We start from the raw sequence: 72,089 nt of genomic DNA, 5'->3' as shown, positions 1-72,089 counted from the left end.
AATAAAGGATTTTGTATTTGATCTTAGAGGGAACCATTGGAGTTTGATGGATGGAGTTTAATGAGATGACATTTTCAAGCCCATGTTTTAGGGAAAATCCTTTTGGTTCCTAATTGAAGGATAGATTGGAATGAAGAGAGATCTGAGGTAGACAAACTTGCCAATAGACTATTGCAAAAATAACAAGCAATAAGTGATAAGGGCCAGAACCAGAATGACTATTATTAGAGGACAAAAACAGGTGAATTCAAGATATATTGCAGTAAGTCTTGACAATTGACTGGATTTAGAGTGAGGTAATAATAAGTTTAAAATGATAGCTAGTTTATGAGCCTGATGAACCTGGAAGATGATGTTATCTTTCATGGGAATAGGAGAGTTAGCAGAGAAAAGAGGTCATATTTCTATATCATTTATGGTTTCCAAAGAGCCTTCTTCACAATGATGCAATAAGGTAGATGCTCTAAGTATCCCTATTTTAGAGACAGGCGAAAAGAGGCACAGAGATTTTAAGTAATTTGCCTATCAAGCCATACAGCTATCAAGTTAGGGAAGCCTAAGTCCTATGTTCTTCCTATTATAAAAAAAAGTTAACATATCTATTATATTATTATAAAAGTATGGTAGTGGGAGCTTTGGTTTAATTTTCCTTTGGGGAAAATATCCTTTAACAATGTTATTGACCTCCATAAAGCAATGGAGGTCTTCCACCTTCAATTAAAAAAGCAGACCAGACTCTGGAAATGAAATTCATTTTTAAGTTTCTATCTACATATAAAAAAAAGAGATAAAATCTGAAAACTAAGTCCTAATTTCTCTATTCTGGCTATGTTTGTAAGCTCTTGGGGACATAGAACATTTCTCTTCTCTATTCTTTCCCATTACACTATAGTCCTTAATACATCTTAATATGTCTCCTAAGGGACTAAAATATAGAATCAATGAATAAAAGTCCTATATATTATCTCTTTCTAATAAATTATAACATATCAATTTCTTTTAACTGACAGTTATAATTTATAGCAGGATTGATTTTATTTTCAAAAAATTCACTTTTTATAGTAAGAAGCATATTATCTTTTGTGAATTTTGGAAGCAAATTATTCTGATATTAAGTTACAAGGGAAAGTATAGATATTTTTCTCTCACTTTGGTTGAAATGAGATGAGCTATATAACTACCTAAAGCAGTTCCATGATCTACAAAAGGAACCATGCAAGGACATCATTCCTAACGATTAGGAAGAGGGGCAGTGAGTTCTAACTAGTTGAGAACAGACCTAGGTTTACAGAAATAGACAGAGTTTTTGATTCCAAGAAGGTGAGGAAGTGATTGTCAAAATCCATTTAGGGATGAGATTAGGAAAGATGGCATTTTTTCCTAGGGGCCAGTAGAGACATCCAAAAAATAGAAATTTGGCAAAAGGAACAGAGAAGAATAGAACTAAATCTGATTAGAGAACTCAGTTTACTCAATGACAACTACAGAAGAAATCTCTAGTTGCAGGCTAAATTCAGGGACCACTCTTACCAAACAAAATTGATTTCTCTTGCTAATCTAATTTTCTTAGCTTGATATATCATCCTCAATTTGTATGTATTATTTTTTCTTGTACATAAACCCTAGGAAACTTAGCTTTTTGTACTCTGTAATATGTAGAAAGAGCAGGTTATGGAGGTAGAGGGGGGAAAGGACATCAAAGTGGCTTAGTGGATATGGCCTAAAGTCAGGAAGTAGCATAATCTCAAGTTCAAATCTGGCCTCAGACACTTACTAGTTTTGTGACCCTGGGTAAGTCACTTAACCCTGTTTACCTCAGTTTCCTCATCTGTAAAATGAGTGAAAGAAGGAAATGACAAACCATTCCAATATATTTGGCAAGAAAAGCCCAAATGATGTCACAAAGAGTCAGGCACAACTGAAACAACCAAACAACAACAAAACTAGGGCAAAAAAGAGAAGCCCATGTCACACATGAGCAAATAAGTCAAATGTTAGAATTCTCTGTAATGAGGGAATGACACCCACTCAGGGCCCTGTTAATGTCCAGGGATCTCATTTCATCAAGTTAAATGTCAAGAATGGGGGGTGGGGGTAGGGAAGTACTGGTTCAGGGGTTAGAAGATCTGGGTTTGAGTTTCACCTCTCATACTCACTGTGTGACCCTGGGCAAATAACTTAAACTCCTAAAGTCTAATTTTCTTCATCTATAAAATTAATAGATTAGACTAGATGACTTCTGAAGCCCCTTATTACTCTAAATATATTATTCTTTAATTATAAGAGATTAAGTGAGTTGTCCAATATATAGTAAATATAGATTTGAATTTGATCCTATGATCAGGGAAGATTTAGAAAGAGTAAAAATGGTTAATAAATCTAAGTCTAGGTCTTAATCTAGGAATCTAGGAATGAGAATAGGAATAGATGTAGGTAGGTATGTGCTAGTTTCCAAAGTGCAAATTCTCACAGCAAAAATGAAAAACTCTGTTTTTGAATACCAATAGGAGCTGGCTACTCTCATGTCCCTATATGGATATATGAACACACATATACATGCATGTTATATATCTATATCTATATAGTTAGAAATTTAATAGACAAACACATTTTACTACTTCATGTTACAAATTCCTTTACAACGCCTTGCCAACATTTCTTAATCCTTGATGATACCTAAATCATGGCCACTGAATCTGCACAAATTTTTAAAATTATCATTAGAACAAAAAACTTATTAATCACCACTGTTGAAATTCAATCTTAATGCTGCCCTCACAAAATTCGACAAAGCTAGATGTCCTCCTGGAACATACTGACTCATTCTAACTTCACTTTAGCAGCAATACATTTAAATGCATCTGACAGCTCATCCATTACACATTGTATAAACCTATGTTCTTTGAAAATGGAAGTTTCTTCAATCAATAAAATAGTATAAGAAAAGCTTTCCAAAAAACAGCATGATTTAAAAGAGGAAGTGCCCAAAAGGATACAAGAAAAATGTTATTGTAGCTTTGAAAAGAAAAGCTTTCCATCTTCAGAAAAATATGTTCTATGGGATATTTTTTAAAAAAGCAAATACCATATTTGTGTATATACACAAATGTATTATGAATCACAGATACATATATGAGAAAGAGATTGAGATTATAATAGCAAATATCTTTACCTTTGTCATAATGTGTAAATTATAAATAAATAAACAAAAATACAGTCTTTCACATCCAGGAATAAAGTAAATATGAAATGTGTTATTTGAAATGTAATTATAACATACCATTTATTATCGTTATAAAAAACATATACATTATTTTTAATTTTGTGTAGCATCACAGATTTAGAACTGACAAGTATTAGACATCATTGAGTCTACCATCTTCATCTTATGGATAAAAGGAAGAGATGAAAACAATTATTTATTAAGTACCTACTATGTGATAAGAAGTATGCTAAGTGGTTTGCAAATATTATCTCATTTCATGAGAAAACTGAAGTTCACTGCAATCATATAGTCTTCCCAAAGTTACAGAGGAAGTAAATGGTAGAACCAATATTCAAACACGAATCCTTCTACTCCAAATTGAAGGTGCTATTCTGCTATGGAAAGAAGCCATCAACATAGTTCTATTCTGAGACCTCACTCGAGTGAGAACCTTGAAGCACATGCCATAATATATAAGCATCCACAAATTCAACCAGGGTGGAAAGTCTCAAACTGATGTGTTATACATTTGTTTTCTGAGTGCTTATCCAACTAAGCTTAGAAGAGCTTATCATCAGATTGATCATGTGGTGATTAAATCTCTCCCACAAAACTTTTGGAAACCATCTACTAATTTGCTAAGAAGTTCTGAGGTATATTAGTGAAGAGAAGACCCATAACAGTTCAAGTACAAATCCTGAAAGTACTGAAACATTAATTCAGGGTCAGTCATTCAATAAGCATTTTAAATGTCAATTTGTGTGCTCTAAGTAGAAGTTAGGTGGCACAATGAACAGCGAGCAAGGCCTGAAATCAGGAAGACTCCCTTTTGTTAGACCAAATCCAGACTCAGACAGTAATTAGCTTTGTGACTTTGGACATGTCACTTTGCCTCAGTATCTTCATCTGTGAAATGAGAGAAGAAAATGACAAATCACTCTAGTATCTTTTCCAAGAAAAATCCCCCCAAAAGGTCACAAATTGTCAAATACAACCAAAAAAACAACTGAATAACAATATGTGTGCTAAGTCCTGGGTATACAAAGAAAAGCAAAAGAAAATTCTTGCTCTCAAGGAGATCACTGTATAATGGGGGACATAACATGCAAACAACAATATAAATTAGCTCTCTTATCAATCTCCTTTGTACATTCTATAGATAAACTAGAGGTAAGCAATGGAGGGAAGACATAGTATCAATCAGCCAATTGATTAATTAATAGAATCATTAGATAAATGCTTATAAAAATATCATGATGTTTTAACAATCAGGTTTAACCAAAAATATAGATTACCTTATTTAATCTTTATAAATTGATCCGGGAGATAGATGTTATTTTCCCTATTTTATAATAGAGAAACTGAGGCAAACAGAAATTAAATGACTTTCCTGGTGTTGCATGATAGATGAACTCAGATCTTGCGGATTTTAGGCCCACTGCTCTATCCACTGTACTACCTGACTGCCTCTAGGAAACTAGACAGTTGTAAGTCACAAACGTATCTGTGATTATATTCCAGTCTCAGTTCCATTTAGTTATTGCCTTTTCACAGATAGTTTGGGGTTTATATTTGTAGAATGACAACTTGTAATTTGTTTGTTTATGAAATATAACATGTATCTCTCTGAGTATTTGGTGGGGCCTAAGTTTTTGTAACTTAAATTGGTATATTGCATACTTCATTATGGCATTTCTAATGTATAATATTCATATCTTCTCTCCATTTCATGAACACTCATGGTTTGTCATCTTTAGTGGTCATTATCATCTGCATAAAAATATTTTCAAAGGGTGAGTAGCAGAGGTGTATTCTTCAATACACAGAAAAATAGAGATGATCATAGCTCACAGATTGCCCAGTGGTAACACCAAAAGACATCAAATATTCTGTGATACTTAAAGGTATTAATTTTCCCAGTCATGATGAATGTGACACAATTAAAGTTAAGTTCATTGGTCAATATTGTGTAAATTCTATTCATTTAGTTTAAAAAAAAATCAAAGACTTGCCCCTCCCCAAATCTAGAATCCCTTTCTTTCTCTACAGTATTGTAAGAGATACTAATATCAATAATATCTACCCATTCTTTCAGTTTCCAATGATGTCATTTATGAGGGTCAAATGATTGTGTGTCTTTAAGCAAGTCATTGAAACTCACTGGACTTCAGTTTTCTTTAGAAAATAAAGGTGAACAAAATGGTCTTGAAGATCATTTCCCAATTCTTTATCTTCTTTTAGAACTCCTTTGCCCTCTTGATAGCTCTTTAAAACAGGGTGTTATAATGTTTAAATAAGATAATGTATTTTAAACAGTTTTTCCAAATCTTAAAGCATTATATATAATTGTATTATATAAATTTTATATATTATTATATAAATTTATATTATATAATTTGTTATATAAATGCCAGTCATTTTTATTTTAAATTATTGTTAAAATTATCATTAGCATACAGCCACTAGATCTTTAATCTTAGTATGACTTCATTTTCTAAGTCTTATATTGCACTCCTACTGAGATCAGACCATGTATATAGAATAATATAGAAGTATGCTGGTCAATATTTATTAATAAGCTTCTCAGCAAATACACAAAAAACACACATACCTTTTCAGTTTGAGCTGCATTATTAATAATTTCTTGAGTCTAAAATTCAATAAAACAATAAATCAACACTCTATTTTTAGGGTTTTACCAATTTCTGAAAAATAAATGGTCACCCAAAAAATTGAACAATCTTCTCACAAGTTAGAATTTGCTTCAGCACAATTCTGCTTGGAACTCTATGATTTCATAGAAATCCCTCATACAAAATGGATATAGAAGGATTAGTTAGCAAATCAACCTCTTGAGTGATAAACCTGTGATTTCTATTTTCTTTCTTTATATTTTCCTTCCTTCTTTCCTTCCTTCCTTCTTTCCTTCTTTCCTTTCCCTCCTTCCTCCCTTCCTCTCTCCCTCCCTCCCTTTCTACCTTCTTTCTTTCATTCCTTCCTTCCTTCCTACGTTCCTTCCTTCCTTCCTTCCTTTCTTCCTTCCTACCTTCCTACTTTCTTTTTTTCCCTCCTTTCTTCCTTCCTGCCATTTTTCCATCCTTCTTTGTTAACTTCCTTCCTTGGATCTTGTATAAAAATCCAGGAAGGTCAGTAACGTAGCCTAAAGAAGAATGAAGAAGAAAAGCAAGAGCAATACCAAAGACATAACACACAGGTCCTGGCACATAGTAAGTGCTTAATAAATGAATAGAAATTTTCTAGTCTTCACTCATAACAAAAAGTAACAAATACACAGTATCAAAGCAAAAACATTGAATCATTCTGTATTGCTTTTCATAATCAGATCTAATAGAAAAAGTATTTTGTGAGTTAATAGTATTCAAACCACTGTTTGAAGAACAGTTGCCTAACAAAGAGATTACTCTTTCAAAAAGTGTCCCAGTTTGAAACAAGGAGTTAGGGTCATATAATCTTCAAGGAAATACCAGATTTACTTCATATTGTAACATTAAGTTACAAAGTAAAAACAGAATCATTTGTCAAAAGGAAAGAGGAAACTGATGCAAGTTACATTTAGTGCAGTTAAATCAAAATATAATATAGAGCTTCAAGGACTTCAGCATGAGATAAAGATCTAGTAGCTTCTAAGCCTTAAACAATAGAAATATCATTAGAATAAATTAAATACTATCTTAAATTGCTGATGTCTTATGTCTTATAGTGTGTGCTAGAATTTGCATATAGGTGATTTGTTTTAATTGCTAACTAAAAGCTTATACTTATAGAAATCCAATATATTTTAGCTGAAAATTGTGAATTACTTAATTTCATTTTATTTGTAGATTTGAAATGCTAAAATGTTTTCACTTGTAATGAATGATACCAAGCTTCAATTTACCTTTAGTGAATTTGTTCTCAAATATGAATGCTTAACATCATATGCTAAATTTAATTTTGGTATCTGTCCCAAATATTTCAGCACTATTTAGATATTATGAATTATGTTGGTTATTATCCAGATTGCTTTCTGTCTATAATTCTAATTTGGTACTGCATCAGTTTTGTTATTCTAGATTAGTGACCAGTGAACTCTGAAGTGAATGTCAGAAAGTGGCATGCCAAGGCACACTGCTTGGCATGCCAACTCATGCCCTGACCTCAACTCTAATATCAGTACAACAAGAGCCAGACTTTGACTAACAACTGCCTCTCTTAGCCTTAAGTTGTGCCTGCCAAGGCCAAAGGAACATCAGCAATGTCATACTGAGTAAGAGCTATGGATCATCCAGCTTCATAGTTATCTCTGATATACCCGAGGACATTTGTGGGAGCTTTTAAAAAGTGTCCCATTACATCACCTTCAAAAGTCAGAAACATCTCCCTGCACCTCAAAGTCCTAGTTTCTTTTTTAATAATTTCCAACAAATGTTTATATATATACATATAGGTATATATATACATATATGTATTTATATATCTTCTGTGAATTTATCTAAACCCTTCTGAAAAAGAAAAATTCTTTTTCAGCTTCCATAACCTTTTATCACCATTTGAGGGTCACTACTTAAGAATATTTACTGTCTTTTGTAGAAAGAAATTCATCCTCTTATTTTTCCCTTTTCACCTTCTCCATACTTCAAGGCAGGTAAAAGAAGTAGCATGGAACAGTAGACAGAAAGCTGGATTGGAGTCTTATTTCTGTTACATGGGGTTGTTAGATAATTAAGGGAACAATTGAATCTGTATCTTCTCAGAACCAGCTTCACAGAAGTTTGTATAAATCTTTAGATGTTTCTCTAAATTTCTCAAATTCATTATTTCTTATAATTCAGTAACATCCCATTACATTCACATATTTTGCATTTTACTATATTGACTGGAATTTACTGGATTTTATTGTATTTACTGGAATAATACTGGTGTTAAGATAATGAATCCTCATTTCAGGGAAAAGTCCGGGCTCATTGAAATTACTGCATAATTTTTCCAGTCCAATGTAGCATGTTCTTTTGTCCCTATTCATCTGTGGGCTGGACCTACTTATTGTTTATTTCCTGTGATCATCCAAGATATGTGTACTGATGGACTATATCTATGCCCATCATACTATATAAATAATAGGCATTTTTTATCCACTTGTTTGCTTCTTTGTATGGGTAGATATATTAAACCATTTTTCATGATTATAAATCTCATCTTGGAAGCTTTGCCATACTCCAGGGTTTGATGTAATCAGAAGAATTTATCCATCAAAAGAAGCATATGAAGGGGATGGGGAAAGGATGACTGATCATTAATTTTCTATTTGAATTCTGTGCAGAATATCCTCAAAACATTTTGGTAAGTATCCATCTTGTGATTTTATGCTCATTTAATATGAATATAATCATTTGATGGTAATAAGCAGAGTTATCAAAAACAATTATCTTTTTCAAGGAAATTTTTTTCAAGGAATACTAGTGATTTTGACGTATGGAGGTGACATACATTTTGATAGAGAATAGCCTTTAATTCAACATCTTGCTTCACTGAAACAAATGTTTTTGATAGTGAACAATAAGCCCAGTAGAATTTTGTATTCTCTGTACTTTTTAGTCAGTTGTTTCTCATATTTATTTGTATGTATATATATACATATATATGTATGTACGTATGTATGCATAAGCACATGTATGTGTGCGTATATATACACATATATAATTTTTTTGCTTATTTTTTGCTGAGGCAATTGGGGTTAAGTGACTTGCCCAGGGTCACTCCTCAGGACCTGAAGGTCCTCCTCACTTCAGGGCCTGTGCTCTATCCATTGCACCACCTAGCTGCCATATATATATACATACATACATACATATATATTTATTTATATTTATATTTATTTAATATTTATATATTATATTTATTAATTTTTATTTTTATTAATTTAAATTTATTAATTTAATAAAATTTATTAATTTAATAAATATATATTATATTTATATATGTAGATATGTAATTTGTTCTCTGACTGTTTTCTTGTACCTGCATCAAAGATGTCCTCAGTAGGCATGGGATATACATATTTGACATCATAGTAGTTTAGTTTTTTATTTCTTTATTTATAAAAGCTTTTTATTTGTAAAACATATACAGGTGTAGTTTTTCAACATTGATCCTTGCAAAGCCTTCTGTTCCAAATTATTCCCTCCTTCCCTCCACTCTCTCCCTTAGATGGCAGGTCATTCAATACATGTTAAATATGTTAAAATATCTGTTAAATCAAGTGATGGTTTAATAATTATAGAGTTAGAAAAATAAACATATTCAGGCTATAGTTATTGATATTCTCTAAATCATTTTTTCCAATAATAATGGCTGGGATTTTTTCCTATGCATTTTCCTATGCATTCCTCTTCAAAAATATTTACAATTGATCACTCAGTGTCCTCATATTTAGCACAGAACCCTGCTGAGAACACTCAAATTCAGCTGTTCTGCCTATTTTTTTTTTCTTTACGACAATTTCTACTTCTTTATATAACTTATAAAAACTATCATGAAGTTGTAATTTCAGTGTACAAAAACTTTATAATAGAGGACATATCTTTCCTATTTTTTGTCTGCTTATCCCCACCTTCCAGTTTTGTCTTCAAAAGCTCTCGGGATGATCTGAATCACTAAATTTTATACTTCCTCCCTCTACTTCTCATTGTTTTATTCAATAAGTATGCTCAGAATATTTCACTATCTTCCTCCATAAGATATTATAAGTGAATATATATATTTTAAACTCAAAACTTTTAGCTGTTGTTTTGCCTTTGCTTTGTAAAATAAAATGGCTTTTGAGCCCTTTTGGTCTTTTTCTTATGATTATTATTTTAAATTAATTTACTTTTAATGATGATAGCTAGTGACCATATTTATTCATTTATCCATTTTTTATTTTTTACCTTTGTTACATATATACACATATATATCTTATTTTGAAATGTCAGATTGGAGCTCTTTTGACTATTCATTTTATCTTATTTTTTATTCTTTTCTTTATATATTTATTCTTTCAAATTTGACAGTGATTTTGGTCTTTGCTCTTAACAAGTTGATGATGCAGTAGATAATTCAAAAGTCCCATATCAATAATTAATCATATCCTGTCCACTAAAGATATAATCAACTCGATTTTTTGATGTTATTTCATGCTTATTACCTCTGATGCCATAATATATAATCCAACAGTTCTACAATCATTTCCCCTCTGAAAGTTACCCCACATTTAATTCATGAATGAGAAATTATGTGCAAAACACTATGTTAAGGAATGTTTGGGATCAGCAGCTACTTAAAACAACAGCTGACCAGTCTCTACTGATGTCCCTTTTATCTAACAGCCAGTGGTTACATTAGTCCAAAGCATTTACTTGAAATAAAAGTCAAGGTCAACCACAAAGTTTAAATTAAGCAGAAGCATTTCAGGCTTCTAGTCTCAAAACAGCTGCTCCATCCCACACTAGGAGCTGTGTGGCTATGTGATGTGATGTGTGTGTGTGTGTGTGTGTGTGTGTGTATGTCTGAGGGCAGGATAGATAGAGTAGAAAGAAGTGACCTTCTAAACAACTTCTTCCACATCAAAGCAGGAGAAGCACAAACCAGGTGCTAGGTAAGTCTATATCGCAGCGGCACTTGGCCTTGGGTATCAGTTACATATTTGTCACTCTCCATTATTCCTATTTTCTACTCATATACACATCAGTTCAGAGGCAGACTTGCCTAGTCTCCTTTTTTGCCCTGCCCCCAAGCCACTTCTTTTTCTCTTCTAGTCAGACTGCCTTATCCTATAATATTTACTTCTTCTCTTCCCCATATATTAAGATAGTAGAGTGTACTGGACAATGGACATCTCTTCCTGTTTCTACTCCTTCACCAGCCCATCATATTCAATTTAGCATATTTCTTGTCCCTTCATCTTGTCCCTCCATCATAAAAGGAAGCATTATTATATTGCAAATTATCACACAGATACTTGAAAAATGTAATCTCTAAATAGGATACTTCAACCATAATATTGTATGATTTATTCTGGTTCTGCTTACTTTGCATTACAAGATTCATACACAAGCCTTCCCAGATTTCTCTGAAATGATATCTAAGTCATATTCCATTGTATTCATGTGTAGCAATTTCTTCAGTCATTCCTCAATTGATAGTCACCATCTTATTTCCCAATTCTTTGCCACCATAAAAAAATCATATAAACATGTAAATTTATATAAATATAATAAATATTTTTGCATACATGGGTGTTTTTTCTCTTTTTTTTGGGGGGGGAGTTTAGGCCATATATTATGACTAGGTCAAAGAGAATATACAATTTAGTAAGCTTGGGAGCATAGTTTCAAAATGATTTTGCATCCCATAACTTCTCCTAATAGAGGTGATAGATTCAATTCAAAATGCAGAACATGATATACATACATTTTTGCACATGCGGCATATGAGAATGCATTTGTTTAACAAATTTGTTAGGAGATTTGTTTGTTTTCCAATAAAGTGGAGAGAAAGCAAATAGCTATTAAAAATTAATTTATGTTTTTATATACATATACATATATACACCTATGGAGATATAGGAATGAATAATAAAAGAGATTAGATAAACCAATAGATAAGTAGATAGATAGATAGACAGACAGATACAGACAGATAGATAGATAGATGATAAAATATGCCTATTACCCTTACATTGTGAGCCTTCTTTTAGTCTACAATGCCATCTCTTTTGTTGATGTGAATTCATATTTATCAATAAGTTATTCACAAGTTTTTTTTTACTATTCTTTTCCTTAAATTAAAGTTCTCGAATATCAAAGTATATATTGAGCAAATGGATTAGGCTTTCTCAAGTTCTTTATAGATTTACTCTATGCAATTACAACTATGCAATAGATGCAGATAGATCTATTTCAATTTCCTTTCATGGTATTCTTTTGGGGAATATTTGTCAAGAATACTGAATGATGAGATGACCAACTGTTCAACAAAATGATGTTTTATTATACATATATATATATATATATATATATATATATATATACATACACACACACACACAATAAAACAAATTTACTAACTCCATTATTTCTCTCATCAAGGAAAACCTGAGTCATTCTTCCATTTAGTTGCACTATTTTTGTCTTTTTATTTTATTGATCATGAAAATGCTAATATTAGTATGATTCAGGTCTCCCATTATGACAACACTGGAGTGCTCACATTTAGAGTACAAAGAGTTAAATTAAGATTTATAAAGAGTCTAAAACTTGTATGTTCCCAAGAACTCTTTATAACTTTTCTACTACTTCACTGGGCAGCTAGGTGGTATAGTGAATAGAATGCCAAGCCTGAAGTCAGAAAGACTCATCACAAGTTCATATCTAAACTCAGACTTACTACCAGTGTGATCCTGGACAAATACTTAACCCCGACTTTCTTATTTATAAAATGAGCTGAAGAAGGAAAATACAAACTACTACATTATCTTTACCAAGAAAATTCTAAATGATGTCAAAAGGAGTTGGATACAACTAAAATGATTGAACAACAACCAATTTGTTATCATCATTGCAGAAACTAAAAAAGATCGCAAGGCCACACTCAGTGCTATTTTGCATTTTTTATGAGTTATCATAGTTTCCATAAAGTCATACTTCAGTGTCCTGTTGTGGCACAAAAGTGACCACTGGCTCTCAAATTCTATGCCAACAGAGTGTGAACCCTGATAAAATCTATCTTGACAAAAAAAAAATATATATATATATATATATATATCGTTTAGTCTTAGAAACAGACTATACCCATTTTCCTGGGATCACACTGAGTTAATAAAAACAAGCTCAAAGCGTGCAGGTTATCCACTAGAGGTTGGATACTTTGGTCATGGATAACTTTCTTACACACAAAGACAAAAGACATCTACTCATATTTTTGGTTATTGTTTTTTAAATATTTAAATTTTATGCTTCCATCTTGGGCATATATGTCAAAAATTAGATTGTCTAAATGCATCTCACAAGGAGGCATACATAGATATTTCTGAAATCTTGCCATTAGCTCTTCAAAATGAATATATTTTTAATTTTTAAAATGCTATAGCCATCTTTTTAGATTTTTATTATAGTCATTTCTGCATATATCTTCTTCCTGACCTAGTCTCCTACCAGAATTGAACACTCCTTTGTTAAAAATAAATAAACTATCCTACAAGAATTGAACACTCCTTTGTTAAAAATAAATGAATAAAACCTGTTAATTTAAAAAAAATAAGCAATAATCAAGTCCAACAAGATATTCAACATTCTGCCCTCATTGTGTTCTGCCTTTCTTCTAAGAGTAAAGATATATATTTCATTTTCTATTCTCAGGCAGATTATTGGTTTCTTAATTACTCAGAATTTGACTTCTGTTATAATGTTCTACTGTCTCTGCTTATTTTATTCTCAGTTCATATAAATCATACTGTTTTTCTGACTTCTTTATATTTGCTATTCCTAACAATATTTCATTATATTTATATAAATAGTTTGTTCATTTATTACCCAATTTCTGAACATTTGTTTTTCAAGTTCTTTGCTATCAGAAGTCAAGCTGCTGGATCATTTATTTTGTTTTTGGTTGCTTTGAAAATTTTTTTAAAAATTTAAAATTTTTAAAATTTTTTTGGGAAAAAAGGTTTAAAAATTTTTAAAAAAACAAAGAAAAAAAAAAAAATAACTATAAAAAATTTTAAAAAAAAATTTTTTAAAATTTTTAAAACAAATTAACCAAAATTTTTTAAGGAAGAAAACCAAAAAGGTTTTAAAAATTTAAATTTAAACCAAAATTTTTTTTTTTTTTATTTTTTTTTAAAAAAAAAAGGGGGGGGTTTTTTAAAAATTTATTTTTTAAATGTTTGGGTTTTTTTTTTTTGGTTTAAAATTTCCCTTAAATTTTTTTTTTAAAATTTCCCTTTTTTTTAAAAAATTTTTTTTTTTTTTTTTAAAAAAAATTAAAAGGTTTTTTAAAATTTTATTTTGGGAAAGGGGGAAAAAAAAAATTTTTTTTTTTTTTTCCCTTTAAAGAAAAAAGTTTTTTTTTTTTAAGGGGGGAAAAAAAATTTTTTTTTAAAGGGGAAAAAAAAAACCAAAAATTTTTTAAAAAATTTTTTTTTTGGGAAAAAGTTAAACCAAAAAAAAAAAAAAAACCTCAAAACCCGGGGGGTTTTTTTTTAAAAAAAAAAAAAAAATTTTTTTTTTTTTTTTTCCCAAGGCTTTTAAAATTTTCTTTTTTTTTTTGGAACCAAAAAATTTTTTTTTTGGGGGAAAATTTTTTTTTAAAAAAAAAAAAAATTTTTTAAAAATTTTTTTTAAATTAAAAAAATTTTTTGTATTTTTTTTTTACCCCCCAAAAAAAAAAAAAAATTAAAAAAAAGGGGTTTTAAAATTTTTTAACCAAAAAACAAAAAAATTTTTTCCCCCCCCGCCCCCTTTTTAAAAATTTTTTTAAATTAATTTTAAAAAAAAAAAAAAAAAGAAAGGGGGAAAAAAAAGGGGAAAAACCCAAAAAACCCAGGGAGGGGGAGAAGGGGGAAAAAAAAAAAAAAAAAAAAAAGGGGGAAAAAAAAAAGGGGAAAAAAGGGGGAAAAAAAAAAAAATTTTTTTTAAAATTTTTTTAAATTTTTTTTTTTTAAAAATTTTAAAAATTTTTAAATTAATGGGTTTTTTAAAATTTTTTTTTCCCCAAAATTAAAAAAAAATTTTAAAAAAATTTTAAAAACCCAAAACCCGGGGAAAAAAAATTTTTGGGGGGAAAATTAAAAAAAAAAAAAAAGGGGGGAAAAACCCCTTTGGGCCCCCAAAAAAAAAAAACCCTTTAATTTTTAAAAAATTTAAAAAAGTTTTTTCCAAAAAATTTTTCCAATTTTCCTTTTTCCCCTTTTTTTTGGGGAAAAAAAAAATTTAAATTTTTTTTAAAAAAATTTTTTTTCCCCTTTCCCAAAAAAAAAATTTTTTAAAAGGGAAAATTTTAATTTTTTGGGGCCCCCTTTTAACCCCCTTTTTTTTTAAAAGGGAAAAAAAAATTTTTGGGGAAAAAATTAAAATTAAAAAAAAATTTTTTTTTTAAAATTTTTTTTTAAAAAAAATTAAATTTAAAAAAATTTTTTTTTTTTCAATAATTAAAAAAACCAATTTTTCCCCTTCAAATTTTTCCCCCCCTTAAAAACCCCCCAAAGGAAATTGAAAAATTTTTTAAAAAAAAATTGGGAAAAAAGGGGGGAAAAAAGGGGGGGGAAAACCAAAAAAAAAAGGGGGGGGGGGGGGAAAAAAAAGGGGAAAAAAAAAAAAAAAAAAGGGGGGGGAAAAAAAAAAAAGGGGGGAAAAATTTAAAAACCCCAAAAAAAACCTTTTTAAAAAATTTTAAAAATTTTTTTAAAAACAAAATTTTTTTTGGGGAAAATTTTTTTTTTCCCCCAAAAATTAAAATTTTAATTTAAAACAAAAAACCCTTTTTTAAAAAACCCCAAATTTTTTTGGGGGGGCCAAAAAAATTTTTTTTAAAAAAAAAAACCTGGGGGGTTTTTTTTAAAAAAAAAAAAAATTTTTTTTTTTTTTCTCTTTTTTTAAAAAAAAAGGGGAAACAAAAAAAAAAGGGTTTTAAAAAAAAAAGGGGGGGAAAAAAAAATAAAAAAAAAATTTTTAACCCTTTTTTAAGGCCCCTTTCCCTTCCCAAAAATTTTTTTTCCCAAAAAATTTTTTAAAAATTTTTTTTTAAAAGGGTTTTAAAAAAAAAAAAAAAATTTAAAAAAAATTTTTAAAAAAACCCTTTTTTAAAAATTTAAAATAGGGGTTTTTTTTAAAGGGAAAACCCTTTTTTTTTCCTTTTTTAAAACCCTTTGGGGTTTTTTTTTTTTTCCCCCCAAACCAAAAAAGGTTTTAAAAAAAAAAATTTTAAAAAATTTTTTAATTTTAAAAAAAAATTTTAAAAAACCCTTAAAAAAAATTTGGAAAAAAGGAAAAATTTTTTTTAATTTACCGGGGGGGTTTTTTTTAAAAAATGGGGAAAAAAATTTTTTTTTCCCCCAAAAACCCCCCCCCGGGGGGGGAAAATTTTGGGGGGGGGTTTAAAATTTTTTTTTTAAAAAAAAAATTTCCCTTTTAAAAAAAGGGGGGCCCCCCCCTTTTTTTTTTTTTTTTTTCCCCCCCCCTTTTTCCCCTTTTTTAAATTTCCGTCCTTTTTTCCCCCCCCCTTTTTTTTTTTAAAATTTTTTGGGAAAACCCTTTTTGGGGAAACAATTTAAAAACCCCCCGGAAAAAAAAAAAAGGGGGGAATTTTTTTCCCTCCCAAAAAAAAAAATTTTTTCTTTTAAAAAAACCCCCAAAAAGGAAACCCCCAAATTCCTTTGAAACCCAAATTAAAAAATTTTTTTTTTTTTTTACCAAAATTTGTTAAACTTTTGGGGAAATTTGTAACCTTATTGGGAGACTCCTACAAGAAACCTGCTGCTGCTCCTGCTGCCTTCAGGGCCGCCACAGTTTCATCCTCGGTCTCCTCAGGAGCCCACGAGGAGCCACATCTGTCCTACTGGAGGAGCCAGGGAGTGTGTCCCTGGAAGAGGGCTGAGTCCCGAGCATCTTCTGCAGAAGGCTCGCAAGGGAGTGAAAAACAAGGTAAGACCAAGAGCTCTGAGTCCCCGCGTCTAGACCGGAGTTAGGAATCTTTTTGGAGTTGGTGCCAGAGAGGAGGTTCGCTCCCGGCTCCCACTGAGGCGAAGGATTCATTTTTAACAGCCTGAGTGCTTGAAAGGCTCTCTTAGGGAGATCATATCATACTCTCCGTTCTCCTCCGCCCTGCTAGATCGATCTAAATTAGAGTAGAGATCTAGCAGGTTGGTGCCAGCTCAAGGAGGCGTGGAAACAAAGAAACTGAGAAAGAAGGGGAAGGGGGGAAAAGAAAGGAGGGAGAAGGTGATGGCATGAAAGTAACCCACTGGAAAAGGGTTAGGAGTTATGTATACCAAAATATTGGGATGAAAACCTGGTGGGAGAGGAAGCTATGGCAGAGATGCAGGAATGAGCATCTAAGGAAATTACTTTTGCAGACTAGGCTTAGCCTAAGCCATTCTCTAGATCTACTTTTTCCTAGATAAGTAAAGTGCTTTTGTGCCCACTTACATGTGTGCGTTCTCAGCAACTTGCTTGACTTGATGACAGTGGGCAGGTGTGGCATCTAAAAGAAAAATACAATCTATGGAGAACAGTTAGACTGCTTCCCTCAAATCTAAATTTCTGGTACTTTCGATGATTCTAGGAATTTATCATATTTCTGAGCATTCTGCAACTTAAAAGACAAATCCAGTTTCGTTCATGGAGAGTTTCTGATAATATTCCATTTTAGGATATGTAGGGTAAGGAGGGAGAAGATTTTTTTTCCCCCAGGGATGGGGGTGGGAAGATTCTTCTCCATTAGATAGTGAACAGCTATAGAAATGATTTAGTAAGTATATTTGACACAGACTTTCCTAATTGGGTCTAATCTATATTTATCAAATTGGTTTTTTAAAATGTATGTTTGATACTGCATATAAAGTACATATATAGTCAGTAAATGAATAGTTTAGAGCAGTTCTGATTCATTTAAGACATAACAGAGTAAAAATGATTGAAAATTACTTATAAAATTATATAAAACCATATTCTTAGCAAGTGTTCTTACCAATTTGGTGAGTTGAGATAAGGGTCTTTGTTTCTTTCTCTTTGAAACATCATTAAACACCAGAGATCAAGGTTATTTATATAAAAAAATTTCCATTTTGATTTTCTATGTAAAAATTCTTACTTGATTAAAAAAAACTAGTTTATAATCATGTTCGTTAACACATAGAAATGGTTTTAGGTTACCTGTTGTCAATATAATGCTTCTTTAAGCCATGCAGGCTATTCCATTTATCATCACTTGATATTCTCTTCCATTAACAATTATTATTAGAATAATTATATTAATGTATTACAATTTTTATTGTATTTTTTCTTTAGAATCCTTAATGAAATAGCCAACTTGGGAGACAAATCAAGATCTCCAGCTGAAGATGGCTTTCCATGTGGAAGGATTGATAGCTATCATTGTATTCTATCTTCTGATATTGATGGTTGGAATATGGGCTGCTTGGAAAACCAAGAACAGTGGCAGTTCAGAAGATAGTGAAGCGATTATAGTTGGTGGCAGAGATATAAGTTTGCTAATTGGTGCATTTACTATGACTGGTATGTGCCAAGATTTCACCTTTCATTTCCTTGGTTACATCTAAATGAAAACTGTGTTCATGCTTTATGACTTATATAGAGCTAAATCCACAGAACTTGTTTTTCAACTTCATGTACTTAGTGATTTGAAGGAGGCCCTCCTACTAGCTAATAAATTAGTAGAATAATCTAAATGATTGTTTAAAAGTTTTTTTTAACTAAACTAGTTTAAAGACTGAGTCATGAAACTTTATAGCAAAATTTTAGTAAAATATCAATGAATACATAGATTGAAATATTGGCTTTAGTTGATGAAATGCAAACAATGGAAAAACAAAGAAATGGAAGAAAAGTTTAAATTAATCCTAGTTTAAGATTAAGATGAGTAGAACATATAATCTCCAGTAATAAAAAGGAAACTAAACAGGACCTTTTAATGCCAGTAGATACTAGGATAATATTGTTTTCAGTAAAATCTTAAATGACAAAAGTCAATGAATATTATTGATTGATTTGTCATTTTAAAAAATCTAACTTTATATAATCAGGATTAAAAATTTCCACTGCAACAAAATCTTAATTTATGACCAATATTCCTGTACTAAAAATTAATTTACTAAAAAATTAAAATTGCACAACATTAATATAATGCTCTAATGTAAGATCATATAATACATATTTCTGAAAAAAAGGGGAAATCTCTAGGGAGTATCCTACTAGAAATTCCACTCTGATCATTTTCTCTTCTCCACCAATCCATTGTGTTCTAAAGTACTATCCACCTTTTCGTCCTTTTCTCCAGAATATCATTTCATGAGAGAAATAAAAATTAATGAAAAATCATGTACATATGACAATATTTGATACACATTCATTAATATCTAATGAATTGTGTTTTCAGCACCTTAAAGTCTATAGAGTATTAATACCTTTTAAAATGATTGCAATGCCCTTTATACTGACAGTCTTTTATTTTTTCTCCCAGTAATACATTTTAGAAAGTCTGAATTCTGATACCTGAGCCCTGATATTCTATTAAGAATATGTATTTCTACATTAGCACAGTTATGTTGCCAAGACTGAGTCAGCAAAAAATATTTCTGCATATTAAATATCTGACTTTGCCTGACTTAAATCTAAAATATTCTAGAATGATTTATTGGATATAATAATTCATCTTTCAAAAGTTTATATAACCAGCATATAAGTATCTGAGATAGAATTAAAGCACTGGAAACACTCCCTTCATAGATCTGTAAACATTACTGGGATTAAAAAAAAAAACAAAAACATTACTAGATGTGGATTAAACACCTACTAATTTACTATGTCTATAAACAGAATGACTCTCAATTTGTTCTTATGCCACTTTTCCCCAAGATATGTTCCAAGTTACTAAAATATATTGGAAATATTTAGTTTCTAATAATTTTTATTAAAAATATTAAGAATTTATCTTTTTAGGAGTCTATACTTTTATTATTTTTCATTTAAATTTTTTTATTAGGTTTTCTTAGTATTTATACAAGCATTTATCCACTCTGCATCAACACTACAAGGAAGATAATTGTCCTTTTAAAAAATAAAAGTTAAGAAAAAAATCATTTTTCCCCACCTCCAACCCTCTCACACTTATTGCTTACAATTACATAAGGAACTTTATTTTTTAATTTGTTTTTGAGTTTTTCTAAATAATGTAATTCATTATTTTTAAACTTTTTTCTTTCAAATTTTGAATTCCAGATTCTACCCTTAGCCTACTCACTGATAAAGCAAGTAATATGATATCAATAATACATGTGAAACCATGTGAAACATTTCCATATTAGACATATTTTAAAAAGAAAATTATGTCTCAATTTGCACTCAGTTGATCAGTTGTCTCTCTGAAAAGGGTACATCTTTTCATCATGAGGAACTTTGATTAGAAAATACTGCTTGATCAAAATGTCTAAAATGAAGAATTTTGTATAATCAAATGCTAACCATACTAAAATTATACCATTATGGGTTATAATCAGTCTGATAGTAATTTTCAATTTAGCCTAGAGGACAAAGGGATCTCTGTGATGAAAAAATTGTGTTTGTGTGACCAAATAGTGCTGGTACAGTTGTCACCTTCAGTTACTAACAACTTTGCCCAGAAGGAATATAGATTTTGTATCTGTTAAAATATACTTTTCCATGTTTTGGGAGTCCTGGTAGAAGACTCTTATTTAATGAATAAATAAATTGTAACAGGATTAGAAGTGAAGAAGAAAACTATTACTTATTATTTATTATATAGTAACCAAGAAAAAAAAATATTCAGGGTCAAGGTGGAACACAGGGAGGATGGGTGACATGTTGTTCTATATCAGATAACTCATTTCAAATAATCTCATTTTATACAAAAAAACCTTACATTTTTAAATATCATTTGGAGACATATTTTGTTATTGCTTTTACCTTTTTAAAATAACAGAGCCTAGAGACATTTAATCTCATGAAGTTTCATTTTGAGTTTCCCTAATAACAACTAGGACCACAATAATAATAATGCTAATAATTTATTGGTACATGTATATTATAGATTTAGGTAGATATACATAAAGCAAACTTTGTAAACCTTAAAGCACTATATATGTGTATGTGTGTATGTGTGTATGCATGTGTGTATGTGTACACACACCTCACACCACTCATTATTATTCAGCAGACCAACATAGATGACAAATAGGTGCATCTAGGTGGTGCAGGGTGCTCTATAGCACTGCATCTTCTTGACCTTAGTTCAAATCCAGCCTCCCACATGATCTATGTAACCCTGGGCACTAAACGCTATTTACTTCATTTTCCTCATCTATAAAAATGAACTGGAGAAAGAAATAGCAAACTGCTCTAGTACCTTTGTTAAGAAAATCCCCAAATAAGGTCACAAAGAGTGGGAATCAAATGAAACAACTAAACAACTAACAACATACGTACAATAGCAATTGAGACTAATTGGTCTGTGCTAAAATAATGACAATAGTATTGTCATTTTTTTTTGCATTAAAAGGTACATTAATTACAGTCAAGTTCTAAACTCAGCTTACTTGTATCAAATGAGGCCTTTAAGAAAATTAGCTTCATAGATTTCTGTGGACTGTTTTGAGGAAATGTCATGAGTGCTAGAGATTTTAAGACAGCAGAAAAAAAATGAAAGAAAAAATAAAAGGCTCTACCCCTTTTCAGATTTACTGGAAAACATCACATTTTTTTTGAATGCATTGGTTTTAGTCTCTAAAGTCAGATTTGAACATGGAGATTAAGAACAAAAATATAAACAAAAATATAGAGAATCTCATGGTAGTGTACATAAATTTTGCAAGCTTTAAAGCATTATGTCAATATTAAATCTATATATATATATATATATCTGTATTATATTTATATATACATACACAAATATGTGTGTGTGGCCTTTAATTATCATCAATATTATCATTGTGGACCAATATGCTTTTTATTCTGGACTTTCATACTAGACCTGTTACCAGTTATTAATACTATTTGGCCTCAAAGGTCTTTTCCATGGGTCAGTGGACCTCCTATGATCCTGTTGCCTAGCTTTCTTTGTTATTCAGTTGTGTCCTCTTGTTTGTGACCCCATTCAGAGTTTTCTTGGAAAATATTTCCTTCTCCAGCTCATTTTACAAACGAGGAAACTGACACAGAGTTAAGTGACTTGCCCAAGTAAGTGTCTGAGGTCCCAATTGAATTGAGCTAGTTGAGTCTTCCTAACTCCAGGTCTGATAGCTGTTAGCTGCATAGTAGGTAATGCATTGTATATATTTAATAAATGTCTGTTGACTGACTATAATTTTAATGGTGATGCTTCATTCCCCTTCATTAATATTCCCTTTTTATTATCCTCCTTTCTATTGATAGAGTTGAATTTTATTTCTCTTTAACTCCCATAGCTTAGCACAGTGCTTGGTATATAGTAGGTACTTAATAAAAAATTTTTGAGTAAATGAATATTTATTTGTATATCTAACCCATTTGTCTGTTGTTTGATGTTAATTTAATTTGTTGTTTCATTCTTATGGTGTAATTTAATTTAGTTTTTTTAGAAATAAGAATTTCATTTCAAAATCTTTCCTGGCACCAGATATGGTTCAGGTGACTCCAGCATGCCTTTGCATAGTTTGCTAGTTAATTGAGTGCTAATGCATTACCAACATTTGATTTAAGAATAGACACAATTATTATTTAGGGAAAGGGAGTATTCCTTACTTCTTGTTCCTAATGGAAAAATAATCTAAAAACAAACAAAAAAAATCATCAGAAGTTTTAATTATCCTATAGTGATGATGATGATATGTCATGGCACATCTACTGTGTCAGGCACTATGCCAGACATTTTACAAATATTATCTCATTAGATTGTTACTACAACTCTGTAAAATACTAGTTGATAATAATATTTATTATCAACCCCATTTTACAGTTAAGAAACTGAAGCCAACAGAGATTAAGTAATTTGCTCAAGGTTCCATACTTAGGAAATTTCTAAGGCTAGATTTGAGCCCAAGTCTCTCTGATTCCAAATCCAGCACTCTATCCACTGCATCACTGAGCTTTCTAATTCATAATAGCACAAGAATTAACCCTACTATTATACTGAGTATAGTTCATTCATTTGCTCATCAAATATGAAGCTATTAAATGCAACATGCTATGTTTGGAGACAAAAGAGATAAAACCATAAATAAGATAAGGAATTTGCCTATAATCCAGTAGGAGATAAGACACACACACACACACACACACACAGATAAATAGGATGCAAATTATGATATAAATATAGGATGCAATGAGATCACATTAGGAGAGGCAAGGATAGTAGAAAGAGTCTGCTTGGATTTGAAGTCAAACAGTTTGGCTTTGGTATTTATTGTTTCAGTGACTTCACTATCTAGAAAATCTGGAAAATGAGAGTTGAACTAGGTGATTAGAAGTTTTGTTAAACTATAATTCTGTGATCCTCTGAGGTAGAACTGTTTTACATTTGGGGTGGCAGATGATCAGGGGTAGCATCATGAGAGAGGTAAAAGAGGTACAAGTGATTAATTGTTAGGATAGCAGTAGGCAAAGATTTTGGAAAGAGGGCATCATAGACACAGGATACCATGAGGAAAGTTTGGAGCCAGGTCCAACTCAATTCAGTTAAACAAATATTAAATGTCTACTGGGTACTAGAGATACAAAGACAAAAACCAAGAAGTCCTTGTCCTCAGGGAGCTTTTACTGTATTCTCTCCTGGAACATTGGCTAGTGTTGTATTGAAAAATAATAAGCATTATTACCAGTAAACATTCCATACAGGATTGCATTATGTACACAGAAAGTACAGGGTTCCAACTCAGCAGAAGTTTACATTCTAAAATGGATAATATTGACTTTCTAAGCACCAAGGAAAGGAAGGTTTCTTCCATTTTTAAATTTGTATTCCCAATCCTTAACAAAGAATTTAATACACACTTGTTGATTCATTGATTGGCACAGACTTGTGAAAGGGATATACTACCATAATGCAAACATCCCCACTTTAGAATAATTATGAATATCATGAAGTGAGCAAACATGTAAAGTGGAGGAGGTTGTAGGGAAATGGAATCATAACGTCACAGATTTAGAGCTAAAAGAAATTTTAGGGATCAACTAATTCAATCTCCTTTTGTAAATGACAAAACCCAACTTGTGGTGAAAACAGCCAGATATCTGCCTTTGTAAAGACATTTTAAAAAAAAAAACATTGAGAAAGGTTGCTTATTTTATTATAGCTCATATATTTTCTTGTGTCATTTAATGAATAAAAGTAATGGTGTTCACTTAAAAGGCTAGGTGATTGTGTAATAATGGAATTTCTTATTATTTTATTCTGTTTCAGCCACCTGGGTTGGAGGAAGTTTTATACATGGGACAGCTGAAGCAGTTTATGTACCAGGTTATGGTTTAGCTTGGGCACAAGCACCAATTGGATATTCACTTAGCTTGATTTTAGGTAAGAAAAAAAAAACTGGAACATAGTAACTAATTAACTAGATGTATGTGGATCAATGATCTTAGTGGGGGCATGCTCTCCATTGATAAATTTTGAAATCCTATACTTTATCATGCATAGTTCTCATACATTTCTTTTCATCCCTTCTTCATAAAAAAGCATTGGATGAGCTTTCTCTGACTTTTTGAATTTTAAAAGTCACAATCGAGCATATCAACTATCCATCTGTCTGTTCTTGCTTGTAATTGATCTACATCATGTCTTGGATAATATCTTGTATATTTTTCCTCACATAAATTGTCATGCTTCAGCCTCTTTATTGCCTTCATGAGTCTTTCCATTAACTTTTAGTTAACAAACAGTAATTTTGCATCATGATTCACCAGTACGTTGTGACATAAAAGTTTATTGCTAAGGACAAGTGGATGTTGTAGTATTTCTGCCATCACTGCAACATTCCTTCAATGCCCCCAAAGTCAAATTTTCTAGTAAATTGAGGGTTCAAATCATTGTTCTGCTACTCCACCTATTAAACATTTATATTATCTCTATGCATACATATCCATTGAGAGAGAAAACAAGGGAGAGAAGGAAAAAGAGAGGGAGGGGAAGTTGAAAATGGGAGGAGAGAAGTAAAGAAGAGAGGAGAAGAAAGGAGCTAGATGGAGAGCAAGAGCAGGAGCAAGGCTAATTTAGTCATTGTTCTATCAATTGTTACATGCCATAATTGGGGGGAAGGGAACATGCATTTTTGGTCCACTTTGTTTTATCAGTATAGATGTGTAAGGAAACATGCTTTAAACATTATGTATTTCATTGTGAAATTATTATAATAATCATCATTTCAGAAATCTAGGCCTTTTTCTTTCTCTATACATTGGGGTTTTTTGGTCCAGACCTATCTGATAACATTGGTAAATGAAATTCTTAATGGTGAAACTCCTTCTATCAATACATATATGCAACTATTTTGAACTAATAGAGAGAGATGTCTGGGATATGGAGACATTTAATAACTTAGCCATACTCATACTCAATGCTTGACAAAGGAACAATTTGCATTCAATTCCACTGGACTCCATAGCTGGCTCTCTAACTACTACATTATATTTATGTAAGGAGCATAAAAAACTCTATAGCAATATGTAAGTAAAGGACTTATGGAAAAAATATATAGATCTACAAGCAGCAGAATTTTAATACATTCACAATTTGATCATTTGATTACAGAAAGTCTCAAAGAATTTCCTTTAAGATAATGACAATTAGAATGTTAAGGATTCAATGAGTTTTATTTCTTATTTAACTTTTTTCAATTTTACACACAGGTAGAGTCTAATTTGAACAGGGTACCACAAAAGAAAAACAAGAATGAAATAAGAGAGTAGTAAGAGCTAAAGGAATTGCAAGTATTCTGAATTTGTACTCTTAGTGATTTGCCTAGGGCCCTGAGTTAGCCAAATTAATAATAGTCTGGGTGTCAGAGGTGAGAATTGCATTCAGATCTTTCTGAAGACTTGCACTGAGTCAAATAAAAGTTTCTTCCAGGACTGTACACTCATACAAAATTCCTGAATAATATCCTGAAAATGAAAATACTATATGTTAAATTTTGGAATATTTCTTTAAGATAATGCCACTGGAAGGACCTCTGTGTAATTTTAATAGGATGAGTTTTTATAGCTTTAATTTTTCTACTGCTAAATTCTTCAGATTCAACTTTATGCAGAAACTATTTTAGACTTTGAGTTCTGTTCTACCATTTTTCTATGCTTTTAAATTTTACTGAGGAAACAAAATTTCCTTTTTTCTCAATTTTCCTGTATCCCCTAATTTTATGGCTTTCTCAGAAATTATTGGAGTCCCTCAGGAACATTTTAAAGAGATAGATAGATAGATAGACAGACAGACAGACAAACATACCTTATGGCAGATAATAATTGTATAGTAATTTTTTTATTTTAATTTTATAGTTCTTCTGTTTTGGTTTTAGGTGGTCTGTTTTTTGCAAAACCAATGCGTTCCCAAGGATATGTGACTATGTTAGATCCATTTCAGCAAGTCTATGGGAAGTACATGAATGTACTCATCTTTATTCCTGCCCTAATGGGTGAAATATTCTGGGCTGCAGCTAATTTCTCTGCCTTGGGTAAGGAATCTAAAGAATTATCTCTACTATTTACTATATTGGTGACTTTGGACATAGATCATTTAGCCTTTTTATGCCTTGTTTTGTTTTGTTTTGTTTTTTTCCTTCTGTGTGATACAAACACTTCCTTTTCCATATTTCCCCCTGAAAGCTATTGGGAAGATTAATGTGATCATTTATTCTGCATATACCTGCAGTATTAAGGTACAACCAGAAACATAGTTGGGGATGGAAAATCAGAAATTTTATCCCACAGTGTTGAGTCCTTGTACTTGTTATTTGTCGTGGAAACAATTTTGCTTATCATCTCTTTAACAAGAAAAATTAACTAAAATAGAAAGCCCACAACAGCTTGCTCCTCCTATCTGCCTCATCTCAAGGGATGTCTTGCTCACTTCTACATTTCAACAATACCCTTTTTCATTTTCTTCATTTCCCTCACTGCTTCCTCCACCATGCTTCTATATGAATTTGTCTTAATAAGCTGACTTGAAGGAATGTTCACACTTGCCTGTCCTAGGCACAAAAAATGATAGCTATAGCACTGGCCAATATGCAGAATTAAAGATATTGTCATTTCTGGAACTTTTAACTTTCAAATTCCATTCGCTCTCATTCAAAAGACAAGTCTTCTACTGATAGTATTTGTAAACTTCAATAGAAGATGTTAGGAACTATTTGTATTTTTTTCCCTTTATTTCCCAAGCATTTTGGATAATACTTTTTACATAATAGATGTTAAATTAATGTCTATTGATTTAATTTTATTGAATTGAAAATATTGACAATACTTTGTAGAAAAAGCAAGCATAATGAGAAACAAAGCAATCTAGGTCATCATTCAAGGAACTGAGTGATTGAGGAATTTGGATATCATTCTAGTGTATTATAAGTGGAAACCATTTTTAAAACGAATTATAGCATAGACAACATGCCACCAATTCATGTCAATGATTTTTATACACACACACACACACACACACACACACACACAAACCAGCAGTAGGGAAAATGATTTTATAGTAATTGTGAAATATCATGAAAACATTATATAGGATTGCTTGCTTTCTAGAAAAGAGTTTCTTAAACTTTTTCCATTTCTGTCTCCTTTTCATCTAAGAAAGTTTTATGTAACCCCAAGTATACAGGTATATAAAATACATATAAAAGAATTTACTGATGATAAATCTTATGACTCCCCCAACATTTAGTTACATGACTCCATATGGGATTTACCCACAGCCTAAGAAACTTTATTCTAGAATATTAATTGGTTGGTGGGATCTTATTGGACAGGTTTATGTCGATAAGAAGCTGTGTTATGTTAGCTCTCAATTACCTCTTAACTACTCTCTTTGATATTTAAATTGCTGCCAGTAAATTACTAAAATTCTCAGGAGAATATACTTTACTGGTCCATTGATCCTTATGCCTGTTTATGAATCAGTGTATTGCAGAAGTGATACTTTAAGATACCATCTGGTCTTGTAGGCAAGGTAAAGAATTTTTTTTTGGTATCTTAGACTATTTGGGTTTTTGTTATTGTTGTTTAGTTGTTTCAGTTGTGTTCAACTCTTTATGACCTTTTTAAGGGTTTGCTTAACATGGATTTTCATTTTCTTCTTCAGCTCATTTTACAGATGAGAATCTAAAGCAGAATTAAGTGACTTATATAGGGTCACACAGCTTATGTGTCTGAGGCCAAATTTGAACTCAAGAAATTAATTTTCCTAATTTCAGGCCCAGCATTCTCTCCAATGGCATTATTAGCTGTTCAATGCCTTTGGTAGTATGATGAAATCTATTGACTCTTTCTTTAAAGAGTCTTTAAATAAAATAAGAGCCTTTAAATTGAAGAGACTTTAAATAATGTGTTTGAAGGCATAAAACAAGATATATAGGCATAAAAAGTAAACCAACTATATTTAAAATAATTATCAACAATTGTTTTAAGTTACTGATTTCAGATCAGTTCTTGGATCTAAAACATGCAATCATACAGCTTTGTAAATTAATCTAAGATTTTCAAAGCACTTTCCCCATAAAAACTCTGTTAGGTAAATAGTATGAATCCTGTATTTATATTCCTATATTATAATTGAGAACAATGAGACTTAGCAAGGTTAAATGATTTCATGGCTTCACAATTATTAAGTGTCAGAGTTAAAAGATATGAATCCAGATTTTCTAAGCAGATATTATTAAACTATCCACAACTGATGATTGCCTGTTTTTCTTGAATGTTTAGGATCAAAAATATGGAGACGGAAGGTTATCTAGAGATCACCTGGTCTAGCTCCCTCATTTCATAGTTGAGAAGTGAGACACAATAAGATTAAATAATTTTATAAAAGTCTTAGTCTTAGACATGAACTGCCAATTAATTTATTGAATTATTAATTAATTTACTGTGACCTGAGTTAAAAGGGGGGAAAATCTTCTGAGGAACTTATGGTTCAGTTGCCCATCTTTGCATTCTACCTATAAATTCATTGCACTCAGTTTGCTCAGACAAAAAAAACCTTAGTCTTAGTACTCAATGTTTATCACTCAAGAAATAGGACTTCTAAGTGGTCCTTTGGGTCAAGGAGGGACAGCATACTTGCGTTTTTGTATACTCTTGAGGGAGAGACCAAGATAGCAGCAGACAGAGAATAATGTTTCAATCATACTTTAATATGGCACAGAGAGCAGATAGACATGGGATGGTAGAAGAAGATAAGCAGCACAGGGAAGAGAATGGAGAAGGGGAGAGGAAGGGAAAGAGAAAGTATCTACATAACCACAGATTGAAATTGGGAGGATTTGAATAGCATAAAGTTATACAAAGGAGTTTTACTCCAATGTCAAAGTTTCTTTGCCTTTTTTGTTTTATTTTGTTTTGAGACCCTTTAGGTTTCTTCTTCAAAGATTCATTCTAATACTTTCATTTTTCTGATACTTGTGAATGCTTTGTATACTTATAAGGAGGTTGTTGAGCAGGAATATGTTTCTAGACAATGTTTCAATAATCAATTCTCTGAGAAAATGTACTTTTTAAAATATTTTCTCCATTACTTTCTTAAATCTAATTAACAAAATAACAAATTAGCTCCTTTGCTGATTGTTTGAGTTATAAATACTCACAATGAAAATTTAAGTCAACTCTCCTGAGCCAAAATGACTAAAAATAAACTCGTTCCAACATATTCCTGGTATGCAAGTAAGAGGTACATAGAATATATGGTTTGAAGTCATCTGAGAAGTCATCATGTCCAACATACTCACACTACTTTGTGTGATACAGCAAGTCCTAATTAAAAATGACTACTCAGAGATTTCTCAAAGGGAAGAACAGTAGCTTTATTAGAATCTTGGGAAAAGCAGCCAGTGCACTCACTGAAGTTCTCCAGAGAGAGAAGGCCAATTTGGCAGAAGTCAAGGGTGATTATATAGTCATACACCACAAGAATTCATTCCCTCCCCTCCCCTTATCCTGTTAATTTTCATTGTCTGCTTAGATGGAAGTAGTACAGGTTTGCTAAATTGTAGTCAGACAATATAGTTGACTTATTGCAGATGTGTTTGCCTAAGTTTATGGTAGTAATCAGTTTTACAAGGTTCACAAATGCTTACTTGAGCTAGTGTGAGCATTCTATCATAAGGTTTGTATAAAGAATTTCATTTTCCAAATCCATCAGACCTTCATAAATTAAATTTAGATTATAGGTTCAATCTACCTTAGTTAATAATTTTATGAGAAACCACATAATCTCTCACAATAAGAAGATTTATTTAGAGGTAAGTAAACCATTAAGCTAGAAGAATTAGAAGGTATCTAGAATAACTAAGGAGACTTAGTTTACCTCAGGCTTCCTCAATCAACAAGTAGAGATAGTTAGTTTGGAGACTTCATGAATATCTCCAGGCTATTAAATAATTAGTCATGTTTTTCTGTAAGCAGTTAAGTAAAGGTCCAGGAAGTTATCTCACATATTTCTGCTAGAACAGTAAGTCTTTTGCTCTTCTTCTCAGAGCCTTAATGATGAACAGATCCTAGGTGCTGAGTCTTGAATTTCCCACAGTTATTATTCTGAGAAGTCCTCAGTTTCCTGTTTCACTCAACTTAAACTTCACTAGACAAAGAAATATAAGGGTAAACCATTGTATCATGTTAGGAAGAACTGGATTCAAATTCTGCCTCTGACATTTATGGGATTATGGACCAATAACCCTCTTTGAGCCTAATGTTACCATATGAAGAAAGGGAATGGAAAAAAACTTACCTCACATTTGGAAGGATCAAATGAGATGAAATATATAAAGCCATCCTTGAATATGTATTTATTATTTTTACCTTTGATAAGATCAAATTGGCCAACATTAAGTATCAATGCAGGAGGTTGGTTATGATTTCATTTTCTTATAATCACAGGAAAGGCTATAGAACCTCCCTTCTTACCTCCCACTCCATCCCATCGACTACCCACACATTCTAATTTCCAGGAACTGTATAAATATCAGTTATTTTCAAAGACAAAGACAGAGACAAATGGAAGAAGACAGAGGGGGAGAAAAAGAGAGACAGAGAATCAGAAAAGCAGAGTGGGGAGGAAAAGGAGAGAGAGAGAGAGAGAGAGAGAGAGAGAAAGAGAGAGAGAGAGAGAAAAGAAGAAGAAGAAGAAGGAGGAGGAGGAGGAGGAGGAGGAGGAGGAGAAAGAAAGGGAAAGGGGACAAAGGAAAGGAGGAAGGGAGAGACATGGGGGAAGAAAAATTTAAAAGCCTCATATTAAAACCTTAAAAGACTGTAATTGCTGGTGCTGGTGCCTACCTATTCTGAGTAATAATGCTTAGCAAACACTGCTGTTCCCACTTAGTAATGGAGTTCTATGCAAAAGTGTAACTTCTTTCTTGTCCTGCCCTCATTAGCTCAAGAACTACAGGGAGCCTTTTGACCATTATTTAATCATAAAACCCTTTAGGTTTTCAGAACCATTTACCTACTGAGGTGACAGGGAAAGAAGGAGTGGGCTGGAGAGCTTGGAGAAAATATACAAAGTTCACTCTTACTGAATGAAGATCAATTCATTTGGCTAGACTCTGAAAGGGAGAGAACAGGATTCATTAGCTAATGCTTTTAAAGTAAATTTTGAAAATATAATGCACTATATCCATAGTTTGAGGATTACTGCAACATCTCAGTGACTTGGTTTTTTAGTAATTGAAGGAGAGAGGAACATAGAAAAATAAATAGAAAGCAGGTCTAAAAGCCAAGAAGACCTGGATTCAAGTCCTGTCTCCAATGCATACTAGATGAAGGATTCAGGGCAAATGATTTAATCTCTCTAAGCTCTAGGTAACTCCCTTCCCTAGAATTGTTTCCTCACTTGGGAATTCATAGGTACCAGGAAAATCACAGATCTAATTCTAACTTATAACTGAAAGAGTTATTGCATCAACCAGATTGATAGGTTTCACTTTATACAATAATTATTGTCATGGATTAATAGTTAATAGTAATAATTCACATTTTATAGCATTTTACAAAATATTTTCCTCACTATAATCCAATGAGACATATAGAAAGAACTTGTGATATGTGGTGTATCCAAGGAGTACTAGCATCTCTGGTGTGAGGGCTTGCTGAACCTTTTTCAAGTCTCCTCATCTAGTTTCCATCTGTTATTCAATTCTCACCTGTGGCTCCAAAGCGTTATAGCATGTATAGCAGTCACAACCTAATAAAACCATCAAAAGGCTTAAACCAAATTGAGGGTAACTGACAGGCCTCAAACCTATGAATAAATAAACTCTCCTCCAAGCATGGAATACATGGAATACATGTGGATGAGAACAGTATGTTCCAGTGGCCATGAAGGTACCTGAAGTAGATGCTGTAGAGTATGTAGAGCTTGGTCAGATGCTGAAGATGACAAGATCATTCACTGTATCCTGTGTCATTGCCAGTCATTCTGATTTTTGTCTTGCCACTGAGCTTAGAAAACTCTGGAAAAGAGAATGAGGCTCCTGATTTTGGGCAATTCTACCTTAAATCAAGCTATCACCCTGATATGTCATCGGTTCTCTTCAAAACAAAGGACGAACAGCAGCTCATTTTACAGAAAATGAAATGTAGATTCAGAGAGGTGGTAAAGCTTATAAATACCAGAGCCAACACTTGAATATAATCCTTTTGGATATAATGCCAGCTCTCTTTCTTCTATGCCAAACTACTGCTGTGACAACTCAACTTTGTTTATAATATGTTCACATGATGATGTGTGTGCAATAGTGATTTGTCTAAGATTATTAAGAAAACACAGTTGATAATATAAACTCAGAAACAGCTCTGTGAAATAAAAGATCAGTGGAATAGTGAATCTTGTTATCTCACTGTTATACAATAAACCAATTACTATTTACATTACATGTATGAGAAATACCTAACAGAAGGAAGTTTCATCTTGATGCTCATAGAATATCCCAAATTGAAAAACTTTCCAGAAATGAAATTGTTTTATTAAGGTTTTTTATAATAATGATGACAATAACTAGCATTTGTATAGCACTTTAAACCTTGCAAAGTACTTTATAAATATTATCTCTTTTTATCCTCACAGTAACCTAAAAGAAGCTGTTATGAACCTCATTTTTTATTTAGAAATTGGGCCAGCAATACAGTCATGTTGTAGGGGTCACAGGGACACATAGATTGTAAGTGTCAGAGTTTATATTTGATCTCCAGTAATCCTGATTCTAGACCCAGTATTCTATTTACTGTACTGCATAACTGCCTCTAAAGAGGTACCTACCCAGATTCTACAGAATTTCTTTTTTTTTCATTGTGATTATGAATATCAATATGGGAGTACTTCAATTCCAACTGAGGCTTCATAGTGGATTCACCTATTAATTGACACATTCAAAACAAGTCGTGGATAAAAATGTCTGTTTATAATAAGGCACAGGGGTATGCTTTCTGGGAGTATAAGGAAAGCAAAATAAAATTAATTTCAAAAGGTCATGGTTAGATCTGAACTAGTCATCAACTTGGAAAAATAATTGAACAGTGCTAATGAAGGTAAAGAATCAGGCAACAAAACATTAAAATGAAGAAAATGGACAGAAAACATAATGAAGGCCTAAAGCAGGTTATCAAACTAAAAGTACAAGAAAAATCAATCAACTAATTTCTTTTCAAATTTTTAAACAAAGGCTAATATTTTATACTTGTCATTAACCTTTTAATCTGAGACTGAACCCATTATTCTACTGGCATGAGTTTCTCCCTTCAGACAATTAAGGACAGTGGATAGAGTACTGGGCCTTTTTCACACATCTATTGGTTGTGTGATGAACCTGGACAACCCTGTTTGCCTCAGTTTTCTCATACGTAAAATGAGCTGGAGAAGGAAATGGCAAACCACTCCAGTATCTTTGCAGAGAAAATTCCAAATGGGATCATGAGGAATCAGACTGAGATGACTGAACAACAAGAATTCCCTTCTCTGACAGACATATCTCACATCTTTCTCTAGCTACACAACTTTTTTCTGTTTTAAAAGAAAATGTACTTATTGTTATTAGTCAGCTATAAGTCACAGTTCAAAACAAAGGTATTTAATGAAATGTCAAGATTTTAAAAAACAAACAAACAGTGGTCTATCTCACACTCCCAAACTTGGGTCTCACTTTCCTACAAATACATAGACCATCAGAGGGAAGAATGAATATAAATAGGAAACTCTCTTTTTTTGTTGTTGTTGTTTGTTTATTTGTTTGTTTGTTTGTTTTAATTTAATAGCCTTTTATTTACAGGTTATATGCATGAGTATCTTTACAGCACTAACAATTGCCAAACCTCTTATTCCAATTTTTCACCTCTTACCCCCCAGCCCCTCTCCCAGATGGCAGGATGACCAGTAGATGTTAAATACATTAAAATATAAATTAGATACACAATAAGTATACATGACCAAAACGTTATTTTGCTGTACAAAAAATAACTCTGAAATATTGTACAATTGGCAGAAGGAAATCAAAAAATGGGGTGGGATAAATATGGGATTGGGGAATTCAATGTAATGGTTTTTAGTCATCTCCCAGAGTTCTTTTCTCTGGGCATAGCTGGTTCAGTTATTCTGCTCCATTGAAAAATTTGGTTGATCTCCTTTGCTGGAATCCAAGGCTAAGAACTGTTTATAGTAATTTGTTGAAGATATAATGATCTCCTGGTTCCTGCTCTTTTCCTCAGCATCAGTTCGTGTAAGTTCCTCCAGGCCTTTCTGAAATCATCCTGTTGGTCATTTCTTACAGAATAGTTATTCCTTTTTATACCCAAATTTATTCAGCCATTCTCCAACTTATGGACATCCATTCAGTTTCCAGTTTCTAATACAAAAAGGGCTGCCACAAACATTTCGTGCACATAGGGTCCCTTTCCTTTTTATAATCTCTTTGGGAATTAATCCCAGTAATAACCTTTGGATCAAAGGGTATCACAGTTTAATAACTTTTTTGAGCAAGGTTTCAAACTACTCTCCAGAATGGTTGGATTCATTCACAACTCCACCAACAATGCATCAATGTCCCAGTTTTCCCGCATCCCTCCAACAATCATCATTATTTTTTCCCTGTCATCTTAGAATCTGACGGGTGTGTGTGTATCTTTTAGAGTTGTCTTAATTTGCATTTCTCTGATTAATAATGATTTGAGCAATATTTTCATATGAATAGAAATAGTTTCAATTTCTTCATCTGAGAATTGGTTCGTCCATATCCTTTTGACTATTTTTCAATTTGGAGAATGGCGATTTTTATAAATTAGAGTTAATTTCTATATATTTTGAAATGAGGCCTTTATCAGAAACCTTTGACTGTAAAAAATTTTTCCCAGTTTTTGCTTCCCCTAATCTTGTCTGCATTAGTTTTGTTTGTACAAAAACTTTTCAGTTTGGTGTAATTGAAATTTTTCTATTTTGTGATCAGTAATGATCTCGGTTTCACTTTTGGTCATAAAGTCCTTCCCCTTCCACAGGTCTGAGAGGTAAAAACTATCCTGTGTTCCTCTAATTTATTAATAATTTCCTTTATGCCTAGGTCCTTGAACCCATTTTGACCTTATCTTTGTTTTACATTTAATGTGGATCAATGCCTGTTTCCTGCCATATTAGTTTCAATTTTCCCAGCAATTTTTATCAAACAGTAAGTTCTTATCCCAAAAGCTGGGGTCCTTGGGTTTGTCAAAGACTAGGTTGTTTATTGTTGTTGTTTTATCCTTAACCTACCTGTTCCACATCAACTAATCTTTCCTTAGACAATACCAAATGGTTTTGGTAACTGGGTTGCCTTATAATTATAATTTTAAATCTAATTTACAACTAAAGCCACCTTCATTTTGATTTTTCTCATTAATTCCCTTGAAATTTTGGACCCTTTTGTTTTTCCATAGAATTTTTGTTATTTTTCTAGGTCATTAAAATAGTTTTTTTGGGAGTCTGATTGGAATAGTGATAAATAAAATAGATTAGTTTAGGAATTTCATTTATTATATTTCTCATCCTATCCAAGAGCATTTAATATTTTTCCAATTGGTTGAATCAGACTTAATTTGTGTGAAAAGTGGTCTTAATTTTTGCTCCATAAAGTTTCTGATTTTCCCGGCAGATAGATTCCTTAAATATTTTATATTATCATAGTTACTTTAAATGGAATTTCTCTTTGTAACTCTGACTGTTGGTTTTGTTAGTGATATATAAGAATGTTGATGACTTATGTTGGTTTTTTTATAACCAACAACTTTCAAAGTTGTGGATTATTTTAAATAACTTTTAGTAGAATCTCTGGGGTTCTCAAGTTAACCATTCATGTCTTCGGCAAAGAGTGATAATTTGGTTTCCTCATTGCCTATTATTATTCCTTTAATCTCTTTCTAGGCTCTTATTGCCAAAGTTAACATTTCTAATACAATATTAAATAGTAACGGTGATAGTGGGCAACCTTGTTTCACTCCAGATCTTATTGGAAATGGTTGCAGTTTGTCTCCATTACATAAGATGTTTATTGATGGTTTTAAATAGATGCTGCTCATTGTTTTTAAGGAAAAGTCCATTTATTCCCGTAGTCTAAGTTTTTAATAGGAATGGATTTGGTTTTGTCAAATGTTTTTCTGCATCTATTGAGATGATATAAGGTTTTGTTAATTTGGTTTTAACATGTCCAATTATATTTATAGTTTTCCTAATATTGAAACCAGCCCTGCTTCCTAATTATAAACCTACTTAATCATAGTGTATTATCCTGGAGATGATTTTTGTAGTCTTTTTGCTAATATCTTATTTAAAGATTTTAGCATCAATATTCATTAGGAGGATTGGTCTATATTTCTTTCTCTGTTTTCCCTTCCGGTTTTTAAATTATCGACCATGTCTGGTGTCAAGAAGGAATTTGGTAGGACCTATTTTTTTCCCAAATAATTTATATAACTTTGGGGCCAATTGTTCTTTAAATATTTGGAAAAAACTCAAAAACCATCTGGTCCTGGGGATTTTTCTTGGGGAGTTGTTTAATTTGCCTGTTCTATTTTCTTTTTCTGAAATGGGACTATTCCCAATTTACTTCCTCCTCCGGTTGGTCTGGGAAGTCTATATTTTGGGTAATCATCCATTTAATTAGGTTATCAAATTTATTTAAAAAGTTGAGAAAAATAACCTTTATTTCTCTAATTTCCTCTTATTGGTGGAAAGTTCTCCCTTTTCATTTTTGATTCTTTTCATTTTCCTCCCTCCTTTTTCTAATCAGATTTACCAAAGGCTTATTCTATTTTATTGGCTTTTTTCATAGAACCAACTCTTAGTTTTATTAATTTTAGTTAATAGTTTTTTACTTTCAATATTTTTTAATTTCTCCTTTTAATTTTAAATTTCAAATTTAGTTATTTGATTGGGGGTTTTTAATTTGATCTTTTTTAATTTTTTTGGTTGCAAGCCCAATTTTTAATCTTTTCTTTCTCTGTTTTATTCAAGTAAGCCCCCAAGGAATAAAATTCCCATTACCGCTTTGGCTCATCTCATAAATTTTGGGTAAATCCATCATTGTCATTATCCGGAGGAAATTATTAATTGTTCTATAATTTGCTCTTCACCCTCATTCTTTAAGATGAAATTGTTTAGTTTCCAATTACTTTTTGGTCTAATTTCCAACTTTTGTTTTGAATGGTTTTTTGCATCATGATTCGAAAAGGTTTTACTATTTCTGCTTTCTTGCATTTAATTTTAGGGTCCATGTCCTAATATAGGTCAGTTTTTGAATAGGGTTCCATTTTGAACTGTTGAGGAAGAAAGTATATTCCTTTCTTCCTTCCAATTTTCTCCTAAGATTCAACATACCTAATTTTTCAATTATTCTATTTATTTCTTTAATTTCTTTCTTATTTGTTTTGTGGGTTTGATTTTGTCTAATTCTGAAATTAAGATTGAGATCTCCCCACTTTACAGTTTTATTGTCTATTTCCTTCTTGCAACCTCTTCTTCTCCCTTTGGGAAGTTGGATGCCATACCATTGGTATAATTTAATATTGATATCGGCCCTTGTTTATTTACCCTTTAGCAGGATGTAATTAGATCTTTTAATTAAGACCAATTTTTTGCTTTTTGCTTTTGATCTAGAACAAGGCTGGCTACCCCTCTTTTTTTTGACTTCACCTGGCTTTAATAGATTTTTCCCAGCCTTTTTGCCTTTACTCTATATGTATCCCCCTTTAAATGTATTTTTGTAAACAACATATTGTAGGGTTCTGACTTTTGATTCAGTCTGTTCTCTGCCTCCTCTTTATGGGGGAGTTCATTCCATTTACATTTATGGTTAGAATTATTAAATCTGTATTTCCTGCCATCAAGTAGGAAACTCTCATGGGGAATCACAAATAAGGAAAACATGTGGCTGGAGCACATGCTTAGAAAGTCAACTTATGCTTCTCATTCTGTAGGGTGTTGATGTCTTCTGCTGAAGACATATTATTGTCTGGACCAGCAGTGGGAGCTGTTTCTGGCTGGGCCTATACCTGAGTATAGCACGACATCTCTGGTCTTTCTATTGAATATTATGTTTTTCTTCTCTTCTCTTCTTTCTCTTCTTTTTCTTCTTTCTCTCTTTTTCTCTTTCTTTCTCCTGATACTATCATTGGGCATGTGGCCCTGTTGGTATTGTTATAATTTAATGTTGTCCCCTACTTTATTGTCTTTTCATTGCAACTTATTCATCATTTCAGTTCCCATCTAGACAATGACAAAGAAGAATCTCGCCAATCAATATAGGCTTACATTTCTTTAGCCCTCAACAGAGGCTACAAGTCACTATATCCAGATAACGAGAGGAAGGTAGAGTACCAGACTGATTATCTTTCTTTAACCCTCACATCCAAGGTTGAAATTACATACCTTTGTCTCAGACAAATATGACTTATGGTTAGAAATTTTTAATATCTTCTCTGACTTAATATGGAAAAAAAATTTGAACTAGAACAAAAGGTAAGTGAAGAACATGTCATTATAATCCACCCACATGGATGGCATTTGTTATTTATACATTTGTACATTTGTTATTTATACATGACATTAGTAAAACCTCTACCATTGGGTTATGTTTTGGTCAGCAAAAAGTTTTGTTATTTCCCTATATACACACCATATCAAAGAGGAAAATAAATTCCAAAATGTTATTATAATGTCAAAGAAGAATTTTTTAAATCATTCACTCATTTCAGTTATCTGTGCTCTTAATGTAAATACTTAGGTGATAACCATATAATAAAAGGTACTTTTAAAAGAGTAGTTATATACCAGATAAATGTGAAAATATCTAATTTTCATGTTAATATTGATGTATAACCAAATGAAATCTTTAGGAGACATAATTTCCAAAATATTTGTGAACAAAAAAGTCCTAAAGGTAGAGAAAAGTATAACTTATTCCTAAAACTAGTCTAGATTCATATTTTAAAGACTTCAGAGAAACAATATTTTATATCTGATTTTGTGGTTTGTGGAACAAAAGTACAACTAGACAGATCCCTTTTTAAATGTTAGCAGTAATAGTAATGAGAGCTAGTACTTACATAACACTTTAATATTTGCAAAAAGCTTTATATATGTTAATCATATCTTATCTTAAATCTTATCTTAAAAACAAGTCAAGGACATAGGTACTATTATTACATAGTTAGATAGTTAGACAAAGAGAGATACTATGAAAAAAAGATACTATGGGAAGGGAGAAGGAAAATGGGGAAAATTATCTTAAATAAGAGAGACAAGCAAGGAAGAAATTTTATAGTGGAGGAGAAGATGGGGGAGTGGGCAAAACTTGAACCTCATTCTCATTGGAATTGTTTCAAAATGTGAAGAAAATATAAACAGATACACAAAGAGATTCAGTTGGGAATAGAACTCTATCTTACCATATGGAAGTAATAGGCAAAGGGAATAAGAGAAGGAGATGTAGGATAAAAGGGACAACATAGTTAGAAAGTATCAGTACAGGTATTGATATAAAGTACCATCATTTGCAGAAAATAGTTTTCTTCAGTGTGATGAATTAGGAAAAACACCGAATTTAGTCAGAAGCCTTGAGTTCTAATTCTGGCTCTATTTACTACTGTTGTGATTTTGGACAAGTTACTTCCTTTTTTTGATTCTCTGATATCAAACTACACAGAAAATAAAATTTAATTGTTCTTTATGATTAACTCCTTTGACCAATCGTGGTCTTAAAAAGAAAGTAGAACTCATAACACTTCAATTATAGTATTTCTTTCCTTTCAGGTGTAAACATCAGTGTGATTATTGATATCAATATAAACCTTTCAGTTATTGTTTCTGCCTTGATTGCAATTCTGTATACCCTGGTGGGTAGACTCTACTCAGTGGCCTACACTGATGTTGTGCAACTCTTCTGCATTTTTTTGGGACTGGTGAGTTTGAACAACTATTTTTCCACTTTCAAAATAGTGTTTCTGTATGACAAGTCAACTAAAAGTCAGTTGATATGCATTTTCTGTCATGGAGAGGATGGGAGATAGATAAGGGATTAATTATCACTAAGAACTAAGTAAATAAGAACAAAATATCACTCAGGGATGGCTGGGTTTCATTTAGAACCAAGCATTGAATTTGTTTTTACATTTTTGGTTGTTTTTCTTGATTCTTAAATTGATTTCAACTATTAAAAACTGTTTATCCTTCTCTCTCTTTTTTTAATTCTGTCCCTCCTCAAAAATTTGTTTTGCTTCTAATCACTATTTCCCTTAATCCACCTTCCCTTTTATCCTTCATGTCCTTCTCTTATTCCCTTTGCCTATTACTTCCATATAGTAAGATAGAGTTCTATTCCCAACTGAGTCTCTTTGTGTGTCTGTTTATATTTTCTTCCCATTTTGAACCAATTCCAATGAGAAGGAGGTTCAAGTATTGCCCACTCCCCCATCTTCTCCTACACTATAAAATCTCTTCCTTGATTGTCTCTCTTATTTAAGATAATTTCCCCCATTTTCCCCCTCCCCTCCCACAGTAACTTTTTTCACATTATCTCTTTTTGTCAAGCCTTCATTTTTTTGAGGTCTTCCCAACTCAATCAATTCATGCCTATGTCCTCTATGTAGACTTCTTTTAACTGCTCCAATAATGAAAAAATTATTAGAAATTACATGTAGATCTTCCCATATAAAAATGTAAACTTTTAACTTTATTAAGTCTCTTGTGATTTCTCTTTCATAATTTCATAATTTTCTTGCATTGTTATCATCCACCTCCCATTTTCCTCTACCACTCTTTTTTTTTTTTCTTTAGCCCTTCCAGGAATTCTTGTTGGGTTTCTGTCCAATTTGCTTTTTGTTTTCCATTGAAACTTTACCTGTAACTGTGTTCATATTGTTGTCATCTAAATTGTGTTTTAATCTTTTCTGTCACCATAGTAGATTTTTATGATCAGTTTCTTTGGTTGTTGTTCAGTCATTTTTTCAGCATATTTCTTGACTTTCAAATTACTGTTAAAATTGGGCTTGTACCAGAAAGGTATAAAAGAAACATTGTCCCCACATTCAGTTTTTGTTGTGCTCTTTTTCTCCTCAACTAAATTTGGGGTCTGTGAGTTTTCCGTGCTTCTAATATAGTTTGATGAGGGGAGGGAGGTGATCACCATTTTCCAGTTCTCTACTCTGGTCTTTACTAAGGAAGGACCCAGAAGTATATGAGGACAATATAACAATGTTCTGCACTTGGTGTCAGCTCAGGATCCCTTAGAATCTTCTTCTGACCAATTGTCTAACCCCCTTACAATCTCTGAAATAAGAGTTCCTGAAGCTACTACTACTGCTTGTTTCAGCAACCTCCATGACCTGCCACTGCTTCTGGCTGCTGCTTTTCCCATCCAGTATCGTAAAATTCCCTTCTGATCACCTAAATTGTCTTGGGCTAGAAAAAATGTTACCCCAAACTTTTGTCGATTTTGCCATTCCAGAATTCAAACAGACATTACATTTTAGAGTTGTTTAAAGAAGAATCTTGGGAGATTTATGAAAACCTAAACATGTTATAATGTTAATTTTTTGTTACAGTGGATCAGCGTACCTTTTGCGATGTCACATCATGCTGTGGCAGACATTGGATTTACTGCTGTGCATAAACTTTTCCAGGAACCTTGGTTAGGATCTCTTAAATCAAATGACGTATACACTTGGATTGATAATTTTCTTTTACTGGTAAGTGATATCATACAAATAAAATATCTGTTTTGTAGTGGAATAAATCTTCATCTTTTGACAGAGACAATAACAGACGAAAAGTACCTTACTAAACCAGATGTCAGGTGGCCCAGGAAAGCCCATATTCTGTCACATTCTGTCAGATGGGCCAAGTAAGCCCTGGGAGTCTTTTCATTTTCAATGAAGCATCAAATGTATGTGGCAGCATGGTGACAATAATGAAAAGCAAATCTTGGCTCGTTGATGGAGTTGACTGATGCTAAAGTTAGAAAACAAGGTCATAGACAAGGGTAATAACTTTGGCTCTGAGACTAGACTGTTCTTATGCATAGGTAAAATAAGCAGCTGTCTACACATTATAATTTAAGAGGCACAATAAGACACACTGCCAATTATTTTTCCACCAGCCTATCACAATACTTTTAAAAATAAAGCAAAAAAAGAATACTGACAACAATGGGATCACCTTAAAAGTTTTCCCTTGGGTAATAATCCTTTATTTTAATTTCATAGTATGATTAGAATTAATATTATCACATTAACTTTAGAATTCTTTTGAGTTTTAGTGACTACTACAACATTTTTTTTAATGAAGGTTATACTTCTATCTTGCCCACAGTTCTAAAATGAAATCTTATCAAAGATGTCTGAAATAGAATCAGGAATTTAAAAGAATAATAAAAAAAAATAGTTTTCTATTTTTTGCTTACTAAAAAAGAATTTGACTCCATTGACAATGCCATAGTTTTAAAAGCTTTCTTTTAACAAGATATCTTATATACATATATTAAGATTATACAAAAGTCTTAATTAAACAAAAACATACAGATAACTTTTAAACTATATCAGAGTTTGAAAAAAATGATGTTGCTTTTTTGCTTATTGGAGAAGATGCATTTCTAGCATGTGAAACAGCCTAAACAAAGGTAAGGAAGTATTACAGTAAAGTGTATTTTAAAAGGGCAGAAAATTTTACAATTTGACTTGATCATAAAGAGCATAGATACAAGTAATATGAGTAGAATGATAGAGTGGGACTGGATCTTAAATACCAGGCAGAGGAACTGAAAATTTACTTAAAAGTCAGTAGGGAGCTACTGAGTATTTTTTGGCAGAAGAACAATATGATTATATCTATAATATAAGAAACAATATACTCTAGCATGAGGGGCGAATTATTTTAAAGTAATATAGGGGAGTTTTAGAGATTCTTGTCTGTGTTCAAGTTGGAATAGATGTAGTCTGAGATTCTTTCCAGATGTGATATTTTATAATTCTGTAAAAGTTGATGGAAAGGACCCAAGGCACAGGAAAAGACTGAAGATGAAGAGGTGTAGGGTGATGACTGTTGAACTAAAGTCTCATAAAAAGCAGAAGGAAACTTAATAGAAAAATATATAAAGGAAGAAATAGGAAAGTTTCTTTTGTAAACAAACAGAAGGATATTAGAAGTACTAAGGAATCTGAATAATACAAAATGGAGACTAAGGAAGAACACATTGGTTATATTCAGTATTTTTAAAGAGAATATACCCACTGAGCCTAGAGAAAAGAAGACTTTCAGGGAAGGGGATTGTATACATAATACCTGTCTTCAAATACTTGAAGGGCTGTCATATAAAATAAAGATTAAATTTATTCCATTTGACCTCAGAAAATCAAGTTAAGACCAATGGATGGAAATTTCAAAGAAGCCAATTTAAACTAGAAATTAGGAAATAGTGAGGAAAAGGGCGAGAGAAGCATTGCTTAACAATTGAAATTCTTCAGAAGTGTCATTAAGAGATGGTAAATCTTGAAGCTCTTCAAACAGGGACTAGTGAATCATTTGTCAACTGTGTTAGAGTAGAGATTACTTTTATGTATGAAATGAGTAGTTGAGTTCCCTAGCAAATCTAACATTTTTGTAATTTGATTCTTAGTAAAGTACAAGACCAACTAATATAAGCGTGGAGCTTGTTGATGGATTTAGTTGAAAGTAAAGAATAAAATATTTAGAATAACCTCTCTGTAAATTACAAAATGAATGAGCTATCAATACAGATAGGAGTGAAAATTTTCGTACTTCAACAAGATTTCAGCTGAAGTTAGATACCATACATCGTGATCACAATCATCAAAAATGTACATTTTTTCTATACTCATGTTTACAGTGATATTGAGCAGGAAAGGAAAAATCAAAAGACAGAGTTACTGAAGAATACACATTCATAGATAAAACACTACATAAAATCAGAGAATATTCTAAAGTATCTATGTAGTAAAACAGTAGCAAATAACAAGACTAAGGCTGGGTTTAAAAGAAAGCAAAGTCAGACTGGGAGATATGGACTTGAAGAAATAGGATTATTCAAGGGGCAAAGGGACACAATAAAGTTGAAAATTTGGCCATAGTATGTATGAGAGAAATACAAGAAAAGGAAACAATTGTGACTACTTGGAGAGTGTAATTTTAGAATTCTAGATCATGGAGCTAATGTAAATCTAAGAAATGATATGGTATAATTAGAGTGAAATGTAATTAATGTATTGTGGAAAAAGAGGTAGCTGGAGTCAAGAAAGCTGATAGTCATCAAAAATAGGAGAATAATGTGGAGATCAGGATATGACAGCAACAAGGAGAAGGAGAAATTGGTATAATAAGACAATTGTCACCAAATATTTATTAAATACTTACTATGTGCCATAAAGTGGTTTATGGACTGGGCATAAAAAGAAATGAGCAAAAAGTAAGTCTTTGTTTTCAAGGAAATCATAGTCTAATTGGGGAGGCAATAGGTAAATAGGTATGTATTGTATATGTGTGCACATGTGTTGTGTATATATGTGTGTTTGTGTGTGTTTTTGCACACAAAATTATGTGTGTGTATATATATATATATATATATAAAACTAAAATGAGAGAGAAAGAGACAGAGAGAGAAGGAAAGAGGGAGGGAGGAAGAAAAGAAGGGAAGGAGAGAAGAGGAGGGAAAGAGAGAAGATAGAGACAGAAGAAGAAAGAGAAAGTAATTTTGTCTGAAAAAATGAAGAGAACTATATTTAAATATAATGTCTTCTAAGGGAAAAAAAGTATAGTATTATAGATAGAGGACCAATTTAGAAGTAAGGTAGAACCTGGTTCAAGTCCTGTCTTAGACTTAAAAGAACTTTGTAACCATGAGTATATCATTTAATCTCAGTGTCACAGGTATTTACCACAACTATAAATTACCAAATAATACCATTCTAGTAGAAAATATTTCCACACAAAGAATTCCTTACATTGAAGAAATCACAGATCTCAGAACACACCTGCCATCCTCAAGCAATATTTGAGATAGATAGATATAGATATAGATATAAATATATAGATAGATATCCCCTCTAGAAAAAAAATCCTCTCTTGTCCTAGAGTACTTTGCCAGCTAGACTTTCCCATTAGCAGCACTGGCACCTGATACATTTTGATTTTGAAGTTCTTCTTTTTTAATCAGTCTTCTAAAATTGGTATTATTTTTCAGTGATAGATATTGTACAATGTCCAAGGTTATAGTTTCTCTTCTATTAGTCACATTTTCCACTAGCACCTCCCATTTAGGGAGTCATTTTTAGCCCCTCACTGAGATAGAGATGTGCTCTAATCTAGTCAACAGTGAACTTATAAAAATATATCTTGATGGCTTATGATATAGAAAGATTTCCACAGAATCCAATCATATTTATGTGTGTGAATTCTTGTAATTCCAGTTTTTACAGGAATCAAAATCTGTACCACATTTCTGGCAACTTAGTATATATGAGATAAGTAGATCCTATTCACTATCTGCAGTAGAATAGTCATACTTTGGAAAAAAAACAATAATTAGATTATAGGGAAGCATATTGTAGCTGTCATTTCTGGAAATGTTTTCAGACCCAGATGTAAGTATTTGATTTCTTTGCAGATGATCGGAGGGATTCCATGGCAACCCTATTTTCAAAGAGTTCTGTCATCATCTTCAGCAACCTATGCTCAGCTTCTATCCTTTTTGGCAGCTTTTGGGTGTTTAGTGATGGCTCTCCCTGGAATACTTATTGGTGCAATTGGAGCATCAACAGGTAAAATTTTATCTTGTTACTGACAACACTATGGTCATTAATATATAGACTTGGAACCCCATGTTATTTAGTTGATTTGAAATATTGGTTTCCAGCCTTTGAATTTACTTTGACATAAAATGAGTCATACATCAAATTGTAATAATCACCAAATGACTATGTGACCTAAGAATAAAAGACAATACCTTTCATAATTATGGTGATAGAAAGTGATACAGATATTCACAAAGAGTAAAATAATTTTAGTCACACAAAATGAAAAATCATTTACACAGAATAAATCAATCAAGATAAAAGAAGGAAAAATTTTATTGGAAAAATATTAACATAAAATATTAGCGATAAAAATTGATAGCTAAGGTACATATACACACATATAAACACACACACTGAAACAAATATGTAATACTGAATCATTTCCAAATTGGTGAATGGATATGAAGTTTTCAAATGCAAATTTGCAAACTATAAATTACCATAAAAAATCATACTCCAAATTACTACTAGCTATAGAATTTAAAATTAAAACAACTTTGTGCTTTCACCACAAACTCTAGAAACTGCCAAATTTGACCCAAACAAAAGATAACAGAAAGCAATGGAGAGAGTCTGGGAAAAGACATAAAGTGTTATTGGAGTAGTCTATTGATCTAAACATTTTAGATAACTATTTGAAATTTTTCAAGAAAAATGACTAAACTGTTCATATACTTTGACGCAGAGATCTGACTTGTATTCCTTTTTCCTAAAAAGGGAAGAAAGAAAGATATAAAATGTGCCAAATGTTCATAGCAGGACATTATGTTGTGAATTAGAAACAAAAAGATGCTGATCAATTGAAGTATAACTAAAAAGAAATTGCAAATATGAGGAATTCATAAAAAAACACAGGAAAATTTTGTTATGTGAAGAAAAATGAAATATTCAGAAGCAATACCACTTACAGAATGATATAACATAGGGACAATAGTCACTAAAAGGAAGTCTGATTCTGAACAACCAAAAACCAATTGTGATCTCAGAGAACAGATAATGTCATGTATTACTTTCCTCTTGGGAAAGAAATGAGGAATTACGAGAATATTTTATTTTTTACCAGATACCACTGTATCAGTTGTATTTCTTTAATTTTTTTAGTCTTTTTTTTTTTTGTTGTTGTTACAAGGAAAGGTTTAATATATCTTGAGTGGGAGGAGAAAAGAGAAGTGTATTGCTTTATCCAGAAGTAACTGTAAAGTAAAAATAAAAGGCATTTTTTCAAAAAAAAACTTTTTAATAGGCCCTGAGAAATGTTGGTTTTAAAGCTTCCATGAGTAAATAGCCCAAATCACTCTTCAGGAAATCTGGATTAAATTTTAAAATCTTTCTTGACAACTGTCAGAGAAGAATATTCTTTAGGCAAATGCACACATCCTTGAGACCTTGGCAATTACATTTATTCCCTTAGAATAGTTTGACTCAAGAATGTTTTAGAATTCTGCAGTGCTTGGCATACCAGTTCAATCTTATAGGAAGATAGAAAAGTAATAATCTAAGGCACAGAAGAAATAATGTTCACGAAGTATCAGCTTTTAAAAGAAAATTGCTTTATTATTTTTAACAAAAAGTCCATGTTAAATTCTCTCTATATTTATTCCCCACACACACAAATAAAAATTTGAATGATATTTAACTGCCAATAGATTTGTCACTGGGAATACCTAGTCTCAGAGAATCTTTGAAATTGAGTATTCAAGAGCCCATCCAGTCCAAATCACAACCAGGAAAAAATTGCCCTATATCACATTGAATAAGTGATCATTTGAACTTTGATTCAAGGTGGCAAATGATGGAGAATTCATCTTTCCCAAAGCAGTCCATTTGTTTTTCGTTTTGCTATTTCTAATTGTCACAAAGTATTTCCTTATATTGAGCATAAATTTCCCCCTTCTCAAATTTCACCTGTTTCTACTAGATTGCTATTTTTTGTACGCAAATAGAAATAATCTATTTTCTCTTTCATGTACTAATCTTGCAAACACTTGAAGACAGGTGTCATGTCCCTTGCTCCTCTCCCAGGTCTTCTCTGGGTTAAACAAACCAATCTTCATCTGACATGAAGTTGAGACTTTTTGCCCTCCTTATGGCCCTCCCCTACATATTTTTCAGTTTATCAATGTCCTTCCTAAAATGTAGAACCTGGAACTAAAGACCTGTATTTGAATTCCAGCTCTTACTCTTTTACTTTGGATAAATCACTTAATCTTACTGGGAATTAGTTTTCTTATTTATAAAGGGAAGGCTTTGGGGAGAGAATCCTTTCTATATTTTTTTCTACTTCTATATGCTTTGAATTTGAATGAATAGTATATCTGATTTTTGCAAATTTTGAATCCAACAGATTGGAATAAGACTACATATGGTCTTCCACACCCCATAGAAAGGGAAGAAGCAAATATGATTTTACCCATTGTGCTGCAGTATCTCTGTCCAGTATACATTTCTTTCTTTGGCCTGGGTGCAGTAACAGCTGCTGTAATGTCATCTGCAGATTCTTCTATCCTATCAGCAAGTTCAATGTTTGCTCAAAATATCTACCAACTATTATTCAGACAAAATGTAAGTACTATTTTAAAAATAATCATTCTGTCTCCCTTTTCCCTAAGGGGATTCCTTATTTCCTATTTCATTTAAGAGCATGAAATAAGCTGGGACATTCCCTTATCCCGAATATTTTTTTAACTTGATGATTTACTTAATATCTATAAGTATGCTTAGCAATATCCTTTTAGCCAATTGATTAGATGCCTTACTCAATGCAACTTGAGGTTACATCTCAATTCAATAGACTTGTATTAAGCAATAATTATTTATAGCAATTTGTGTCAAGTTCTGGGCACTGGAGATACAAAGAGAAAATCCCTGTTCTTAAGTTTATGGCATAGATAACATGAGTAATACATTTGAATACTAAGTAAAATCATCCAATATGCCCATTAGGTTATAAGGAAGGACTATGTATAGAAGATGTCACCTAAGCCTTGAAAGAAACTAAGTATCCTTAAAAAGGGAGTATATTTCAGTCATGAGACAAAGCCTATGCAAACCACTCAGCCTGAAAAGCAGAATATAGAAGTATCTAGATGGCAGAGTGAATAGATCACTGGACCAAAAGTCTGAAAGATCAATTTGAATCCTACCTCAAAAGGTCACTTATTTAAAATTTTCCTTTTTTTTAAAAAAAAAAAAATTTTTTTTAAAATTGGGAAAAAGAAAAACCCAAAAAACATTAAGGAAAAAGGTTTTTTTTAAATTTTTGGGGAAAAATTTTTTTTTTTAATTTCCCAAAAACCAAAAATTTTAAATTTTTTTTTTTTAAAATTAAAATTGGTTTAAAAATTCCAAAAATTTTTTATTTTTTTTTTAAAAAATTTTTTTCCCTTTTTTTAAAAAAAATTTATTTTTTAAAATTAAAAAAAAAAATTTTTTAAAAATAATTTGAATTAAATTTTTTGGAAAAAATTTTCCCCTTTAATTTAAAAAGAATTTCCCCAAAAAAAGAAAATAAAAAAAATTAAAACCCAAATTTAAAACCCTAAAAAAAAATTTAAAATAAATTTTTTGAAAAATTTTTAACCCTTTTTAAAAATTTTTTTTTTTCCCCAAAAAACCCCAAAAAAGGGGGTTTTTTTAATTTTTTTAAAAATAATTGGGGCCCCGGTTTTTTTTTTTAAAAAAAAAATTTTTTCCGGAAACCAAAAAAACGTTAAACCCCAAAAAAATTCCCCCTTTTTAAAATTTTTTTTTTTTAAAATTTTTTTTTAAAAAAATTTTTTTAATTTTTCGTTAAAAACCCCAAAAAAGGGGTTTTTAAATTTTAAAAAAAAAAAAAAAAAAAAAATTTTTTTTTTAAAACCCCTTTTTCCCTTTTTTAAAAATTAAACCCAAAAAAAAGGAAAAAAAAAGGGAAACCTTTTTTGGTTTTTAAAATTTTTTTTTAAAAAAAAAAAAAAGCAAGGTTTTTAAAAAAAACCAAAAAATTCCAATTTTTTTCCCCCCCTTTTCCCCCTTTTTTTTAAAAAAAATTTTTAAAAAAAAAAAATTTTTAAAAAAAAATTTTTAAAAAAGGGAAAAAAAAAAAAAAAATTTTTTTTTTTTTAAAATTTTTTTTTTAATTTTTCAAAAAAAAAAGGGGGGTTTTGGGGGACCCCCCAAAAAGAAAAAAATTTTTTTGGGTTTTTTTCCCCTTTCCCAAAAAAAAAAAAATTTTTTTTTTTTTTCCTTTTTTTCCCAAAGTTTAAAAAATTTTTAAATTTTTTAAAAAAAAAAAGGATTTTAAAATTTTTAAAAAAAACCAAATTTTCCCAACCAAAAAACCCCCAAATTTTTTCCAAAAATTTTTTTTAAAATTTTGGGAATAATAAAAAAATTTTTTTTTTTTTTTTTTTTTTTTTGGGGTTTTTTTTTAAAATTTTGGTTTTTTTAAAAAAATTTTTTTCCCCCCTTTAAAAAAATTTAAAATTTTTTTTTTTTCCCCCCCTGGGGTTTTTAGATTTTTAAAAAAATTTTTTAAAAAAAATTTCCCAAAAAATTTTTTTGGTTAAAAAAATTTTTTTTTTAATTTTTTTTAAAAAAAAAATTTTTTTAAAAAAGGGTTTTTTTTGGGGAAAACCAAAAAAAATTTTTTTTTCCCTTTTTCCCCCTTTTTTTGGGAATTTTTGGAAAATTTAATTTGGGTTTAAAATTTTTTTTTTATTTTTTGGGTTTTTGGGGGAAAAAAAATTTGGTTTTTTATTAAAATTTTCCCTTTTTTCCCCTTTTTTTCCAAAATTTTTTTTTAAGCCTTTTTTTTTTTTCCCGGGTTTTTTAAAAAATTTTTTTTTTTTTTTTAAAAATTTTTTTAAAATTTTTTTTTTTAAAAATTGCCCAAAATTTTTTCCCCCCTTTTTTTTTTTTTTTAATTTAAAAAACCGGAAAAACCTTTTTTTTTAAATTTTTTTTTTTTTTTTTTAAAAAAAAAAATTTTGGAAAAAAAAATTTTTTTTTTTTCCCTTTTTTTTTTAAACCCTTTTTTTTTTTCCTTTTTGATTTTTTTTAAAAGGGCTTTTTTTAAAATTTTAATTTTAAAAAATTTTTTTAAATTTTTTTCCTTTTTTAAATTTTTTTTGGGAAAAGGTTTTATTTTTAATTAAAAAATTTTTTTTTTAAAGGGTTTTTTTAAAGCAATTTTTTTTTAAAAAAAAAATTTTTTTTTTTTTTTTTAAGTTTTTTTTAAAAAAATTTTTTTTTTTTTTTTTTTTTTTTTTAAAAAATTTTTCCTTTTTTTGGGGGGTTTTTTTTTTAAAGGGAAAAATTTTCCTTTTTAAATTTTTTTTTAAAAATTTTTTTTTTTTTTTTTTGGTTTTTTTTTAAAAATTTTGGGTTTTTTTTTTTTTAATTATTAAATTTTTGGGTTTTTTTTTTTTTTTTTTAAAACCGGGGTTTTGGGTTTTCAAAATTGGTTTTTTTTTTTTTAGCCTTTTCCTTTTTTTTTTTTTTAAAAAAATTTTTTTTTCCCTTTTTTTTAAAAATTTTAAATTTTAATTTTCCCCGGGGCCAAAAAAATTTTTTTTTTTTTAAATTTTTTAAAAAATTTTTTTTTTTTTTTTTAATTTTTTTCCTTTTTTTTTTTTGGGAATTTTTTTTTTTTTTTAAAATTTTTTAAACCCCTTTAATTAATTTTTCAAATTTTTTTTTTTAAAAAAATTTTCCTTAATTTTTTTGGGTTTTTTTGAATTAAATTTTTTTTTTTTTAAAATTTTTTCCCCTTTTTTTTTTTTAAATTTTTATTTTAAATTTTAGTTTTTTTAAATTTAATTTTTTTTAATTTCCCTTGGTTTTTTTTTTTGGAATTTTTGGGGGTTTTTTTAATTTTTTTTTTTTTTTTTTAAAAAAATTTTTTTTTTTTTTTGGGGAAAAATTTTTAAGGGCCCCCTTTTAAAAATTTTTTTTTTAAAATTATTTGGGGTTTTTTTTTTTTTTTCCCCCTTTTTTTTAAATTTTTAAATTTCCAATTAAATTTTTTATTTTTTTTTTGGGGGTTTTTTTCCCCGATTCAAAAAGGAAATTTTTTTTTTTTTTTTTTTTTTTAAAAAAGGGGTTTTTTTAAAAGGGTTCCATTTTTAATTTGGGGGTTTTTTTTTTTTTTAAATTTTTTTTTTTTTTTTTTTTTTTTTTTTTTTTTAATTTTTAATTTTAAAAATTGGTTTTTTTTTTTTTATTTTCCCCCCTTTTTTTTTAAATTTTTTTAAAAAAAGGGGAATTTTTTTTTTTTTAGGCCTACTACTTATAGATAAAGCATTCTTATTATGATTGCATTCTTCATTTTCATGTGTTTTTAAATGACTGGGAATGACATGCTTACATGTTTCCAGGTATTTCAAGAATTGATATATAAATTCAAGATGTTTTTGGTTAACTGAGATGTTAAAGATTAGTCCAAATAAGCTATTCACCCTGTTGTCTAAATCCAACAAAACATTTGGTATATGTATAATCTTATATAACTGAATAAAATGTAAACTTGAAAGAAGTGAACTTAGTTTGATGACTATTGGATTTGGGTTATTATTTTTATGCAGTGAAATGAGGTAATGTTTTAAAAATATAAATGGTCATTTTCCCCTCCATTCTTCAAGCTGATTTGCTCTGGTATAAAGTGCAATTAGGAACCAATTTATTGTAAGTCTGCTATTAGCCAGACTATGCATATGGGTAGTTCTAAAATATATACTTTTGACTGTCAAAAGTATTATGTAAAACTATGCTAAATATTAAGTAGATTAAAAATAATAGATGTCTATGTTTTCAATGTAATAGTACTGTATTAAATTGTGCCAATATAATTCAGGATATCATTGTCTAGGTTTGCCTTTTATTTTTTTTTGGCTGATCCTTGAATAATAGAAATGTATTTTATTAGCAAGTAGGGTAAATGGTGCTTTATGAATACTATGCAACAGAAAATAAATAAAACTAACCCATTAATTAAGTCAGTACACATGCTCAGTGAAACTGCTGCATTATATGGGCAAAAACATGATGATGTATTCAAAATAGTAAAAGAAAGAAAGAAATGATAAAGAAAATAAGCACTGTACTCAGGCCTTTAGTAATGTACAGTAGTGTCCAGAAATCCAAGTGATGATGTAGTTTAACTTCTTTTCTTTGAAGAAGGTCTCTACCTAAATCTAAGACAGCTAACTGCCAAATCTCCCCTTCTTGCATTTAACCTCCTGAGAAAGGTCACTGTTCAAATACTTCAATGTAGCATTTTTAAGTACTTTTTTGTCTGAAAAAATCTTCCACATTGCTATCTAAATCTCTCCTATTACTTTTTGAATTGTATTGGGCAGATTTCTCAACCCCAGGTTTTAAAAAGATATTGTTGGGTGTGTGTGAGAAATAGGATACTAATAATGAACTCTTGAATGAAAGAAGCAAGACCTATAAGGTTTGGGAAATTTATCATATGACCTTACTCTTTGAGAGACATACTTTTTGTTATTTCTTCCATCTTTAAAATGGAATATGTGGGAAAGGGGTAAGAAAGAATGCAATGAAATACTAGGGCAGTATTATTGTATGACACTGAGCCACATGGGTCATGTTCATAAGAGAAATCTAAGTGAGTTTTTTCAAGTCTTAGGGTTCTACTTGGAATCATTCATAAAATTAAAATGGAGTTTTAACTTCCCAAGGCAGAACTTTAGGGCCCTAGGCAAAAAGATAAAACTCCTTCAAACCCATTTCCCATCCTAACCCAAGGCTACCTTTTAACATTTTAACATATTTAGCAAAATAATAGAGAAGGGAATGGAGAGAGAAAGGAGAGAGGGAAGGGAGAAAGGAAAGGAGAGAGAGACAGAGAGAGAGCTACATACAAAAACAAAGGCAGACATAGAGACAGAGAGAAAGAAAGAGAAAGAGAGAATTATGCAGTTTGAGTGGTCTCAATTCCTGGTGGTCAAGAGATTAGTGGCAATAACAGAGTTGTTAAGATTCCCCTTTAAATCAGCCGCAAGTTTAGGAATGAAAGAATTCACTCATTCCCAAATTATTAGTTGCAAAACGAAAGTTTATTGTTGGATAGAAATCAGTTTACCAAGTGACAGACTTCTACAGTAGCAGATTCATTGGAAATTGGAATCTTGGCACTGAGAATGCTTTCTCAGTAGGCAGAAGAGTCCTGGCAGCTGAGTGAGCTACATAGGTCCATCTGCAAAGACCTTAGTTGAGGGAAGCTGTTATATTGGGTATCTTGATAGAGGCTGGGATAGTCCAAACTGATCAGATCAGGATTCCTCATAAATGAGAATTTAGGATTTCTATGGGAGTTGATTTGCCCCTGAAGAGTATTGCTTCTCTTATCCTGAAAGGTTTGGGCTCTGTACCGAATTCTTGGAGCCTGGGAGATCCTCATCAAAGGAGACACAAATTTCAGAGTGATAATCTTAAAGGGAACAGTTGCCCTCCTGCTTCAATATTACTACAAGGAAGAAAGAATTCTTGCTCATAAGAAACTTATATTCTAATATAGGAGAATGACACATAAAACTACAACTAGGAAAATGACATGAAGTGGAGGTTGTGCATGATGAGGGTGAAAGTTAACCTATTGTAGTCTGTCATCACTGAGGCAGATTTCATGGAAAGAAAATAAGGATAATAGTAAGAATGTACGCAAAATTATGTGGAGACATCCAGGAATGTAGCTTAATGACTAAATACTTTACAGTAGTGGAAGAGTAGCATAAATAAATCCAGAAAAGGATGTAGGGAGAAAGTAGGAGGAAAGGAGGAGAAAAGAGACACTTCTCAGCTACTAGTTTTCACAGCTGAAAAGAAAATGTCCACTCTCAATTGAGACTTTTCTTCCATTGTATTTGCTGCCATTCTGTCTGTGGTTTCTGATAAAAGTAGTTATTCCAGGGGAATCTTAGTAAATATTGATCACTCTTGAACTTTTTCAGTCTTTGATCTGCTCTACCTATCTCTGCTGCCATCACTCTCAATTTATTACTTCTTATACCTGTTTCCAGCCTATCCCTGATGTTCTTTTGGTGAGGTGTGAGAAGTGAGGATAATCCCCTAATAGCAATGGGATCCCTTGGTGGGTTGCACAGGTTTAAATCCCAAGAAATACAGGTAAGAGATTTGTGGCAAAGAATGGGAGAAATCAGCCTTCTTAGTGGACAAGATCCTGTTAAAATAATTTTGCAAAGATAAATTGACACTGAGAAGAAAATATGTTCATCAGTGAACAAAGTCCAGAAATGCAAATAGCAAAGACTGGGATTTCAGAGTTGCCTTTTATTAGCCTTCTGAGGTCTGGGGCTTCTTTGAGCTTTGACCCCAAGGGGGGCCCAATCTCTGGATGAATCTGAGAGACTGATTTTCAATTCAGTTCATTTCAAAATTGAATGAGGTTACTTATCTTGAATGGGTATAGCCCCTCCCAGAAGCCAAGAGAATTTGAGACCCTGAATCACCCTTCCCCAACAGGTTAAAGGGGACACAGTTCACATCAGAGACTTTCCCACCCTTTGCCCAAAAGCTCTTAATTGATATCATTCCCCCCTCATTTCCAATTGAATAAGATTATGACATAATTGGGGGTTGTCTAGGAAAGGTGTGCCCCTTCCGGGGTTTGAGACTCCCTTGTCCCAAAGATTCCTTTCCAACCTTTCTCCCCCCAAAGATTAAAGGGGACACAATTTACATCATTTTCACTTTATCCTAATCTAAAAGCATGTGGAGGGGACTGAATTTTCAAAAATTCCAGCTGACATTCAAAAGATTTGCCCTAGTAATGTACCCAACCTTGCTCAATATTGCAAAGCATTATGGAAAAACATTAGGAATTTTATAATATCAGAAGTGGAAGGACCTCAGAAACTTGAAATGTCTAAAAGTGACATTTCAATCTCAAAACCTTTTACTAATGAAGAACTTGAATTGTTCCAAGGTTTTTTCCCCCACTTTTGAAGTTAAAATCTTTCTCTTTGCCTCTTCTACCAATTACCCATTTCACTAATGAAATCCTGGGTATCCAGGTAAGTATTAGCAGAAAAAAATCTGAAGCACTTATAGAATTATAAAATTTCCTGAGGCAAGCTGGGAAGGGCTCTAGTAGCCTCAACTCAGCCTTAAATTAGCTTTCTGTTTTTAAGTAGGCCTTTTGTTCAAGTGAACTTTTGATTACAGTCCCACCTCTGGTCTAGGTCTCTAGAAACCCCATATTTAGTGTTTCTGAACAGAAAGCCAAGTTATGATGTCAAATCCCTGAGGTTAAATTCCCCTATAAATGATTTGCTCTTACTGTAGATCTTTGTAAACTTCTCTATTAATGTAGCTCTCTAGTCAATGGCATACCATCTCACGGGCTTTTCCTTTTAATATTGTCTTCCTCTTGGTTACTTATGAGTTCCATGAGGGAACTTGTCTTTCCTCTTAATTGCTAAAAACCCATTTCCTTGTGTTATCAAAAGACCCTGTGGAATTTAGCAGGATTGGGGAGTTAACCCTGGACCAGCTGATGTTGGCCACTGCTTGCCTACTGCTTCTCCAGTTGCATGCTAGTCTAGGAGTAGTGTTTAACATTCAATGATCTTTTAGAGTGAATGGAGAATCCTTTATTTTATTTTCAGAAAATTGGGGTGTCCTCAATGACACACTGAATACAGAATTAGGAGCAAGTTTTATATTGTTAGTTTGGTTCTCTACTCCCCCCTTCAAGATTCAGATTAGTTGAATTTATAGTCAGAGTTGGTTACAATTGGTTGACTTTACAATCCAAATTACAATTAGGTCATTTTTTACAATTAGAGTTACAATTGGTCAATTTTCACTTCTCTTTATTCACCCATCCCTTATGTCAAAAGGCTTATGTCCTTCATTGATCCAAGATAGTTTGGGCTGGGTTAAGTCTGGGTCTCTTTGTCAGGAACTTTATTTTTAGTCAGTTCTTTCACTTAGTGATTGGTTGGAGATAGCATAATAAGATACTTTCCCCCTCCCTTCCTCCTGTTCTAATATTTGTAGAAATCTAACATCACACTCCTCACACTTGCTAACTCCTCTTGAAATCTACCCCATTCTTAGCAGCATAATAAAATCTTTGTCACTTGATTTGGAGGTTTATATCTACAAATTCTTTTGAAATTACTCTCAACACTGTCCTGTAATCCCAATATTCTTTTGGGGGTATCACTCTACCTCATCATTTGATGTCTAATCCCATCATTCTGGTGACCTGGTATGGAAAGAATCTGACTGAACCCCATAACTTCAACACCACCATTACTATTGGGCAGAAGCAGAAAAATATAATCATTCTTATATATTAGCCTTTGAAATATTTGGAGCCAGTTTTTATGTTCCCTCTAATGCTGTCTTCATGCTAAATAAAATCAATTCCTCCCACAAATCTTCATATGGTAAAAACTCTTTTTTTCTCACCTTTCTGGTAACCTTTACCTAATATGCTTCAATTGTCAAGATCCTCTCTAAAATCAGGTGCCTAGAAATGAGCATAGTATTCTGTGTGTTGCTTAACCAAAGAACTACTCAATTGTAGTTGATACATTTCTAGATGCAAGATAACCAAAATTAATTTTTTAAATATTATGTCACGTTACCAAATCATATTGATATTGTAGTATTTAAGCACTCAGTTATTTTTCAAATCAAAAAGCATTTATTAAGTGCTAGTCGGTAATGCTAAGTATAACATGCAAACAACTATTTACAAACAAGATATTTAATATAACATCTAATTTACTCTATATGACCAGTATGCTATGGCTACAAATATTGCTGGCTGTCAGATAATAGCGTGATGGTTAGTGATAACAGAGTTTCTAAGAGCAATAATAAATATTGAGCAATAATAATGAGTGCTTAAAGTTGACACAGGTGCAGAACAAAATTAGGTGTCCAACCTACAGACTTTTCAGACTTAAAAATACACTTACAAAAGGTTTCCCTGTGAGCTCTACCCAAAGAATTATGGATATTGTAACTGTGCACAAAGTCAGAGCAAGATCACTCCTCAACTTTACCTCTAAACCATAAAATTAACCTTTTCCTAAAAGTTTATCTTCTTACCCCTGAGTCTTTGCTAACTTCTTTTAGAATTTAGCCCACTTTAATTGGCATTGCATTTATAATAAACTTTGCCCCTCAATTTGGGAATGTGTCTGAGCCAGCAAATTCTTTTGAGATATCTCATAACATTGGTCTAAAACCCCACCTTTTTGGGGGTCCTCCTTGAGTCCCAACAATGACATAACAACAAAAGATAATCTAACAATACCATTAGATATGATTAATATAATGTTATATAATATAAATTATTTTAGCATATTATATACTATAATACTAAAACATAATATAGTTATAGAACAACACAATACTATATAATTAATAAATTTAAAGTAATCTCAGAGGGAGGGAACTAGCATACAAGAAAATGAGGAAAAACTTCTTGCAGAAGGTGTGACTTTAAGGGCATGCTTCAAAAATATTACAAGTTCAGTTCCAGACCACCACAATGAAAGAAGTATCGTGATAAAGTGAGTCTCACAAAATTTTTGGTTCCCCAGTGCATATACGAGTTATTTTCACACAATACTAGAGTCTATTAAGTACACAATCATATTATGTCTAAAATATAATATATTTGTGTGTGTATGTGTGTGTGTGTGTGTGTGTGTGTGTGTGTGTGTACCATCACCTGATCCTTGAGCAAGTTGTAAATTTTTGTTAGTGGAAGTTTTTGCCTTGGTATTGATGGTTACTGATTGATCAGGGTAATGGTTGCAGAAGGTTGGGGTGACTAACCACAATTTCTTAAAATAAAACAAAAATGAAGTTCACCTCATGGAATAACTATTTCTTTGACTTGAACATTTAAAAGCCATTGCAGAGTTACTGACTGTCCTCATGTCAATATTGCTATATCTCAAGAAATAGGCGGGCCAGAGTAGAAGGAGAGAGATGGAGAATGCCCTGTTGATGGAGCAGCCAGAACATATACAACATTTATTGATCATTTGAGTTTTATTTGGTTACAGTTTGTATTACCTCAGAATAATTATAATAATAACATCAAAGATGACTGCTGAGAAATCACCACAACAGATATAACAATAATAAAAAATTTTGATATATGAGAAGTAACAAAATGTGAGAGATATTATGTGAAGATATATGGTTAAGAAAATGATGCTATTAGACTCACTCAATTCAAAGTTGCCACATATCTTCAATTTATTAAAAAAAAAATACAGTGTCTGAAAAGCACAATAAAACAAGATTTATCTATACTTGAGCTTGCAAGGAAAATAATATTACATAAGCTATAACTCATACCCAGAATGTTCTACATCCTCAACTTTGTCTCTTAGAACCCCCATTTTCATTCAGAGTTTAACATGTACTATCTCTTATATCTATAGAATAGTTTTCTTAATCTGCCCATTTTGGGGGTTCTCTCCATACATAAATTAGAATATATTTATTTATATGTTTAAATATTGTACCCTTCAGTTGAGTTTAAGCACCTGGAAATCAGGGGACTCTAGTTCCTTAAATATAGTTCTTTAAAAATGTTAATTAAGAAATGCTTATAAAATTGAATCACAACTTTTCATGCCACTGAGATAAGCTCTCTGCCTCTATCTTCTCCCTTCATGTGAGTAAGACTTCCCTGCCTCTTGCTTCAAGTGTAAAAATTTAAGTTAAGCCTCTACCTGTGATTTCTTAAGGCCAGGAAATTTAAATTTAATAAATTTATATAAAGAAACAAGACAAGCATAAAGATCCCAGAACTACAGACAGACAGGAAATATTATTTTGCTTTGTCATGTTGTCACTAGCCTCTGTTCAGATATTCTGAAAATAACACATGTGCACATGCATACTTCTGAGAAGGTATATTAAAAGAACAAAGTAAGGAGAAGTGTAAATCAGAGAGTTTCCAGCATTTCAAAGCCAAGTTTAATTTAGATTATTTACAACATATATTTCTGTGTTTTTGCTCTTCAAAGGTAAGCACATGGTTCCAAGGCTCCTGAAGAGGGTGATAAAAGTGAGTAGGGTTGTGGCAGTAAGATTGAAACATTTTAAACTACTCAGACTTGGCTTTGATAGCTTATGGAGGTGGAAAGAAGGATTATTAAAACACAGCAGTAAAACTCCTGGAGAAAAATGTATTGATTGATAACAATAACCGTTTGCAACTAATTTGAAGACAGAACTCATGGGTTATATATTCTCCAAAGATTAGACTTTTTTTTTATGAAGATCTTGCTGCTGACCCACAAAACAAATGACCACAGGCACAGAAATGAACACAGGGGTAGAAGAGAATATTCTGAGCTGAAATCAGGGAAAACAGTACTCAAGTACTGTTGTGTTTGTTCATGGAATTAGAACAGGCACACTGAATGAATTCCCTATCCTTTTTCTCCCATTCTGATTGTTAAAATTAAAGAATGGAGTCAGAATACAATAAAGCTTAGCCAATGGAAGATTGATGTAGTCATCAAGTTTTCTTTCTACTGTTATTTTTATTCTGTAAAGTCTTAATCAAACAGAACCTTTGTTTAAGTTTGTTTAACTGAAATTATTTTCCATGATATACACACACACACACACATGCACACACACACACACACAAGTTCATATCTGAGACAATGTTGGTTTTTATTTAATCCAGTTTTTAGTTAATGATCTGGCATTATATCCTCAGGGTGACAGGACTTTCTCCAAATTAAATATAACTCATTTCAGTAACAGTGTCATATAAAGGATGTCTATTTCTTCACCATCTCAGCTACTTTGTTATATGCTTGAGTTTGTGTTTTCTAAAATATGTGCCCTAGAATAAGGGAAAATACTCAAGATATGTAAAGTATTCATTCAAAACCATTTATTTTATTAACACAGCCTTAAATTTCATTTTTAAATAATAATAATTTGTACTCTACTTGTACTCTACTAAATATCCTCTTTTTTATATACTCATACCACAGCCTTGTTTAATCTTCATTTTATTAGATATAGTTTACAATTCAACCCATAATTCTGATATGTTAAGATAATTTTGGATCCTGACTCTGTCATCTATCATATTAGTTATCTCTCATAACATCTATGAATTTGATCAGGGATGGGGCCTAGATCTATGATCATATTGGCATAAGAAATATCTAAAATATGGGAAACATCTGAATGAGAAAACTACCTTTACCCATGCAAGTTATCATCCTCTTGTAACAGTCTGAGTGGTTAAATTATTTGTCAGAAAGTATGTCAGTTGGGGAAGGTAGGTGATGCAGTAGATAGAGCACCAGCTCTGAAGTCAGAAGGACCTGAGTTCAAATCTGGTCTCAGACACTTAACATTTCCTGGTTGTGTGACCCTAGGCAAGTCAAGTGACTTTGCCTCAGCAAAAAAGAAAGAAAGAAAGAATGTCATTCAATAAGCATTTATTAATAACTAAAAATTATTTGTTAAAAATAAATAAAGCATTTATTAAAATAAACATTTATTAGATAAATAAATAAAATTATTCTTATTATGTTCCAGGCACTGTGCTAAATGTGAGGTATACAAAGAAAGATTTAAAAAAAAAAAAGCCCTGCCCTTAAGGAGTTCATGATTTAATAGGGAGACAACATGTAAATAAATATATACAAATAAGCTATATGCAGGATAATGGAATTCTGTGATTCTAATAGAGAAGAGTTAGATAATAAACCTGTATTGCACTGTGCTACTTGACAGATCTCTAAGTTATCATTGTGTTTAAGATAGAAATGTGTGATCTTGAAAAATAGTACTATTAGAATGATTTTCAATTTTTGGATGACCAAATCCAAAGAGTAATAGTCAATGGGAATAAATGACAGCCTAAAATGAAATCTGCAAGAGATTGTCCAGGCATCTCTCTTGGTTTTCTGCTATACACAACATTTTTAATTAATAAGTAGATTCAAACATAGAAGTCACTGTTATAAAAACCAATGAGTGACACAGAATTGGAAGGGGTATAACTAACATAGTAGATGAATAAGTCAAAACCCCATAAAAAAAAGATTCTGATAAGTTAGAGGAATAGAATATACATAAAAAGATACAATAATATAATATAATCATGTGTAGGATAACTGTAAAATATTGCACATGGGTTCAAAAACCTACTACAAAAGCATACAATGAGGATAGCTTGATTATTAATAGTTTGCAAAAAATGTGATGGCAACAGTAGTTTACAAAGTCAAAATTAGACATAATAATAATTGGACTACTTGAAAGCTACAAAAGAAAAAGAATCTAGATAAAATAATACAAGAAATTATTAAAGAAAATTGTCCTGAAGTATTAGAAAAAGAGGGAAAAGTAGAAATAGAAAAAATCCACTAATCTCTACCTGAAAGAAATCCTATGAGGAAAATTTATAGGAAAATCATAGCCAAATTCTGAAAACTCCAAGAAAACCCAGTTCAAATACAACAGAGCCACAATTAGAATCACACAAGAACTAGTAGCAGTTATATAAAAGAACTCGGGTTGTAACCAAAATTATAATACCCAGGAAAGTTAAGTATGAATTTCAACAACAGTAACAAAAACAAGAAGATATTCATTGAATTGCCTTACTTTCAGGATTTTGTTTTAAAAAGACTTGAACTAAATACAAATTTTGACATACAAGATCCAAGGGAAATGTAAGGTAAACATCAAAGAAAAGGTACTCAATATGAACAAAATGTTTATATTTTATAAGTGGAAATGTAAACTATAAGTCTAAGATTGTCCATTAACAATTAGGTAGTTTGACAGAATGTTTGGGATAGAGCTAAGTATGATGTGATTCTAAAAAACAAAATTGCATAGTAAAAGGTAAAAAGAGTAATTAGATTAAACAAATGAGACATGAGAGAAAGAACTGACCCAGAGGAATTGGGTGGGAGAGGAGGGCTGGTAGTTTTGGAACCCTACTCTCATCAGGAATGGGTTAAAAAGGGATACAAACGCACACATACACATATATGTATAAAAATCTTTTAAATTCATAAAGAAATAAGAGGTTAAGCAGACAGGGAGTGGAGAAATGACAAGAGAAGGATTTTTAGAGGGAACCTACCTATATTAGGTCTGATTTAAAGAAAGAACAACATACACATTTAGAAGAGAATAAAAATCTCCTAAATTTATAAAGAAACAAAGGAGTAAAGGAATAGATTGGAATAGATTAAGGGAGGACATATAAAAGAGTATGTAGATTAGTGGGAATGGATAAATTGTATACATTAACAGGAATGGGATAAAGAGGGAACAACATCTATGATGGGAAGACTATAAGAGTCTTCTAAATTCAGATAGAAACAAGAGGGCAAAGGGAAAGAATTGGGGGGATAAGGTTAAATAATAGGTGATTAAAAGTAAAACAGAAGAATCAGAAGGGCAGGAATTAAGAGATACACACAAACATAAAATAAAGATCAAAAATAGCAAAAAAAAAAGGGGGGTAGCAATCACAATTTCAGACAAAGTTAAAGCTAAAATAGATTTAATCAAAAGAGAAAAACAGGGAAACTACACTATATGCCAGTGTCATATTAATCAATATTGCTTTAAATTAATTAAAAAACTAAATGTATAAGGTTGGAATATTTCTGTGGTGTGGTGTATGAAATGATGAACTAACTGGTGGATCTAGAAAAATATAGAAAGCCTTGGACTTAAGAAGGAAGATGTCATCCAACTTCAGAGAAATAAAGGACAAACAAACATGGTCTTATATAGATGCATATGAATGTATATGTATATGATTATAAATATCTATGTATAAGTATATATATATATATATATGCATTTTATATTTGTGTGTACCTAAATATTCAATCTGAGTCAATCAGCAGCCAAACAATGACCAAATGGGGGTTGGTCTGGGACCTTTTGGAGATTAATCAATAAGAATCATAATGGTTTTGCTTTAAGGCATGATCCTCTTTGGGCCAGAAAGCTCTGATAATCCTCCTCTCCCAAATTTATTTATTTAGAATTTTTTTCCTAAATGAAAGGAGATTCTTTGCCTCTATTGCTATTCAGCCTTAATCACTGAATGCATGTGACCTCAGCCAAACTGAGACCTGTTGAAGATCTTTAAAAATCCAGGGTCTTCCATTGAATCTAGGCCCATCTCCAGGTGCCTTGATCTCTATCAGTGGTCTTGTACAGTCCTATCTCATTTAAATCCAATTCACTTGCATTTCATGACATCACCTCTCTGATGTCAAAGTCTTCTTTCAGAACAAAGGGGGAAAAAAACAACATATACATGTAGCCTTTTTGGAGGGGGTAAGGAGAAGTTGGGGGAAATTAAGTAAAAAGTGCACCACAAACAACCAAAAAAAAAAAAAACCCTACAAAGTAGACTTTCAGCTCCAAACACAATGTGTAATATTTATTATATAGGTTTTCTTGAAATGGAAATTTATTGCTTTATATTTTGAATCTTCTTATTCTGCTGTGCATATGGCAATGTTTTTTTTCCTTTTCCTATTTTGTATTTAAGTTTAAAATAAATAAAGAAAAACAAAGTCAATCTAAATCAAAAGGAAACAATATGATATTAGAAAAAAATCAAATCTACTCTTTTTCTATATTAATAGGAGTTAATAGGAGTATAGTTACCAGAATGAAGAAAACAGCCCTATCATCCAACATTTCATGAAAGACATTGACAAAATGGAGCATATTTAGAGGAAAACAAGTAAAAAATTGTAAGAGAAATTGAAATCATGGGGGGGATGAATGAAAGAAAATGGGAGTTTTTAATATGAAAAAAGTAAATGAAACATGATACCATTAGTGTCAAATATTTGAAGGTCTATCATATAAAAAAGGCATTATACTTGTTAAGTTTGGCCCCATAGAACTGAACTAAGATTAAGGAGTAAAAATTGCAGGGCAACAGATTCATTTTAAAAATAGACTTCCTAACTATTAAAGCTGCTGAAAATCTGCTCTGAGAGGTATTGAATTGCCTATTACCTCTGACCTACAAGTAGAATTTAGTTGACTACTTGTCAGGGATGTTGTTGAAAAGTTTGAAGTATTTCCTGTTCTCAGTGAGGTTTCATTATGTAGCTCGAGCATCCATCTACTACCAAAATTATATGAAATATTAATTTAATAAGTTTTTAAAATATTCACCATGCTTTTTATCAACTCTTGGAGATAGTAATTTATTGATGTCTTTCTTAAAATATCAAGTCTAGCCTTGACAATTATTTTTGATGCAGCTGAACCAGAGAAGAAAAATACAGTTATTGTATTCACCCTGATCTTCTAAACCTGTAAATCTATGTCTTTGTGTATACCATTGTTAGTTGACTGATTTTTAGAATATAATTAACATTGTTACTACTAAGAAAAAAATGACACATTATAGAATCTCTTAAAAAGAGCTTTAAATATCATTTTATCTTTATGTCAACCCTATGCCATGAAGAGTGCAAACATCATTATTCCTAATTTATAGTGAAGCTGAGACTTAGAGGATTTGAATCCTTATACCATTAGAAAATTATGGAATCTAAAATTCAAATTCATTTCTTTTAAGTTCAATTCCAATATACCATGTAAATGAAGATGAGAGAGCACCAGTGAACATCTTTGGAAGAATTCTAAGTACAGAGATTTTGAATATTGTGCACAGCCTGTCTCCCATTCTCCAGAAAATTAATGATGTCCTAGCAGATTCACACTGCCTCCCCCCCACCCCGAGTCCTGTTCTCTGGTAGGAATTTGGGGTTTGGCCCAGTTCTCCCTTGCCTTGCTCCACTAGGAGAGCCCAAACACCTCATGGCTTATAAACTGGATTGGACTGCAACTTTGCTCTCATGTTAGCCCTCTGGTTTCTTCCACTCCTCCCCCATAAAGAGTGGGGATAGCAGGAGGAGGGAAGGCTCAGGATCTTTGCCTAAGCCATCTTGGTGATTTTATGGTGAGATTGAGGAGCCAACTCTCTCTTCTCAGACCTCCAAAAGGAATTTTTTAAAAGCACAGACATTTAAGAGGTTTGGAAAAGCTTAAACTGCATCCTTATCTTGATCTGCAGCCCTGACAGGCAGGGACACAACCATCTCCCCGACCCTGCCTCATAAAAAAGAGCAGATGCTGTTTTTAATTGAAAAAGCTTCTTAAATGAAGAGGTCTAAAAATTAACCCCGGGATAGCCATTAACCCAAGGGATTCAGAGCATTTTTTTTTTTAAAAGCCAATGGCTTTTTGGAAAGCCAAAATCAGTGGCTTATTGGAAACCTACTAGATATCAAGGCCTCCTACCTGGCCTGACTCTCTGAGTCCATCACACCCTTAATCCCTGCCATCCTGACCCCAGCCCAGGAGAGAAATTAGCTCTCCTGGAAATTGGAGTGAAATGGCTAAACTCTAGGCTACTTAATACCTTTTACTATAGTCAAAGAACTTTTTGCTCCTACCATTTTCTCTTCTAATTTTCTTTGGTATTCGATGTTGTTAGATGGGTCATCAGCATTCTTTTTTAATATATATATATATATATATATACATACATATACATATATATATAGCTTTTTATTTACAAGTTATATGCATGGGTAATTTTACAGCATTGACAATTGCCAAACCTTTTGTTCCAATTTTTTCCCTCCTTCTCCCCTAGCCCCTCCCCTGGATGGCAGGATGACCAATACATGTTAAATATATTAAAGCATAAATTAAATACAAAATAAGTTTACATGTCCAAACCCTTATTTTTCTGTACAAAAAGAATCAGACTCTGAAATATTGTACAATTAGCCTGTGAAGGAAATTTTTTAAAATGTAGGCAGGCAAAAATATAGGGATTGGGAATTCAATGTAATGGTTCTCAGTCATCTCCCAGAGTTCTTTCACTGGGTGTAGCTGGTTCAGTTCATTACTGCTCCATTGGAACTGATTTGGTTAATCTCATTGCTGAAGATGTCCAGGTCCATCAGAATCGGTCATCATATGGTATTGTTGTTGAAGTATATAATGATCTCCTGGCCCTGCTCGTTTCACTCAGCATCAGTTCATGTAAGTCTCTCCAGGCCTTTCTGAAATCATCCTGTGGTCATTTCTTACTGAACAATAATATTCCATAATATTCATATACCACAATTTATTCAGCCATTCTCCAATTGATTGGCATCCACTCAGTTTCCAGTTTCTGGACACTATAAACAAAGCGGCCACAAACATTTTGGCACATGCAGGTCCCTTTCCCATCTTTAAGATCTCTTTGGGATATAAGCCCAGTAGTAACACTGCTGGATCACAGGGTATGCACAGTTTGATAACTTTTTGAGCTTAGTTGGTCATCAGCATTCTTAAAAGCAGCCCACAGACAGGACCTGATGCATTTCCTGCAAAACACCCCATTCCTGAATGTTGCCATCTCAACCCTGAATGACATCCCACTTTTAATTTGCTCCTGAGATCTGTTTTCTCTAGGCTTCAAGCTTCAGATTTTCAACTGCCTTTTAGCCAGAAGAATATGGGATGATTGACTGGGACAAACACCCCTTAGATACCCTGCTACTATTTTCAGACCTCACACCTCATGCCTCACCTCCTAGCATGAAACCCCCAAAATCTCTATGACCCTTGCCAGCTCGAAGCAGTTACATGAAAAAAAGATCTTTGCCCCTTTATCCCAAATGAATTTGGAGGTGACTACTTGAGGGGGAAATGAAGAAGGGACACCAAAACTCTAAAACTCCTTGAAGGAGAAAATCTTCAATTTTGCCTTGGTGAGGGACCTCACCTGAGGGAAACAAGACAAACAGTTTCATTCTGCTATCTAGGTGGGGTTGGTTCAGTCCTGAGCAAAAGAATTGAATTAAAGAAACTCATTCAATTCTATTCAAATTCCAGCTCAAGCTGAAACCTAGCTTGTAGATAAGCCAACTTAGGACTCCACCCACTAGTCCCTTTCCTGCTTGTAGCCAAAGCTCTTATTATTGTTATGCCACAGTTCTCTTTTATTGTCCTGACTCCCTAATTATCCTGACCCAGTCCTGACTCAGTTTCTCTGCTTCAGTTTATAATAATCAGCTCAAAGCTCAGTCCTGCAAAACCTCCCCTCCCTCTTTATCAGAATATTTGATAAGGATAAAAGATCTTATGTTTTAGAATATCAGAATGCCTCTCCCCATCCCAAGCTACCAGAATGTCAGATACTGTCTTATCAAGATGCCTCTCCCCATCTCCAGGTTCCTCTCCCCATTAGGTCATCCCATTCCCCATGCCCTGTCAGAACCGGATTGTCAGAGTCCCATTCCTGCTCTCAGCATCCTGAGTCCATTCCTGCCTCAATCTACCCCCTGTACGCCATGTGTATATAGGTCATTGAGAACTCTATTTTCTGGGTTCTTTGAGATGATAGTCTCATTCAGCCCTGGGACCAAACCATGGATCCATTTGGTCCCAGTAAATCTCTCCCATTTAATAAATTATTAAATATTCTCTAATCTCTATCTTGCCTCAGTTTCTCTGGCATTACATTATAAAAGAGCCAATCTAAAATCTTCTCTTTGCAGAGATTCTGAATATGCCACCCCAAGCCAAGGAAGCCTCTGCCCACTGGATACTATTCTTTTCCAGTGCTACCCTCTCTTTACCCTCACCTATTTCCCTAACAAGACTTTATGCCTCTCTGTCAGGATTTTTAACCTTATTTCTTAATCCCTATAATACAATTTTTTATCAATCTAAAAAAAGAATTAGTTAGAGAAATGTTTGGAATGTAGGTATTCTTGTGGCATCATTCTCCCATTATTTTATAGTAGCTGGATCTTAATTGAGTTTTGAATTCTTTAGAAAATTTATCTTCTGGGAAAGTAGAACTAAGTCTTCCTCTTAAATCCCACCACAAAATCATCATTGTTAGCCTGTGCTCCTAATGGATGGTACAAATTAGACAATTTAAGTAAATAGGTCAACCTTAAATCTCATTTTAGCCACAATTGTTTACAAGTTTCCAAATTGATTGGTCTATGCTATGTCTCTTGGCTGCTCCTTCACAGTATATGATGAATGGTCTAACCAAGCAAAAAATATATATTAAAAGGTTCTACAGCAGGAAGGGAAAAGAAAAGCTCTGAATCAGGATAAATGAACATATGAATAATGATTCCCAAGATGATCAAAATTATGTTCTATTTTCCAGAGAATTGTCATCTATGTTTAGGTGTGGTGCTGGCTTGAAGACCATGAAAGCTTCAAATATTACTGTTGACTAAGAGTATTAGAATAGCTCAATCACTAGTTTCTTCTAATATTCTTTCTCCTGTCATTCAGCAGTAAAATTTTGAAGTGCACTTGTGGAAATTATTAAATCTGACAACATATTGTGAATATGTGTTCTCTAAGAGGATAATAAGAAAAATTTTTTAAAAAGTATATGTTGTGTATTTGTGTGTAAATTTAAAAATGCCTGGAAAACATTATTTTAAAAACTAAAGTTGGTCCCAGACATATGGGCCTAAATTATACATGGGGAACTGAAAAGATTTAACACAGAGGAGCTTCTGCAGTTCCCAACATACTTATGAGAATTTCCATAAGTTATACTTTGTCAGAACTAACATGACTTCTATTATGATAGTAAATGAATTATAAATACATAGAACTAGAGGTCCCTAAAGTAGTACAACCCTTCCAATGCATGATGCATGTACCAGTTAAATTATTTTTCTTAGACATGAAAAATTTACCCACATAATTGAAAACTTAAAGGAAACTGTCACCTCCCCACCCATCAGTCAATTCCTACTTCATGCCACAAACACACACATACACACACACCACACCCCTAATCCTAATATAACTTGAATAAAGAATCAATATTTCTATAGTATTTTTCTTTAAGGGCAAGTATCAGTTAATTGAAATTGTTTTAGATTTGAAGTCAGAGGATCCACTTTTGAATTCTGGCTATGTTATTTGCCAGATGTATAATGATCTTGGGCAAGTTACTTTACCTGTCTGGAATTAAAAGTGGGTGGTAGGGCAGATTGGATGATTCCCTTCCAATTCTAAATACTAATCATGACAATAGGAAAAGGACATGCAGTAGAAATGATACACCAACCAACTGAATCAACAGAAGGAGCTTCATCTATACAATGAGGAAAATAAAAAGTCAACATGACACCAGTTTTAGAACTTTGGTTTTAGTTCTTTATTTGAAATCTATAGTTATGATAATGTGCTTCCAAGAGCATAGTTTCCTTAGAAGAAAAAAAAAAAAAAACAAGGAATTTTTATAAGTGAGTAAATTTATGTAACAATTTCATTCAGATATTCCCCCTCAAAAGTGTATTTATTTACAACCAACCTTTTCATGTATCCATACCAGCACTCTTTTGTGTTTTGTGTGCTAGGCAGCTTGCCTATCTTGTTAACCTTAATATCTATTCTATTTCCTTCTACTTTCTAAATGAATGATACAATGTAGCATCATATGCTTTTGGCTAGAGAAAAAAGAAAAGTGTTTTGAGTATTGAATGTGATATGTGTATATGTATTTACCACAGTATTCACACTCACACACACACACACACACACACACACTTACCACAGTGCCAATGCTTCCAGCATATATCGAAAGATGAGACAGAAATAATCTATGAATTTATTTCATTCCCTTCACCCCAATCAAATACAAATTAATTTGTTACTAAGTAATCTGTTCATCTGTAACTCACATATTCATAGGCTATTAATCTTCTCTAAGTGGAAACCACATACAACAATTTGAAATTCTTAGTAAATATGGCAAGACACTAAACAATTACCTTAGTTCAAATAGATTTCAAGTTAATAAATTTCTCTTGCCTGTAGGGGAATTTTTTTTTTTTTTTGCTTTAAACACCTCTTTCTTCCCCAAATTACTTTTCTTTCTAATTTCACTATTTTTGCCAATAGTACCATCATTGCTACTACTGACTTTGCCTTCTCCCTTAGCTTTTCATTTCCAATTAATTATAAAATCCTATTACTTTAGCCTCTAGAATTCCTCTTATATCTGTCCTTACTCTCTTTTTTCAGTACTATGACGTTAATAGAGTTCACGTTCTCAAGTATTTCAATTATTGCCATAATTTTTAATCACGTTCTAATAACTCTCTTACATCCATTTTCTTCCTAATACAAGCCATCTGCCATAATATAAACATATTCCCAATAAGCCTATCTATGCATGTCATCGCTTTGATTTTTGTTTGTTTGTTTTTCATTGTAGTAAGTTTATGAATCATGCTGAGAGACAAAAATCAGAGCAAAAGAGAAAAAACATGGGAGAGGTAAAAAAAGAAAGAGAGAAAAAAGAAGTGAGCATAGCATGTGTTGATTTACATACAGTATACTTAGATCTTTTTCTGGATTCAGATGACATTTTCTATCCAAAGTCTATTAGGATTGCTTCGGATCACTGAACCACTGAAAAGAATAAAGAGAATATTTTAGAAATGAGACCTTTATCAGAAATATTGGCTATAAAGATATTTTCCCAGAATTGTACTTCCCCTTTAATCTTG

At 31.9% G+C, this 72,089-nt stretch overlaps 1 protein-coding gene across 1 annotated transcript; it reads left to right on the top strand.

The window, feature by feature from the left end:
• The first annotated feature begins 16,675 nt into the window (after positions 1-16,675).
• Positions 16,676-49,627, top strand: LOC100933217 (high affinity choline transporter 1). The gene is made up of 8 exons (XM_031958783.1): positions 16,676-16,881; positions 18,247-18,474; positions 24,371-24,484; positions 26,478-26,633; positions 40,433-40,581; positions 42,223-42,366; positions 46,296-46,449; positions 48,830-49,627. Exons 2-8 carry the CDS (start codon positions 18,300-18,302, stop codon positions 49,120-49,122), a joined length of 1,185 nt encoding a protein of 394 aa, XP_031814643.1. The 5' UTR covers positions 16,676-16,881; positions 18,247-18,299; the 3' UTR covers positions 49,123-49,627.
• Positions 49,628-72,089: the final 22,462 nt, after the last annotated feature.

This window comes from Sarcophilus harrisii, chromosome 3 (assembly GCF_902635505.1).
Source record: "Sarcophilus harrisii chromosome 3, mSarHar1.11, whole genome shotgun sequence".
Taxonomy (NCBI): Eukaryota; Metazoa; Chordata; class Mammalia; order Dasyuromorphia; family Dasyuridae; genus Sarcophilus; species Sarcophilus harrisii.
The sequence above is the reverse complement of the archived record's forward strand: the minus strand, read 5'-3'. Positions and strand labels throughout refer to the sequence as shown.

Excerpts from the sequence above, each read along its gene's own strand:
- LOC100933217 (XM_031958783.1), top strand. The coding sequence starts at position 18,300 with ATGGCTTTCCATGTGGAAGGATTGATAGCTATCATTGTATTCTATCTT. Across the intron at positions 24,485-26,477 it reads TTCACTTAGCTTGATTTTAG|GTGGTCTGTTTTTTGCAAAA; the intron begins GTAAGAAAAAAA and ends TTTTGGTTTTAG. Across the intron at positions 46,450-48,829 it reads TGCAATTGGAGCATCAACAG|ATTGGAATAAGACTACATAT; the intron begins GTAAAATTTTAT and ends TGAATCCAACAG.